The sequence below is a fragment of the Piliocolobus tephrosceles genome, chromosome 8 (genome assembly GCF_002776525.5).
Source record: "Piliocolobus tephrosceles isolate RC106 chromosome 8, ASM277652v3, whole genome shotgun sequence".
Lineage (NCBI taxonomy): Eukaryota > Metazoa > Chordata > Mammalia > Primates > Cercopithecidae > Piliocolobus > Piliocolobus tephrosceles.
This window is the reverse complement of record NC_045441.1, coordinates 68,818,328-68,890,416: the sequence shown is the minus strand read 5'-3', so window position 1 is coordinate 68,890,416 and position 72,089 is coordinate 68,818,328. Positions and strand designations below refer to the sequence as shown.

Genomic DNA, 72,089 nt, shown 5'->3' with positions numbered 1-72,089 from the left:
TTTCATATTGTTATTTAAATAATGTGTTATAAAGATTCACTATAGACAGATTTTCTGATATTCAACCTAACTCTGAATAGTATTATTTTAAAAACTAAAAATTTCTGCTTTTTAAATTTTAAATGTTTTGTATTGCCTTCTCTTATCTGTCTTATCTGTTTTATTATTGGATATGTCACCAAATACCAAATGGTTTTACACACTAATAATTCTAGCACCTTAAAAAAGAGCTAAAGTTATTATCCACAATAAAGTATAAATAAAAAATAATTTGCTGAACCCTAATCTGACCAGATATGAATTAGTATGGACTTCCATTTGTTTGCACCATCACTGAGTCCATCTAGTTAAAAACAGAACATAAGCAAAGAGTAAATCAATAGGTATCTAGTTATTTATTATTTTGTATTAACATAGAACTTAATTACAGTTTGCTCTTATACATTATTTGTTTATATAAAAGGCTACCAATTTTACAGCTTGACTGTTTATAAACAATAAGAAGGCTTTATAGCATCAGCCTATCAAGGTAGGCTACTTGTATAATAACTCGAGAGTACAGAGAATCCACAATTCAGTCATTTGAATGACTAGATATTCATCAAGCTTTAGTGACAAAATAATGAATCACGAAGAAATATGTTTTCTATGTTTTCATGTCAAAATATTGTATCTTGCTTGTAAGAAAAATGTTATTTTACAGTATATAAAGTCTACAACATGATTAACCTCATATAAATTAATTAGGGAATCTTGATGAAGCTAAATATAATGTTTACATTGATGAAGCTAAATCTAAGATTTGTCTGGTAATTCCAATTTATCTTTTTTCCCCAAAAAAGTTGACATATAGAATTATGCATTGGATGTTCAAATTCAAATACTCTAATTATCATAAACATTTATCCATTTTCCACTATAATTTCTTTTATATTAATTTGAGCTAGATGTAAGACATTGCAGAAATTGTAGTTGTATATGGTTCAACCTACTTGTATTATCAAAAACACTAAGGGACATAAATATGAAATAAATAAAAAGAAAGTGTAAAGAAGAATGCTGGCTTTTTTAAAGATAGACAAACCTCTCTAATTGTGTTATAAGCAAATTATTTGAAAAAAATTTAGGAAAATCACAAAAAGTATTAACATCCAAATGACTCTTTCACTTTGAAAAACTTACATAAAGCATTATGAGGTTGAAATAACCAACGTGCAAGTGACATGTAAATTTACACTTTAACTTAGTATTACAATCAGTGAGCTAATGGATGAGCGATTAATAAATTAAGACATTTCACTCTACACTGAATAGTTAAGTATGATTCATGCATAATTCTGGTTATAATTTATAGAGATTAACAATGCATTTGTAAAAGAAGAGATCCTTTATTTTTCTTTGAATTTGACAATGGCAGGACCTTGTTACCATCTCATGACTTAATAACCATATTGTGATACTAATGAATAACTTGTGACAAGTGAACACCTGATACCGCTGGAGCCAAAAACCTAGGGAGCAATCTGGCATACATTTATTAAGAATGTTAATGTCTATAATTAATTCTAATTCTGAACTAACTGTACAATTGATACATTTTGGCGGTCATAAAGGTCAATTATCTATGGTGATTTAGGATATTGATACTGAACTGAGAGGAAAAAATGATGAAAACACCACTAATCTCATATTCAGTTTGTTAACTTATAAAATTTACAAAATGTTTAAACCAAATGAAATGCAATCAGATGATTGAGAAATATTGTCTAGGGAAAGATACTAACAATACAGAACTTTAAATATTCAAAATCTTCAGCTTAAGTTTGCTATAGTTTGGATGTTCCCTCAAACCTCAGGTTGAAATCTGATCCCCAACATTGGAGGTGGGGTCTAATGGGGAAAATCTGGGTCATGAGGTAGATTCCTGCCTCATGAATGGCATGATGCTGTCCTTGTGGTAATGAGTGAGTTCTCACTCTATTAGTTCCTGCAAAAGCTGGTTGTTAAAAGAGCCTAGTCCCTCCTCCTCTGTTTCTTGCTTCCTCTCTTGCCATGTGATCTCCACACATGACAGCTCTACTTTGCCTTCCACCATGAGTAGAAGCAGCCTGAGACCCTCACCAGGAGCAGATGGTGATGCCATGCTTCTTGTCCAGCCTGCAAAATTATCAGCCAAATAAACTCCTTTCTCTTTATAATTTACCCAGTCCTGGATATTCCTTTATAGCAATGCTAAATGAACTAAACCAAAAATCCAAACCTAGGAGTTTGGGGGTTGTCATTATAAAGATATCTGAATATTTTAAAGGAGCTTTGAAACTAGGTGATGGATATAGGTTGGATGAGTTTGGAGAGCTCAGAAGAAGACAGGAAGATGAGGAAAAGTTGGAAGTTCTTGGAGATTGGTTAAATGGTTGTGACCAAAATGCTAATAGAAATATGGACAGTGTAGCCCACGCTGATGAGGCCATAGCAAAGAACTTGGCTGCATTGTTTCCATGCTCTAGGTCTTTTGGGAAGGCCAAACTTAAGAGCAATGACATAGGATGTCTAGCAGAAGAAATCTCTAGGCTTCAAAGCACTCAAGAAGTGGCATGCCTACTTCTAAGAGCTTACAATCAGATATGGAAGCAAACAAATAAAGTTGGAATTTATAACTAAAAGGGAAGCAAAGCATAAAAAGTTGGAAATTTTGCAGCTTGGTCATTTGATGAAGAAGAAAAGAGCGTTCTTAGGACAGGAACCCCAGGTTGTTGAAGAACAACAACTTACTAGAGAAATTAGTACAGATAAAAGGGAACCAAATGTTAATAGAACAATGGGAAAAAGACCCCAAAGGCATTTCAAAATCTTTGAGTCCATCCCTCCCATCACTGACTCAGAGACCTAAAATAACAGAATGGTTTCAGGGGACAGGACTGGGTCTTGGCTACACTGCACCACCTTGGAATGCTGCCTCTTGTTTTGACCACTCCAACTCTAGCCATGGTTCAAAGAGCCCTAGATACTACCTGGGCTGCTGCTCTGGAAGTTGCAAGCCATAAAGCTTGGTGGCATTCATGTGGTGCTAAGTCTGTAGGTACCCAGAATGCAAGTGCCAGGAGGCTTGGCAAATTCCACCTAGATTTCAGAGGATATATTGGAAAGCCTGGGTGCCCGGGCAGACGTCTGTCACGGGGTAGAGCCACTGAGAGAGCCTCTACTTGGGCAGTGCCTAGTATGGCTGTGAAAACAGGGGCACTGCTCTCAGACCACAGAATTATAGAGTCACTGGTGCACCTTGCAAGCCACTATGCCCCTTGTAGTAGTCCATTTTCACACTGCTGATAAAGACACACCAGAGACTGGGTGATGACAAAAGAAAGAGTTTATTTAGTTCCATGTGGCTGGGGAGGCCTCACAATCACGGCAGAAGGTGAAAGGCATGTCTCACATGGCAGCAAACATGCGAATCAAGCTTGTGCAGGGAAACTACCATTTATAAAACCATCAAATCTCATGAGACTTAGTTGCTATCACCAGAATAGCACAGGAAAGAGCTGCCCCTATGATTCAATTACCTCCCACCAGGTCCCTCCCACAACATGTGGAAATTTAACATGAGATTTGGGTGGGCACACAACCAAACCATATCATTCTGCCCCAGCCCCTTCCAAATCTCATGTCCTCACATTTCAAAACCAATCATGCCTTCCCAACAGTCCCCCAAAGTCTTAGCTCATTTCAGTGTTAACTCAAAAGTCCACAGTCCAAAGTCTCATCCAAGACAAGGCAAGTCCCTTCCACCGATGAGCCTGTAAAATCAAAAGCAAGTTAGTTACTTCCTAGATACACTGGGGGTACAGGCATTGGGTAAATACTGCCATTTCAAATGGGAGAAATTGGCCAAAAGAAAGGGGCTTTAGGCCCCATGCAAGTCCAAAATCCAGCAGGGCAGTCAAATTTTAAATCTCCAAAAATGACCTCCTTTGACTCCATGTCTTGCATCCAGGTCATGCTGATGCAAAAAGTGGGCTCCCATGGCCTTGGAGAGCTCTGCCCCTGTGGCTTTGCAGGGTATAGCCACCCCACTTGACTGCTTTCATGAGCTGGCATTGAGTTTCTGGCTCTTCCAGGTGCACAGTGCAAGCTGTTTGTGGATCTACTGTTCTGGGGTCCGGAGGATGGTGGCCCTCTTCTCACAGCTCCACTAGGCAATGCCCCAGTAAGGACTCTGTGGGGGCTCCGATCCCACATTTCTCTTCTGCACTGCCACAGCCGAAGTTCTCCATGGGGGCCCTGCCCCTGCAGCAAACTTCTGCCTGGGCATCCATGTGTATCCATACATCCTCTGAAACCTATGCAAAGGTTCCCAAACCTAAATTCTTGATTTCTGTGCACCCTCATACTCAACACCATGTGAAAGCTGCCAAGGCTTGGGGCTTTCACCCTCTGAAGCAATGACCCAAGCTGTACCTGGACTCCTTTTGGTCATGGCTGGAGTGGCTGGGACACAGTACCAAGCTCCTAGGCTGTACACAGCACAAGGATCCTGGATCTGGTCCACAAAACCATTTTTTTTTCCTCCTAAACCTCTGGGCCTGTGATGAGAGGGACTGCTGCAAAGGTCTCTGACATGCCCTGGAGACATTTTCCCTATTTTCTTGGTGATTAACATTCAGCTCCTTGTTACTTATGCAAATTTCTTCAGCAGGCTTGAAGTTTTCCTTAGAAAATGTGATTTTATTTTCTATCACATTGTCAGGCTGCCAATTTTCCAAACCTTTATGTTCTGTTTCCCTTTTAAAACTGAATGTCTTTAACAGCATCCAAGTCACCTCTTAAATGCTTTGCAGCTTAGAAATTTCTTCTACCAGATACCCTAAATCATCTCTATCAAGTTCAAAGTTCCACAAATCTCTAGGACAAGGGAAAAATGCCACCAGTCTCTTCTCTAAAACATAACAAGAGTCACCTTTGCTCCAGTTCCCAACAAGTTCCTCTTCTCCATCTGAGATTACCTCATCCGGATTTCATTATCCATATCATTATCAGCATTTTTGGTCAAAGCCATTCAACAAGTCTCTAGGGAGTTCCAAACTTTCCCACATTTTCCTGTCTTCTTCTGAGCCCTCCAAACTGTTCCAACCTCTTCCTGCTACCCATTTCCAAAGTCACTTCCACATTTTCAAGTATCTTTTCAGCAGTGCCCACTCTATTGGTACCAATTTACTGTATTAGTCCATTTTCACGCTGCTGATAAAGACATACCCGAGACTGGGCCATTTACAAAAGAAAGAGGTTTAATGGACTTACAGATCCACGTGACTGGGGAGGCCTCATAATCATGGTGGAATTTGAAAGGCATGTCTCACATGGTGGCAGATAAGAGAAGAGAGCTCTTACAGGGAAACTCCCGTTTATAAAACTATCAGATCTTGTGAGACTTATTCACTATCACGAGAACAGTATGGGAAAGACATCTGCCCCCATGATTCAATTGCCTCCCACTGGATCCCTCCCACAACACATGGGAATTCAAGGTGAGGTTTGCCTGGGGACATTGCCAAACCATATCACTCCTTCAGCCTGAAAAAGACATTGATGTTTCCTTCCCACCCATGACAGCAGCCACATGGAGTACACCCAGCAAAGCCACTGGGGCACTGCTCCCTGAGGTCTTGAATCACAGCCCTTGAACTAGTTCACAGAATGCGGGACTTGAAGTTAAGGTTTGTTTTGGAGCTTTAAAATTTAATGTCATCCTTCCTGGGTTTTAGACTTGTGTGAGGCCTGTTACTCTTTTCTTTTGACTGATTTATGCTTTTTGGAATAGGAATCTTTTACCCAATGCCTATATAACCTTGGTATCTTGGAAGTAAATAGCTTCTTTTTGATTTTACAGGAACATAGCTGGAAGAGACTTGTCTCAGATGAAACTTTGGACTTTGCACTTTTGACTTTTGCTAGAACAATTAAGACTTTGGGGAACTGAAAAGGAATTATTATATTTTGCTATGTGAGGAGGACATTAGTTTTAGGGGCCCAAGAACAGAGTGCTATAGTTTAGATGTTTGTTCTCTCAAACCTCATGTTGAAATTTGTTGTCCACTGTTGGAAATGGGGCTCATTGGGAGGCTTTGAAGTCACAGAGGTGGATCCCTCATGAATAGATTAATGCCCTCCCTGAGGCAAGACGCAGGGATGGGAGTGACCTGCAGTGAGAACTGGTTGTTAAAAATAAACTGGCACCTTGCTTCCTTCTCTCTTGCTTTCTCTCTCACCATGTGAAGAGAATTTCTGCACATCTGGTTCCCCGTAGTCTTCTGCCATGAATGGAAGCAGCCTGAAGCTTTCATCAGATGCCCAATCTTTCAGCCAGTGAAATTATAAGCCAAATAAACCTTTTTTTCTTTATAAATTACCCAGCCTCAGGGATTGTTTACATCAACATAAAAAGACTAAGACAAAGGTTAAAGACATTTTTTAAAATTTAAACACCATTGACAACTTTTCAATTTGAAACTAAATTGGAAGTATTTCTCTAAAGGGCAGAATTAGCTGGTAATTATGGTTGAGAGAATGATTCAGTGCCTTCTTGCTTAGTCCAGTACTATCACATTTTAGTTGACACTGTTGACACCTTGAGACAATCAAAAACAGAATGTGGAAAAATACTTTATTAAAACTCCATCTTAAATTTCTTTCTCTGAAGGACATACTGAGGTCATCAATGACTCTTATATTTGAGTATTTCCACCCAGCATCTAGAACATTAAATATACCAGGACTGCCGGGAGCGGTGGCTCAAGCCTGTAATCCCAGCACTTTGGGAGGCCGAGATGGGCAGATCACGAGGTCAGGAGATCAAGACCATCCTGGCTAACACGGTGAAACCCCATCTCTACTAAAAAATACAAAAAAACTAGCTGAGTGAGGTGGCCGGCACCTGTAGTCCCAGCTACTTGGGAGGCTGAGGCAGGAGAATGGTGTAAACCTGGGAGGTGGAGCTTGCTGTAAGCTGAGATCCGGCCACTACACTCCAGCCTGGGGGACAGAGCGAGACTCTGTCTCAAAAAATATATATATATATATACCAGGACTTCTAGCTATCTAAAATAATAATCCTTGTATTTCAGGCAGTATGGCTTAGAAGATAAGGAAGTGCATTCGATTTCAAAGTTCTAATAATGTACAAGATAAATAGGATATTACTAGAGTTATAGCCTACAATGTAATTCATTATTTAGAACCACATAACATTTATTGTGAAATTTCCAAATTCTGTAATCATCAATTTATAAGGTATTGTCAGTATTATTGCATTATAGTAGTTTTAAAGGCTTAACATTTATATTCCTAGCGTGCTCGCAGTGATGAATTCATTATAAAGATAATGTTCCAACTTATACAAAGAAAAAGTAGAGGAGACAAATCAACATACTGCCCTCATATTTTGGAAGATTTTCTTGCAGTCTTAGCCTATTCAATGCATTTGTAGTTCTGTATCCTCTATTTTCTCTTTGCATTATTATTATTTCCCATATTTCTTTAGAGTCCTTTTGGCAACATTTCAATAGTAGATCTATTAATACTAATTTAATTAGCTACTTCCACATTTTTGAATTTAAGTTTTATTTTATTTTGTAACTTTAAAAACAAAGATGAAAAATACTCAGGAATATTTCAAACTGTTGGTTATTACATATTTCTGGTTATAAGACTTTTTTTCATAAAAAAGTTGGAAAGAAGATTACACAAACATGGTAAAAACAAAACAAAACAGAAAAAACTCCTTTACTCACCATTATACAGAGATAAAATTCATAAAATATGTATCTAGATTCTTATTTATCTTTTCAGAAAGAAGCAATCTATAAACTATCCTTTCCTCTAGGAATGCTTTGACATTGATATTCTTTTTTTTTTTTTTTTTTTTTTAATTATACTTTAAGTTCTAGGGTACATGTGCATAACGTGCAGGTTTGTTACATATGTATACATGTGCCATGTTGGTGTGCTGCACCCATCAACTCGTCAGCACCCATCAATTCATCTTTTATATCAGGTATAACTCCCCAATGCAATCCCTCCCCCTCCCCCCTCCCCATGATAGGCCCCAGTGTGTGATGTTCCCCTTCCCGAGTCCAAGTGATCTCATTGTTCAGTTCCCACCTATGAGTGAGAACATGCGGTGTTTGGTTTTCTGTTCTTGTGATAGTTTGCTAAGAATGATGGTTTCCAGCTGCATCCATGTCCCTACAAAGGATGCAAACTCATCCTTTTTTATGGCTGCATAGTATTCCATGGTGTATATGTGCCACATTTTCTTAATCCAGTCTGTCACAGATGGACATTTGGGTTGATTCCAAGTCTTTGCTATTGTGAATAGTGCCGCAATAAACATACGTGTGCATGTGTCTTTGTAGTAGCATAATTTATAATCCTTTGGGTATATACCCAGTAGTGGGATGGCTGGGTCATATGGTACATCTAGTTCTAGATCCTTGAGGAATTGCCATACTGTTTTCCATAATGGTTGAACTAGTTTACAATCCCACCAACAGTGTAAAAGTGTTCCTATTTCTCCACATCCTCTCCAGCACCTGTTGTTTCCTGATTTTTTAATGATTGCCATTCTAACTAGGGTGAGATGGTATCTCATTGTGGTTTTGATTTGCATTTCTCTGATGGCGAGTGATGAAGAGCATTTTTTCATGTGTCTGTTGGCTGTATGAATGTCTTCTTTTGAGAAATGTCTGTTCATATCCTTTGCCCACTTTTTGATGGGGTTGTTTTTTTCTTGTATATTTGTTTGAGTTCTTTGTAGATTCTGGAAATTAGCCCTTTGTCAGATGGGTAGATTGCAAAAATTTTCTCCCATTCTGTAGGTTGCCTGTTCACTCTGATGGTAGTTTCTTTTGCTGTGCTGAAGCTACTTAGTTTAATTAGATCCCATTTGTCAATTTTGGCTTTTGCTGCCATTGCTTTTGGTGTTTTAGACATGAAGTCCTTGCCCATGCCTATGTCCTGAATGGTACTACCTAGATTTTCTTCTAGGGTTTTTATGGTATTAGGTCTAACATTTAAGTCTCTAATCCATCTTGAATTAATCTTCGTATAAAAGGAGTAAGGAAAGGATCCAGTTTCAGCTTTCTACTTATGGCTAGCCAATTTTCCCAGCACCATTTATTAAATAGGGAATCCTTTCCCCATTTCTTGTTTCTCTCAGGTTTGTCAAAGATCAGAAAAAATATGGAACGCTTCACGAATTTGCATATCATCCTTGCGCAGGGGCCATGCTAATCTTCTCTGTATCGTTCCAATTTTAGTATATGTGCTGCCGAAGCGAGCACGACATTGATATTCTTTACCAGATTTCTATGACTCATTGCTTCAGTATACTGATCCAGTTTGTGTGGTCATTAGTAAGTCATACTGAATTGCTATTTATAAGACAAATTTTCATTAGCATGATAAGAATTAAGTCTCAACTGAGAATTAGGAATTAATAAAAGAGAAAAAATAAAGGATTAGATAAAACAAATACTACTTAATTCAACATGAATATTCATATCCAGTAAATTATGCTAAAATATTCATGTTAAATAAAATATGCTAAAATATTTATATTAAAATATGCTAAAATAAGGTCATTTCAAAGATATTAAAACAAACTGGCTTCCTAGAGTCCTTCCAGACTGATGAGGAGAAGCTTATAGATCATTCACCATCCTTTGTTCAATGATATCTTTGATTGATAGTATAAGATATCATCTTTGTATTTTATCTTATTTAAATCTAAAGTCATACATCATAATATATTTCTATGTTAGCCACTTAGTGTAAGTAAAATAGTATATTTATGTTAGAGACTAAAAATGTATCATAACATCCCCCTAATAGGCATGCAATCCTTAAAGTGTGGCATCAACCTTATAAAGGGGAAGGTGGATTACCTGCATACACATACGCATACAAATATTCATACATCCACAAATTTGGATTCAGACCTGTCTGAATTTTCAGCCTTGTGCTTTCCAGTCATACTGTTTCTTCTCTATATGAGAAGGCGTAAGCATAAAAATAACCATTCTTTTTGTGTTTGTTTGTTTTTGTTTGTAAACTCTGCTGCATCTAAGAGGTAAAAATAGATGCTTTTAAAAATTCCCTAATTAATTATAGCAATAACCAAGACATGTAACCATGTGTAAGCAAATTATTGCAAGAAACTTCAGAATATTCTGTACCAATATGTAAACATGTCATTGTAAGGAACTTCAAAATATTCTGAGGTAAACTTACAGTAACAATACTCACAAGCTAATGTGTTCTGTGACAACTTAGAAAGCAATTCTTTTTCTGTGTGACATTTCATAGAAACATAGTAATTTAATCCAAGTTTTATGATGTATTTACCATTGTAATTTATTGATCACTCAACAGATTTTTTTAAATAGACCACTTAACAACCATATTACAATATGAATAATATCTCGAATAAAAAAAAATTCTGACTTTGGAATTGGAGATCGGCCTGGTCAATATGGTGAAACTCCGTCTCTACTAAAAATACAAAAATTAGTTGGGCGTGGTGGTGGGTGCCTCTAGTCCCAGCTACTCGGGAGGCTGAGGTAGGAGAATCTCTTGAACCTGGGAGGTGGAGGCAGCAGTGAGCCGAGATCATGCCACTGCACTCCCGCCTGGGCAACAGAATGAGACTCCATCTCAAAAAAAAAAGAAAAAAATCATTCTGACTTTGAAATTTAATATTTTAGGCCTTTGAATAATGCAGGAAAGTATTTAGAGTATAAATGATGAATTAACTAGTTGATAAGAGCAGCATACTAACAAGATTTTGGTTCCTTTACACTTCATTTAGTTTTGCATATCTTTTGCATATCTCAAATATACCCTTAAATTTTAAGACTGTGTGTCTTGGATTTGTATGTAATGTGCATGTGTATATAGGTGTGTGAGACAGAGGAGTGAGCACACTGAATTAAGGTAAATGATCCTTATGTCAAGAGCTATGGGTACATGTGTTTCTTACACTGGATTGATAGCACTGTTTATTTGAAAACGACATTTAAGCATATTGCTTGTTAATTAAGTTACAACATCCTCTAAATCTAAAGTCTATTATGGTCTCCATTATATCATGTACAGTTCTATAATTGATAAAATAATTTTGGTGGGTCTGTTCAGCATATTTACCAGTGCTAATTCCAGGAATTAAACCTATTTATTCAATTGCTGTCCTGTGGCCTCAAAAAAAAAAAAAAAAAAAAACACAGTCACTAAACTGCAATGCATCTTAGTAACTTGATATAATAAAATCATCATATGTGTATCATAGAGCAGCTATAGTGAAACAAAACACTCTCTTCCCTTTTTGAGACTATTAAGAAACCAAATTTGATAGGTAGAGTGAATCCATGGGGAAAGCTCAGATAAAACAGTAAAACAATATAGATAGTGCTGCTCTGTAGAATTATGATCCTGTTAATAAAAATTTCTCTGCAGAATGTTATATAACTATCGTCAATGACTGCTACACCGTTCACATTACAATAGCTACATTGTGTAGCAAATGGAGAGTAGATCTGTTTCAAGCATGCAATATCATATTAAAAGACTGATGCTTGGCCATTATTCAGGCATCTCATTCCTCTCCTCAAAGTTAAAACATGTATGTCATGATGTTACTATTAACATTTCATGATTATACCACTGCATTTTCCTAAAAAAATTATTTAGCATTGACTATGTCTAATTTTTATTAACTCAAAATTTATTTACACAAAATTTTATATTGATGTTAATGTGATTAATCAAATAGTATTTTGTTATGCCATCATTACCACTGATTATAGCATTTACAAATGTCTAAGGTAAGTCATTACAAGCAGGCCGTTTTCAGGCATTTCTACTGTACCACAATGGTGGTGGGTTTTTGCTAACATAAATTTGTAATTTGTTAATGTAAACTAAAATGTTTTAAGAGAACACTTCAGTTCAATCTATATAAGCATGCTGATTTATAGTCAGTGAGCTATAGCAAAACAAAAAGCTAAGAGGCTTTAAAGAGAAGAGACTGGTGAGGTGGAAGTACATGGATGAGAAAAGCAGTAGAAAACCAAGAAAGTTAAATCACAATCACGTGAATTTTTAATCTTAAAATCAATGTTCTTGAAACAGTAAACTCTAGAAAATGTTCTCTTTTCCATTAGGAAGTGGAGGAAATGGAGGAGGAAAAATGTTTACGAGTTGCTGGGCATTCCAGATGAGGAGAAGAAAACAGTGCTCCTTTTTTCTGCCTCTAGAGTTACCCATCACTATTGTCAAACCCTGTGGTCCATTTTAATGAGTGCTCTCCTGAGTGGCTTTGATTAGCAAGAGATTTTTAAAGTAAGTCTTCCTTCCTTTCTAGAGTATGATTCATGAGCTTTACAGAGAAGTTCAAATGCTTATGAGAATTCCATGCAATAAGTGTATGTGTGTGTGTGTGTGTGTGTGTGGTGTGTGTGTGTATGGAAAGAAACAAAGAATTGATGCTGGTGAGGAAGTAGACAAGTGAGCAAACACAAATAGTGATAATTAGTAATAATGAAAGACGAAAAAATGACTACAGGATGAGTAGAGTTAATTAATTTTCCCTATTTCAGGCTTTAGCACCATTTGGCTGGAGAAAATATACATGGTTCAAATGACAGTAAAATATTTTTAGTCTCTTTAAGATGCATTTATTCAACAATTATTTATTGTTCACCTATGGTATTTCAGGTATTGTGATCTCGGATAAACTTACTTTTCAAACTTTCTGATAAACATGAATTTTAGGACTTTCAAAATTCCTGATAAACATGAATTTTAGCTTTTTTTTGTTTGTTTTTTTGAAACAGGGTCTTATGCTGTTGCCCAGTGAGTGCAGTGGTGTGATCACAGCTTACTGCATCCTGGAACTCCTGGACTCATGCCCTTCTCCCACCAGCCTCCTATGTTCTTTTTACTTAGTATCTTGTGAGTTCAATTTGTGAGAAATGTTTAAAAGGTAGATGAAACACTGCAATAAAAAAACACCCATGTAACTTAAAAATACACGAAGAAACTTTGAATTCGAATGTTTTACTTTGGAAATCAGAGGGACAAGCATTCCTACAGGGCTACGTTTTCTCTTTGAAAGAACACCTGGTCCGCCTACTTGCCACACCTGAGAGATGCCTAGGCTATTTACATATCATGTTAACAATTTCAAAGATCTACAACCACCATAGGGGTCGAAATTCTTTCCTGAGGCACTTTTTCAAGACAAGATTTATATTTACTAATTATTATGTAAAAAATATTCATTGGGGAAGTAGTTGAAAGTATTGTATTTCTCATCTAGTTTCTATGTGAGGTTCCAATATGAAAAATATATCAGTGGAAATTGAAATGATTTGTACCAAGAGGAAAAAAATTGTCTTTACTGTAAAAATAATATATGAAAATAATGATTATAACAATTATTACACAACATTTCATCAGCTGGCACCTAGGCCTTAATGCTTAAGAAGAAACACTTCAGTACTTTTTGGCTGCTTTTTTACAATTTTAAACAACTTGCTTTCAGATACTGTGATTAACAGTGTTTTGGTTCAATAATCTTAATACTATATTCAGAATTATTAGTTTAATATCAGCATAAGTTAGTTTATAATTAATACTCCAGTGGCAATTTTGTGGTGGTGCGCAAAAAGTAAGATGATGAATGTATTTACGCTCTTTTCAACTTGGATTCTTTTTTCCCAGATTAGTAGAACCTGTAGTCTTCTTAGTGCCTTAATTTGAGTAGACCACATGGCAGCTACTCAGAGAATACCAGAAAATCCATAATAGAATAAGAGATAGGTACAATACACTCACCCCCAAAAAATAATAATAATAAGTTGTACCTGGAACTATAAAACTGGCACTAAATATTTTATAAGGAATATAAGAAAGACATCAACCTTTTTAGAAATATATCCAATAAAGACAATGCTTAAAACAAACTTTGAAGAATTACAAAAAACCATGTAGACTAAGAATTATGAAAATTTTTAAAACCAATATAAGACACAAACATTGAGAGACACAACCAAATAGCCAATGCATTTGGAAATCACAAGAAGTAAACTCAGAATTGGTCAAAAAGAAGGCAACATCCCTACATATACCAGAACAAATTGTATTGCAATTTCTTAATAAACAGGGAATCTGGAAACCCACTGTTACACGTAATTATGTTCAGCTGATTGCAAATGAATTTTATAGTTTTCATTCCATAATGACTTCAGTGGTTATAAACATAAACATAATTCTTTATAGATTCCTTATAAAAGAATCGTCCCAGGCATATTTGCAACGATGACCCCTATGTTATTATTCTAGCCAAATTCTGGTGCCAGGAGTAGGAAGACAAACTAAGCAGAAACTTCTCACAGATTATGGTTTTTAACAAGGCTTATTTTTGTTTGGGTGCTCTACTTATTACATATGCATGCCTGATCTATTGTGAAACTAAAGCCTTATAGGAATGTCAAGGTTAGAAGTGAGGCTCTGTAATTTTCCATTAGTCATCAGTTAGTAGATTCAAGCAGCAAAGTGTGTCTTTTGATTGGTTTATCTAGGTGAGGCCAAAGTCTGTTCAAATGTCTCTTAATGTTGCTTACTTTTGTATCTGTGACTCAAAGTACTACTGCCAAGTATTCTATGAGCTTTTCAAAATATTTCAATAAAAATAGGTTTGCAAATGTAATAGGAATGATTATATTAAGAAAAAAGTTCAAATAAATCTATAAACGAGTGGGGAAAAATATACTTCCATATAAATCATTAATTCTTAATAATGAGGATAATAAAAGACACTGATGATATACAATATACTTAACATTAGCTATGGAAAAATGATTAGACAGTAAAAACACACAAAACAGCAATCTGTGTGATGAGCACACTGGAAGCAAAAAGTAGAGCAGGAATGAACCACAATGGCAGGAAGAACAAGCCAGGAAAGTCTGAGGAAGAACAAGGATTGCAGAATCCTGGCAAAGTGCTTACAGTTGGATTATCTTGCAGATGACATCAGTACCCACCTAAATAGCCATCCTGGCAAAACTCTGGCCCATATGCCTAGGGGTCAGACAGTGAAGGGGTAAAACCTGCAACAAATGTGACCAGCTAAACAAAAGGGCACACTTGTGTGGAATTAAACCACCAAGTCTGCAGGACACAATTCTCATTTCTTTTTTCTAGTGTCTAACAGCATTCTCAAATTCCTTCTTCCAAGTACGTCATAACTGCCATTATCATCTGATATCAGCTCTTTAAAGCTACTCAACTTTGTCTCTTGGTTCCTAGGAGTCAGTCTATGTCTACTGTCTGTTTCAAAATTTTGGATGTCGCACATGCCCATTTTCTGTCTTCTGAGTCTCTTTGCCCAATTAGTTCCTTTTTTATTTTATTTTTTTTTAATTATACTTTAAGTTCTAGGGTACATGTGCACAACGTGCAGGTTTGTTACATATGTATACTTGTGCCATGTTGGTGTGCTGTACCCATCAACTTGTCAGCACCCATCAACTTGTCTTTTACATCAGATATAACTCCCAATGCAATCCCTTCCCCCTCCCCCCCTCTCCATAATAGGCCCCGGTGTGTGATGTTCCCCTTCCTGAGTCCAAGTGATCTCATTGTTCAATTCACACCTATGAGTGAGAACATGCAGTGTTTGGTTTTCTGTTCTTGCCATAGTTTGCTGAGAATGATGGTTTCCAGCTGCATCCATGTCCCTAAAAAGGACACAAACTCAACCTTTTTTTATGGCTGCATAGTATTCCATGGTGTATATGTGCCACATTTTCTTAATCCAGTCTGTCACTGATGGACATGTGGGTGGATTTCAAGTCTTTGCTATTGTGAATACTGCTGCAATAAACATATGTGTGCATGTGTCTTTATAGCAGCATGATTTATAATCCTTTGGGTATATACCCAGTAATGGGATGGCTGGGTCATATGGTACTTCTAGTTCTAGATCCTTGAGGAATCACCATACTGTTTTCTACAATGGTTGAACCAGTTTACAATCCCACCAACAGTGTAAAAGTGTTCCTATTTCTCCACATCCTCTCCAGCACCTGTTGTTTCCTGATTTTTTAATGATTGCCATTCTAACTGGTGTGAGATGGTATCTCATTGTGGTTTTGATTTGCATTTCTCTGATGGCCAGTGATGATGAGCATTTTTTTATGTGTCTGTTGGCTGTATGCATGTCTTCTTTTGAGAAATGACTATTCATATCCTTTGCCCACTTTTTGATGGGGTTGTTTGCTTTTTTCTCATAAGTTTGTTTGAGTTCTTTGTAGGTTCTGGATATTAGCCCTTTGTCAGATGGGTAGATTGCAAAAATTTTCTCCCATTCTGTAGGTTGCCTGTTCACTCTGATGGTAGTTTCTTTTGCTGTGCAGAAGCTCTTTAGTTTAATTAGATCCCATTTGTCGATTTTGGCTTTTGTTGCCATTGCTTTTGGTGTTTTAGACATGAAGTCCTTGCCCATGCCTGTGTCCTGAATGGTATTGCCTAGGTTTTCTTCTATGGTTTTTATGGTTTTAGGTGTAACATTTACGTCTCTCATCCATCTTGAATTAATTTTTGTATAAGGAGTAAGGAAAGGATCTAGTTTCAGCTTTCTACTTATGGCTAGCCAATTTTCCCAGCACCATTTATTAAATAGGGAATCCTTTCCCCATTTCTTGTTTTTCTCAGGTTTGTCAAAGATCAGATGGTTGTAGATGTATGGTAATATTTCTGAGGGCTCTGTTCTGTTCCATTGGTCTATGTCTCTGTTTTGGTACCAGTACCATGCTGTTTTGGTTACTGTAGCCTTGTAGTGCAGTTTGAAGTCAGGTAGCATGATGCCTCCAGCTTTGTTCTTTTGACTTAGGATTGTCTTGGCAATGTGGAGTCTTTTTTGGTTCCATATGAACTTTAAAGCAGTTTTTTCCCATTCTGTGAAGAAAGTCATTGGTAGCTTAATGGGGATGGCATTGAATCTATAAATAACCTTGGGCAGTATGGCCATTTTCACGATACTGATTCTTCCTATCCATGAGCATGGTATGCTCTTCCATTTGTTTGTGTCCTCTTTTATTTCACTGAGCAGTGGTTTGTAGTTCTCCTTGAAGAGGTCCTTTACATCCCTTGTAAGTTGGATTCCTAGGTATTTGATTCTCTTTGAAGCAATTGTGAATGGAAGTTCATTCATGATTTGGCTCTCTGTTTGTCTGTTACTCGTGTATACGAATGCTTCTGATTTTTACACATTGATTTTGTATCCTGAGACTTTGCTGAAGTTGCTTATCAGCTTAAGGAAATTTTGGGCTGAGACGATGGGGTTTTCTAAATATACAATCATGTCATCTGCAAACAGGGACAATTTGACTTCTTTTCCTAACTGAATACCCTTGATTTCTTTCTCTTGCCTGTTTGCCCTAGCCAGAACTTCCAACACTATGTTAATAGGAGTGGTGAGAGAGGGCATCCCTATCTTGTGCCAGTTTTCAAAGGGAATGCTTCCAGTTTTTGCCCATTCAATATGATATTGGCTGTGGGTTTGTCTTAATAGCTCTTATTATTTTGAGATACATTCCATCAATACCGAATTTATTGAGAGATTTTAGCATGAAGGGCTGTTGAATTTTGTCAAAGGTCTTTTCTGCATCTATTGAGATAATCATGTGGTTTTTGTCTTTGGTTCTGTTTATATGCTGGATTACAATTAGTTCTTAAAATAAATCAGAAAATGATTAATAGTAAACATGAAAGAGAATTTAAGATGGATAACAACATTTTCATGATATTTGCTACATGCATTATATTTAAAAGTGATACCAAAATTATTTATGATCAGATCGAGCCAGGTATACAGGAGAAAATACAGCTACCCAAATATAGAGTCAAAGAGTCAAGTCCCATTAATTATTCACCCCTTTATTTTATTTTTCATAAAAGTGATTTATTTCAAATTATAGTAATATTAACATGTATTTCAAAGCCAACATATCATTTCTCTAATTTATGAAATGATATTATGAAGATACTGCAATGAATGATAAAGACACAAAGACACAAAAAGGGACCTTAAAATTTACCCAGTTACTCAAGGTCAGTAGAGGCAATAGGCACAAATTCCAGGAAAACAGTTTGGGCAACAGAGATCATAAAAGAAAGCAAAAAACCTAGGCAACATAGGCCAACCAAAGGCAAATCTTGTACGTAATTGAAATTTATAACCCAAGTCTGAATATTAATGGGATTTATAGGATACCAACATCAAATAGGGCCCTGAACTAATGAATTGGATTTGTAACTTTATTGAGGAAAAGAAAGTGAAGACTTTTGAGCCTTATAAATGAAAAGCCAAGACAAATCAGAACCTCCATGCTGAAAGACAATGTAAGATAAAGAGAAAAAAAGAGATTCTAAAAGTTTCTCTAAGAATAAATTTTTAATAGTTTATTGAAGTGTAATTTACATATAATAAAGTAGGTATTTTAAGTGATCAGTTCAAAGAGTTTGAGCAATTGCCCGCAACCCTGTAACTGTCACCCAAAACGAAATGAAGAATACTTATACAATACCAGAAGTTTCCCTTATGTTCATTTTCCTGTCAATTTCTACCTCTACCTGAGGCAACCACTTTCTGCTTTCTATAATCAAATATTTATTTTGCCTTTTCTGGGAATTCGTATAAATAGAATCACATTATATGAATTATTTGGCATCTAGATTTGTTTGCACAACAAAATGTTCTTGAGATTTGTCCATGTTGCTTATACCAGTACCTCCTTTTTATTGATGTTAAGAGCATTCCATTATATAAATTACGAATGTACAAATATATGTCACCTTGCTTATCCCGTTGATGGATATTTGGTGTCTTTTTTTCTCCAAGTTATGACTAAGTATAAGGCTGCCACGAATACTCATGTGCAAATCTTTTTGTGGACATGTTTGCTGTCCTTGTAGATCTCTGGGTCTAGAATGCATGTGTTTTTAAGAAACTGCCAGTTCTCAGTTGGGCACAGTGGCTTATGCCTATAATCCCAGCATTTTGGGAGGCCGAGACAGGTGGATCACCTGAGGTCAGGAGTTCGAGACCAACCTGGCCAACATGGTGAAACCACGTCTCTACTAAAAAATACAAAAAAATTAGCCAGGCGTGGTACTACTTGGGAGCCTGAGGCAGGAGAATCGCTTGAACGTGGGAGGAGGAGGTTGCAGTGAACCAAGATCATGCCACTGCATTCCAGCCTGGGCGATAAGAGCAAAACTCCATCTCAAAAAGAGAAAGAAAAAAGGAAAGGAAGAAACTGCCAGTTCTCTAAAGAATTGATTTTTACATCCTGCTAGTAATACATGAGCATTTTTAATTATTTCACAAGTTTATCAATAAAATGTCCACGTACCCCATGCCCAGTTTCCCTGTAACACCTTACGTTAGTATGGTACATTTGTTACAATTAATGAACCAATACCGATACATTGGTCATACTTTATTCTGATTCCCTTAGTCTGTACTTAATACACTCTTCCTGTTTCAGGATTCCATCCAAGAAGTATTATTACATTTAATTGTCATGTCTCCTTAAGCATGAAACTGTGACAGTTTCTCAGACTTCCACTCTTCCACTCTTTTCGACGACCCTCACAGTTTTGAGGAGTACTGGTTAGGTATTTTGTAAAATGTCCCTCACTTGGGATTTGTCTAATGTTTTCCACATGACTAGATTGGGTGTGATGGCTAATTTTATATGTCTACGTGGGTGAGTCACGGTGCCCAAACATGTAATCAAACATTATTCTGGATGTTTCTGTGTGGTTTTGCTTGGATGAAGCTTATATTTCAATCAGTGGACTTTGAGTAAAGCAGACTGCCGTCCAATAATGTGGGTGGGCTTCATGCAATCAGTAGAAGGCCTGAATAGAATAGAAGTCTGACCACCCCACAGCAAGAGGGAATTCTGCTAACAGATGGCATTTGGACTTCAACTGTAACATTGGCTCTGAGTTTCCATCCTGACTGCCTTTGTACTGGAACTGCTACTCTTTCCTGACTATCCAGCCTACCAGCCTCTCCCTTCAGATTTTGGACTCACCAAGCCTCCATAATCATTTAAGCCAATTTCTTAATATAAACCTCTCTCTCTTTCTCTCATCCACAGACACAGACACACGCACAGACACAGACACACACATTCTACTTGTCTATTTCTCTGGAGAATCCTAACCAATACACTGGGGTTATAGGCTTGGGGAGGAAGACTCAGGAAAAAAAAGTGCCATTCTCATCACACTATATCTAGCGTACATAATATAAACATGACTTATCCGTGTTGTCCACCTTGATTATCTGGCTGAGGTCGTATTGGTCAATTTCTCAACTGTGTTTACTATTTCCCCACTTTCTATACTATGCTCTTTGGAAAGAAATCACCATATGCAGCCCACACTTAGGAAGTAGGGAGTCATATTCTGCCTCCTTGAGGGTGTTATATTTACATAAATTATTTGGGGCCAGGTGCAGTGGCTTCTGCCTGTAATTCCAGCAATTTAAGAGGCTAAGGTGGGAAGATCACTTGAGACCACAAGTTTGAGACTGGCCTGCACAACACAGTGAGACAAAAAATATATATGAATATATATTTTTTTAATTAACCAGGTGTGGTGACACACACCTGTGGTCTTAGCTATTCCAGAGGCTGAGGTGAGAGGATTACATGAGCCCAGGAGGTCAAGGTTGCAGTGAGCCATGATCTTGCCACTGCACTACAGCCTGGGTGACAGAATGAGATCATGTCTCAAATATTTATATATACATATATTTATACATATATATACACACATATATATATACATATATACACACATATATATACATATATACACACACATATATATACATATATACACACATATATGTGTGTGTGTGTGTGTATACACAATATATATTTGGAATTCTTCTACACAGGAGATTTGTCTATTTCCCCCCACTCATTTCCTCAGTCATTTATTCATACTGGTAAGAAGTCATGGATGTATATTTTATAATTTCGGTTATCATCCAATACCACTTTATTTATATTAATATTATTGCTCAAAGTATACCAACTTTGGCCATTGCAAGTTCTTTCCATTGCCTCCTGTGTCCCTTTGACAGGCCCTCATTATTCTCAGTTCCTGTGAGTTGTGTGTATGCACTGAATTTGCTGATATTTTATTAACATATTTGTACCTCTATTTTCTTTTCTGATAATATATTTATCAGGTTATGATTTCAGGGTTATGCTGCTTCATAGAATAAGTTGGGAAATGTTCCCTCCTCTGTTTTTAAAAGCTATTCATTTATTTAAGATTGGTTTTATTATACTTCTTCACTTAATGTTTGATATAATTCACTGGTAAAGCCATCTGAGATTTGAGTTTTCTTTGTGAGAAAGTTACAATCACAAGTTCAATCTCCCTAATAGAAACAGGGTTATGAGATTTTTCTATTCCTTTGCCAATTGGGTAAGCTATATTTTAAAAAATATTTATTCATTTATATCTAAGCTAATGAATTTATTAACACAAAACAGAGCTTCTCCACCTCAACATTATTGGCACTTGGGGCCAGGTAGGTCTTTGTTATGACAGGATAGTGTGTATTACAGGATATTTAGCAGCTTCCTTGGCCTGTGTCCACAAGTTGTGTAGTAACTTCCCTCCCAAGTTGTGACAACCAAACCATTTCCAGATATTGCCAAATTTCCCCACTGGGAAAAATCACCCCCATTTGAGAGCTACTGTCGTAAAGTTATTCATAATATCCCCTTGTTATGTCTTTAATGTTTGTAAGATTTGTAATGATGTCTCCTCTTTTTAAAATGATATTAGTAATTTGTATTTTCTCCATTATTTCTTTGTTAGGGGTTTACTAATCTTTTCAAAGAACTGACTTTTGACTTTATTTCTCTTTTATTTCATTAATTTCTGCTTTTATATTTATTATTTCATTTCTTCAAAGTTGTGTTTTATTTTGTCTTCTCTTTTGTTTGTTAATGTAGACACTTAACTAGTTCACTGTAAGCCTTTATTTTTTATTTTAGGCATTAATGTTATAAATTTCCATTTTACTGGTAATTTGGGTGCATCCAACAAATTTTGATAAATTTTTATCATAGAGTTCAAAATATTTTTCATTTCACTTGTGATTTGTGCGACTCATGAATTACTCAGAAGCAAAATACTTAATGTCTGTATATTTTGGTATTTTTTAGATAATTTTCTGCCACTGATTTTTATTTTAGGTCATGAATCATATACTCTATGGTTCTGGTCTTTTGAAATTTATTGAGACTTCTTTTTTGTATGCTGTCACCTGATTAGTTTATCTTGTTGGGTGTTTGTGCAGTTGAAAAAAATTGTTTTTAGTTGATGGATATCATATTCTATTAACTCAATTATGTCAAGTTAGTAGATAGTGTTAATGAAATCTTCTATATTTCCCTGATTTTTATTATGCTATCAATTACTTATTATATACTTGACTATTTCCCCCATTTAATTCTGTTAAGTATTTCTTTGTGTTTTATAATTGCTATATACTCCTAAATAATGAAGACTTTTATCCTTATGAATGTGCTTCATATCTCTGGTAATACTATGTGAGCTGAGGTCTTACTTTTCTGATATTAATGGTCATATCTTTCCTATGCTTATTGTTTTCATGGTATATTTCCCCCATCCTTTGATTTTATGCATTTTTTTAAAAGTTTGCCTTCAGTCAGCCTGGGCAAAATAAAGAAATCCTGTTTCTACAAAAAGTAAAATAATTAACTTGGCATAGTGACATGTGCCTGTAGTCCCAGGTTCTTGAGAGGCTGAGGTGGGAGGATCACATGAGCCCAGGGAGGTCTAAGGTGCAGTAAGCCATGATTGTGCCACTGTGCTCCAGCCTGGACGACAGAGTAAAATCCCATCTCAAGAAGAAAAAAAAAAAAAAAATTTGCCTTCGGTAACAAATTACTACTTAAAAATGTAAGAACACTGCAACGCTATAATTCTATTTACATTCTCTCCTATACAATATGGCTTCATTGGCATATATTTTAATTCAACATATGTTATAAACCAAAAATATACGGTTATTATATTTACTTTAGTCAATAATTTTTTAAATATATATGTCTCTATAGATAGATAAATATGTAGAGATATGATATATGGGATACACATAAAATGAAGATAATACAAAATATTTCTATATGTTTATTTATACATCAGGACTTCCATCTGGTGTCATTTCACATTAGCATAAAGAGTTTCTAGACATTCTGCTGGAGGTGTTCTGGAATAAATTTGCTCAGCTTATGTCTGTGTGAAAATAGTTTTCTTTTGCTTTCAATTTTTTTTGCTAGATATTGAATTTAAATTGATATATTTTATGTTCTTAGACATTTCAAATATGCTATTCCATTTTCTATGGCCTCCATCACTTTTGATATAGAAATTAGTACTGATATTATTATTGTTCCCCAGTATGTAATGTGTATCTTTCTTATGACTAATTTTAGGATTTTTTCTATTTGCTGTTTCCCTAGGTTTAGTGTTCTTTAAATTTGTTTTTTGTTTGTTTTGTTTTTAGGATTCACTGAGTTTCTTGAAGATATGGATTTACATATTCAGTCAGCTTTGGAGATTTCTAAGTTTTTATCTTTCCAATATTTCTTCTATCCCCTTTCTGCTCCTTGGATTCCAGGTACATATATGCTAAATGATTTGATATTATCCTAAAGATATCAGATGCTGCCTTCCATTTGTCCTTGCTTTTGCTCTTTATATTCAGTTTTTATAATTTCTACTGACTTGTCTCAAGTTTACGGGTTTTTTTTTCCCCTCTGTTATGTCTAATTTGGTGACAATCCTAAAAAGTGAACTTTTTACTTCTAATATTTATTTCTAATATTTCAACTTGCTTTTTATAAATAGTTCCCATCTTTTTGCTAAAATTCCCTGTCTGTTCATGCAAGTTTTCCACTTTTTACATAGATGCTGTAACATATTTATCAAAGTGATTTTAAAGTCTCTGCCAGATATACCAAATCTGGGCTATTTCTATATTTTCCCCTGTTAACCATTTTCTCTGTTGACCATGGCTCACATTTTCATGCTCCTTCATGTAGGCTGGATATTGTATAAAAGAAAACAGAAAATAATATGTACCTCAAAAAACATCTTGCCATTTTTTCTATCAGGATTATTGTTTGGAAGGCTGAATCAAATATTTTGACAGTGAGTCAAAAACCCACATTCTGGGTTTTGTAAAAGTTTCGATTCAGTTTACTATTGCTTTCAAATGTGTTGAGTTCTTGGCACTGGCAAAACTCTCAAGATTAATGTGCACCTACTAGCTCATACCACCACAGTATTCAATACTTTCTTAGCTCAAACACCTAGCTTCCAATATCTCAACAGGTTGTTCTATTTACTCTCCAGTCTTGCCTGTCTTTCCTGTGCCTCAGGAGAGTTCTGGGCAGCCTGCCACCCTCCCTCCAGCCTTCACAGAGCTGCTGCAGTACAATGGTTAAAGGCCTAGAATCTGCAAAGAAATTTATCTCAGCAATCATGCCCTACCCCATGCCTTTGATATAGGACATTTGAGCACTTAGTGAAGACCTTTGGGAGAGAATTGGAGAGTGAGTGCACACTCATTCTCTCACTGGAATGGCATGAGATTGTAATCTATCATCCTGGTCCACACACAGGAGTGTCATTTGGCAGGTCTCCCTTTGGCCCTGTTTATGGTGCATTCCTCCTGCCACTGTTTTGTAGGTGGTTAAAGCAACTATAATTCTATTCTCTCTTAGGAAGCTCTCCTTATCTTTTGGATTTAAATTTATTTAAATTTGTGTCCTCATTTTTTTGATAAGTTTTTTCAAACTGTTTTTTAAAAAAACCTTCTCTACCTTGTGTTTGTTGTGAAGAAACAGTCTTTTATAACTTATAAATCCTGATTGGACTCTGTGTTTTTCTTATTTTATATTTGGAACACCTCCTTAAGGATTTCTGGACCCAATTCTCCTCTTTTCAGCAGCAGTGATGATCACTTAGAAAAAGAGTGAAAATATCCTCTTTTTATCCCCCTAACCAGTTAACTTTACTCACTGTCATCACTTATCTTTGTGGAGTAAAAGTTGCAGACAGAATTCACTCTTCCAAATTTAATACAGATATTCATGCCACAGTGGTTAATAGCTGTGGCTTTGCAGTCAAAATATCCAAGTTCTAGTTGCTAGCTGGGTGGCCGTGTGCAAATCATAATACCTTGGATCCTCTATTTCCATTGTTTGAAATAAGATACGGGATAATAACAGAACCTAATCCATAGCATTTCTATAAAAATTAGATGATATAAACCACACAATGCCTAGCACAATAAATTCATTCATTCCCCAAGTGTCATCAAACTCCTAAAATCATTCTCACCAGAAAGTATGATTATGACAAAAACCCTATAAAAGATGATTTGAATATTTGGGAAAGAAAGTTTTAACACATGGGGAGAGATTAGCTCCATGCAGGTGTGAAGCAAGATGAATGAGACTGAGGAAATATAGAAGATCCTGCCTAAAAAGGAGTACAGAGACATAAGTAAGAGTTTCAGATAGGTAAGTTATCTGCAGAATTTAATACAGACCTCTGCTTTTAAAATAAAGGGAATGACAAAGTTGTGTCAATAGAGTCAGGAGTTTACTGCCTGTGAATTAAGTCAGGTGGCACAGGGGGAAATGGTAGTTTTGCTTATGGTAGCTGTGCTATGTATCTGAGGCACTATCTCTGAAAATCAGTCAGAAAAACTTCAATCTTTTCAACCCCAGGTTTCCAATGTAACCTAATCAGGTTTCTAACATAATCTGACCAGCATAACAGTGGAAGAGGGTGAGTTGAGAGAGACTTATATATTAACATTTGACAAATTATATGCTTCAAAATAATTATGTTCCTTATCTGATCATAATTTTTAACAGCTAATTTCTAGAAAAGTGACTTTGCAAAATTTTTAGTTATGGCTGACTGCTATTAGGATTTGGGGGATTTGGGTGATTTACCATTAAAGGAGATAAAAGAGAATCGAAATGAGAGATAAGGCTGTTTTCAAGATCTAGTACAACCTAGAGAAATCCCTTAGCTTCAGCACCATACTAAATATAACCAGAAATCATTAAGAAAGAATGTTCTTCTATTTAAATTTATCCCAGACTGTTAAAATCATTGGCCTTTACATCTGATAGCACCTAGACCAGTACTGAACTCAGAACTCAGGAAATCATTGTCAATCAAATAATTGAAAGCTTTTCAGAAAATTTTCCTTTCAAAATGTGCTTTGATGAAAAATAAGGGCATAGGATCAAATGTACCAAACATTCAATATCTGTCGTTAAAGTACCTCCTTGTTACATGGATGATAAATTTGTCCTAATAATATCTAATATTTACTGATTGCCCTGCAGGTATCAGCTCCCATCTATAACCCTTTGAGATAGACATTATTACTATCTTCATTTTGCAGATAATACAAATTAGGTATAAAGAAGGCTAAGTATTTTGCCCACTCTTACAGAGATTTTGTATATCTCTGTCAGGCTGGGCTCATTTTCAGGCCATATGGCTCCTAAGGCTGTGCTCCCAACCCTGCCACTAAACTACTTCTTACAGAGACATTCTCCTAGGAAGACTTATTCCTATGTGAATTTCAGGAATTTGGATAAGGAACTGTGCTATATGGCTAGCATGTTTTAAGTTAAATGATAAGGTTAATTGAGAAAATACTAAGTACTCCCTTAAGAATGAAAGAAAAAAAGTATTTTTTTCACTTAAGAATAATACGTTACATTATAGAACCATTTGCCAATTTAACACTAATAAAGAAAAAACACACATACTCTCAAACTACAGGCAACTGTTTATATTTTGTATATTTCTTTCTATTTCAAGGCAGATATGTAATATACATTTATATCTATGTGTTATCTATATGTGAATATTCTTTACATCTTATTATAATACCTCATATCCTATACTTTGCACCCTGATTTTAATTTTATATCACTCCATGTATAACATCCTTATAACATGATTTTTACTGGCTTTGTAAATACTCAACAGATGGCTATTCCATAATTTTAAAAACTTAGTAATTCTAAAGGGAACATCGTATCTCCACAGGTGGACTGTAAATAATTTTGAGAAAAAATCTCCCCCATGATTCTGATTTGTTTTAACCAACCTATTAATTTTGAAATTTCAAACAATGTTAATGGAAGACACCCTGACCCTCCCCTTTGGAAAATATGGGCTAAATAAAAGGGATTGAAAAATAATGATTTTATCAATGTCCCTTGTTGGACATTGAGTTGTAAATGGACACACCTCATACCCAAATCTTTTTAGCTTTCTCATTTGGTTTAGGATACTTCCGAAAGAGCGAAATTGCTGGGCCAAACGATGTGAATATTTTAATAGTCTTGATACATATGGACTGTCTGCCAGAAAACTTAGGAATTTTAAATCTCCGACAACATTGTATGAGAAAACTCACTGTCTCACGTATGGATCTACAGTAATCCTTTTAAACATTACATTGGATATTGTTCTGACTTGTATTTTCTACTTTTACATAGCTTCATTTCCCAATTGCCGGAACACACTGATCCTGTTAGAAGAGAGAAATATATGACTCTCACTTCCTTGCTCCTGTGACTGCAACAATGCCTACCATTCATTAAACGTTCAACTCTCCCCAGGCAATGAGACTAGAGTGCCCTTAATATCATTACCTGCATCTCACTGATCCCTCAAACCGACTCTTTGTCGTTGTTCTTATCTTCTCAGTGAAATGACCTAGACGTTGGGGGAGGGCAGCCCCCACCCACAGCGAAGAGCTGAAGTACTGGGATCCGAAGCAGGATTTCACACACCTGTAACTAGCACCAGAGTTAAGGGGTGGGGTGGGGAGGGGCAGCGTGGGCAAAGCAAAACGAAACCGAACAAAAACAAAAAATACGGCCTTGCCGCTTGGTGTTTCCTTCTAGTTGACAAGTTTCTAAATTAAAATAGAAGTAGCTTTGCTTCTGTCAGCGGCGTGTGTACGGACCAGTTTATCCCATTCCTAGAGACCAGAGTGTCAGCGACAACTCGCATTGCGTGAGCAAAGAGGCTGCTCAGCTGAAAGCTGAGGCAGATGGTGTGCGTTTCCCCTTTGCAAAAGAAAATGGTCTGACATGGGAAAAAGGAAGAGTGACTATTCCTAGGTAATTCGTGGCTACAGTGGACACACTTTAGTTTGAAGTCTGGGGCACACCAAGGTAATGAAACCCGGAGAGCGCACAATCTCACACGATCTGTGCCTAAGGGCTCAAGCAGGAGGAAGAAGGGCGCATGCGTCAGGCGCACGCCAGGGGCTCCCCCGCCCCTCCGGGAGCGCTCTGCGCAGGCGCGGGCGCAGGTTACAGCAGCGCTTGGCCTCTGCTGATGCCGTCGTTTTCCTACCCCTCCCCCGTTCCAGCTCTGCGGCGGCCGCGCGCTCCGGTCGCTCCACCTCCCGGCTCCCGGGACTGTGGACTCCGTGACCCTGTCCTCGGCCCTGTCCGCGCCGAAGCAGCCCGGGACTGCGCAGCGCCCCGCGTGCCGGTGAGCGACCCCGGACGTGCAGTCCCCAGGTCCCCTTCCGGAGCGGGGCTGAGCGGCTGCGCCGCGGCTTAAGCCGGGCCTGACAAGGAGGGGAGGCCGCCTGGGTGCTGGGCCCGCCGCAGGTACGGCGGCGCTCCGGGCTCGAGATCGAGGTGCTGTTTCGCCTCTTATGAGACCCAGCCAGGGAACACCGGGCTTCGGCCCAAGCCCGGCCTCTGGGTTGCCTCTAGGCCCTCACCCCTTGAGCGCCAGGTGGCCCTCTTGCTTTTGCTGTTGATGAATTTTCTTGCCATGGTGCCGGGATATTTTTCAGCTTTACAGAGTAGACTTTGTGCTAGGTGTTGTTCATGGAGCTTTTTAAAGGCGCTGGTTTCCTTCGTTCTCAAGCCCTTTTAGAACTAAAACCAGTGTTTGCACAGACGATCAGGAGTCATTTAAATTGGAGTGCTGTGATATATTTTTTCTCTCCAAATTGAGTCTGATACCCATGTTGGCTTTTAGTAAAGGAAGGAACTGCTATAATAACATTGAGCACCAAGAGGGTGGAGAAAAGGGTCTAGCACCCCTTTTTTAAACCATTGAGTCTCCAAGAATAAAAGCGGTTAAACTTGTCAGTTCTCTAAGGAAAATCTAGTAGAGAAGGCAAGGGATTCCCAGTTTTTGACAAAGTCTGGCACTTGTCCAAACACCTGCCTAAAACAATCGATCACGGCAGCTGTTAGATTAGGACAGAAAACAGGCCCAAACGGAGAGCCACTTGAGTTTTCCTTTCTGTGTCTTTTCTCTCAATGCCCTCCAGTAAGATGCAGCTTACACCCTGGCTGTGTTGACTGAGATCCCAGAAAGGGTGCCTTTAAGGCTGAAAGGGTGCCCTTAAGACCTTGCTGGTAAGGCCCAATGATCCCAGTTCAGCTGGTGTTCCGCATAGACCGCAAGGTCACTGTGTGGGGACAGTGATGTTAAGTCTTCCCTAACCTACCTATGGCTGGCAGGTATTGATTTGACCGGGGTATTGTGTCCTTGAGCCAAATTAAGACAGTGATTTTTTAGAAGTCATAAATCATTTGTCTTTTTGATGTGGGCAATTACTTTTATAAATACATAAGTTTTTTTTGAAAGAGTGAAAATCTCATTTTACAGTTTCGTTTGTACACCGTTTGTATATATTTTTTATTCTGTTTGAGTGACAGCAACAAGTGGATGGCATGGGAGTTTTATTTTTTTATCTTTGTATTTATTTTGTATATATTCATGGGCAATTTACTACAAGTGCAATTTGCTACATTGATACATGACATCCTAGTAAAGTCAAGGCCCTCAGTGCATCCAACACTGGAGCAATACACATTGTACGCACCAAGCAACCTCCCATCAGGCATGCCAATTCTAGAAAGTAAAAGTTTCTTCATACTCTAGGATGAATTGACTTATTTGGAGTATCTGTTTTTGTTTAATCAAATAATTGAGAATTTTTGAAAGAAATACTATCTGTCTTAATGTCTGTAATCTATTTTTAGGAACCGCTAAAAGACATATCAAATTTAGAAGGAGTAGAATTATGTTACTTTTAAGTTTTACTTTTTCACTTTATTTTTTCTCAGGATATAAGCAGTAAAATGCCAGCAGGGTGTATTGTGTGACTATTAAGTTCTTTTGAGCTTTAAAAGGGTATGACCTTAAGTATAAAGTTACTTCATTATCTACCTGCAGAAATTATTTTTGTGTAGGCACTAGTACTAATTATTTCTACTTAGATTTTTACATGTGTATTTAATTTTCCCATGTTATTTTGATACTCTTATCGTAAAAGTTTGTAGTATTCTAAATTTTGCTGGTTTGTAAATTATATTTAATATTTTGGAACATTGGCTTCATAATTTTAACTCTGTCAACTGCTTAATGAAAAAAACTTGCATGATTTTGGAATTTTGGGACTTTTTATTGTTGTTGCAAGTGTTTAAATGTTTAAAGTAAGAAATTTAAGGATGGAAGAGTGGTGATTGTATTTATCACAAAGGTGCACGAATTTTCAGAGGCTGAAACGTATTATTTTGAAGTTACTTGGAGATATACATCAAATACCTAGCTATCATCTGCCCAAAGCAATTTTTGCCTTTAGTGTCAACTGGTTAAAAGGTAGAATGTATTTTTATTTTATTCTAAGGAAAATGAAACCTGCATGTTTCTTTTCAGAGAACCTGCAGATGTAGACTTTTGTCAGATGTTAATGTTTGAAGGCACATTCTCATCATAAGCATGATAGGATATCATTTCACATTATTTTCTTTAAAAAACACTTCTGGACTCTAGTAAATGGCTCCTTTGTTTCAGACATTATTTTGATTGGATATTATCCTAATCCAAAAGGTAGTTTGAACATTCTCTTAAAATTTGTTCTGTAAACCAAAAATAAAATTCTGAGCCCCCCAACTGACTAAGTGGACCCTGCTTCTCTGTCAAGGGCATTGCAAAGTAAACCTAAAAATGTGATTCTGGCCATGATGAAAAGGTGGGCAGAGGGGATTGAACATACCTTGTTATACCTTCCTCCCTTTGGAATTCAGGCACAACTGACCAGCATTAATGAAAATAGAGATGTTTAAAACTAACAAAAGAGTCTCTTTGTAGCAGTAAGATATCAAATCCCAACCTGATTCTAATATAGAATCACTTGACAGATAGCAGGCCCTGAAAGAAATCAAAATATCTTACCCCAAAATATATTTCTTTGAAATGGCCTTGCAAAGCTGTCTCTTGTGGGGAAGATCCACATTCTGTACAGAATTCCCTTTCCTTTCCAGATCTTTTCCTTAATCCAGCAGAGATTTAACCAAGAGCCTGGAATATTTTAAGGTGTAATAAGAGACATTTACAAACTATTCTCTCTCAAGCCTGCTACCTGGAGGCATCATCTACATAGTAAGAACCTTGGCTTCCACAACCTCCTCCCTTGTCTAAACTACAAGCATTTCTTTCTGCTGACTTCAACTCCTCAGGTAGAGTTTAACCCGTTTCAAGCAATTGCCATTAGGAAATTTTTAAATCCACCTTTGCACCTATGACCTGGACACCCCTCAACCTTCCACCCCTGCTTCAAAATGTCCTGCTTTTCTGGGCTGAATTAATGTATACCTTACATGTATTGATTTATGCCTCTGCCTATAATTTCTGTCTCCAAAATGTATAAATCAAGCTGCAACCCAACTACCTTGAGGACATTTTCTCAGGACCTATTGAGACTGTGCCTCAGGCCTTGGTCACTTATATTTGGCTCAGAATAAGTCCCTTCAAATATTTTACAGAGTTTGACTCTTCCTTTACTGTTCTAAATTAATTAGTGTAAATATCTCATAGAGTTCTTGAATGTACTTTTTTCCCTGAAGTTTACTGTAAGATTTTTATTTTTCTTTAGACATGGGAAAGTCTCTTTCTCATTTGCCTTTGCATTCAAGCAAAGAAGATGCTTATGATGGAGTCACATCTGAAAATATGAGGAATGGATTGGTTAATAGTGAAGTCCATAATGAAGATGGAAGAAATGGAGATGTCTCTCAGTTTCCATATGTGGAATTTACAGGAAGAGATAGTGTCACCTGCCCTACTTGTCAGGGAACAGGAAGAATTCCTAGGGGTATGTGTTATTGCATTGCTTTCCCTTTAAATAATGATTTCAGGTATTTGCTCAAATACTATAAAAACTATGGGTCTCAGGAACCACCTGTTTTAGAAGACTGTTAGAATTAAAGTTGAAACATCATATCAGTTATCTTCAGGCAAAAAGATGCAAAAGAAACAAATAAAAAAAATATTAATTAAGGTTCCTAAAGCAGTAAAGAAAACCACCTCACTACCTCCAGTATTTTTTCATTCCCTCCTACTATTGTAACAGATATTCACTGTCTTGTGAACAAAAACTTATAGTCCTATTTGGCATCTATAGAGATGACATCGTAGTTATTTGCTACTTTGCTATATCAGATGTTAGAAGTGATTTAAGTAATTTGTTGACCTAATTTTTTTTTTTTTTTAAGAGATGAGATCTCGCAATTGTTGGCCAGGCTGGTCTTGAACTCCTGTCCTCAAGCAATCCTCCCATCTCGGCCTCCCAGAGTGCTAGGATTATAGCAGTGAGCCACCATGCCCAGCCAGAATTAATGTGTAAGGAAGCTTATTCTTTCACATTATTTTTAAAATTTTATTATTTTTAATAATAAGGATAGAATTTCCCCATGTTTCCCAGGATGATGTTGAATTCTTGGGCTCAAGCCATCATCCAGCCTTGGCCTCCCAAAGTGTTAGAATTACAGCTGTGAGCCACCACGCCTGGCTAACCTAATATTTTTAAGTCATTGTCTAAAGAAGAAGAATAAGCTGGCTGTGCCATAATCAGTTATTTCTAAAAGAAACTCTATGAAGAGGGATGGTATGTGAAAATGAGCCAAATTGAAAAAAAAAAAAAATTGTGATACATCACAGGGGACCTCAGAAGGAAATAATCCTCTATGTGCTGCTTATAAGTTACTTTAGGAACAGTGGCAGTAAGTAGAAATAATAAAGATACTTTGTGCTGTTCTCATTATATTCTTGGTGAAAGTTGATACGTGACCCTGGAGACACCCAGAGGGAAAAAGGACAAAGTGAAAGTGTAACGTATACCAGAGTCTTAAAAATGCTGTGGGTTGGAATTGAAGTTTACATTTGCATTGGCCTTTGAGTATGACAGTTTTTTCTTCACAGGGATAGTAGCTGTTTAAGAATAAAATAATTATTGTAGTTGAAGGGATTAATGCACCAGGCTCAGGGAGTAGGGGAGTACTGTTTTACCAGTCTGGTTACATTTTTGAGGTGTGACCAGTAAACTTTTTTGGCCATCTGGATACAGATTATGGAAAGTAGGAAATCAAGGATGACTGCAGACTTTTTTGTTTTTTTAGGTTCGTTTGTTTGAGCAACTGAAAGAAGGTAGTAACAATTTATTAAAACTGAAAAAAAGATTGTTTGAGTGTATATGTCACAGGAGAGTTCAGGAGCTCAAGTTTACACATGTATATTTGGAGATACCTATTTGACATGAAAATGGATATGTTCATTAGGCAGTTAGTTATCATAAGGGTCAGAAATTCAATTGCAGGGCCCAGCCTCAAGTTATCAATGTATAGATGACACTTAAAGCTTAGCTGGATGACAGCACCAAGCTAGTCAGTGCAGATAGCAAAATGAGACCCTAGCACTGAATGCTGAGACACTATGGCATATCAAGGTCAGTGAAAGAATTAACAAAGGACCCTGAGAAAGAACAGCGAGAGAGGAGGAATCACTGTGTCTGGTATCATGGAAGATAAGTGAAGAAAGTGTACCAAGGAGAAAAGAGTTACCAAATGTTGGATGCTACTGATAGATTAGGTAGTGTGAAGACTGAGAACTGACTATTGGATTTGGTGATATGGAGGCCACAGGAGAGTTTAAAAGAGCAGTTTTGGTAAAGGCATGTGTAGCATGTATAGAGTGGGCTCAAGAGTGCACAGGAGATGTTACATAGAGAGAAAATAGATTTTCTGAGGAGTTTGGCTCCATAGCAGAGAGAAGAGAGGTGGTCCTTAGAAGGGGCTGTGAGGTCAGGAGAGGGATTTTTTTTTATATATGTGTATATATAAGATGGAGTGAATAATAGACCCTTGTATGCTGATGAGAATTATCTGTAGAGTAAACATTGGTAATTCAGGAGATAAGAGGAATTATTGGAGTAATGTTCTTGAACAGACGAAAGGGCAGATCTGCACAGGAGCAAAGAGCTGCTCTTTTATCTATAAAAGGTAAGTTATAAACACGGGTAGTTTATTCTTGGTAATAAAAGAGAAGGTAAAGTATGGACACAGAAGCAGGTAGGTGGATAGATCTGATATTAGAAGCTTGTAGAAATTATCTTCTGTTTATCACATAATGAACTAAGAATGAGGATAGCGAAGAAGATATTAAAGATTTGAAGAGAATTGAAGTTATAAAAGTGTGGTCTTGGAGAATCAGCTTGAGAGTATGAACTTGGGAAATGTAGTATGATTGTTGACTTCATTGAGTGCTACTTGACATGAGTGATCAAAAATGAAACCAGTTGTGTATTTTTCTGTGTCCATGTTTAGCTGTGTTGATATACACATAGGAGCCAGAGGGTAGGTTTTAACCAGGGTTGTAGTTTTAGCCAAATGAATACCACTAAACAAGGTGAGATATGTAAACACACAAAAACACAGATATCCATATTGTATGTATTTGTATAATTTTGTTTAATTATATATGGGTGTGATGGGGGAACACAGATGAGAGGAAGAGTATAGAAGTGTTGGAGGGAATAACAGAAGCATTTTAGAAAGCTTTTAAAAAGAACTTGACTATCTGGTACCTTAATAGTTAATATGATAAGCCAACTTCTAATAAGCTTATAAAATTGGCATTTAAAGGTCCATTTATCCTTTAAACTTACAGATTTAGCTCAATCCAAGAAAGAAATAAAGGATACTGAAGTGACTTTAATGTGAATTGGGGTGAAACCTGAAAGGGCCCTGGAAGACTCATTATGTAGGGGGCTCTTAAAGCTTGAGATTTCTACTTCAAAAGCCAGTTTTGGTTTTCGAAGGGGACAATGTCAGAAGCTCTGCAGTGATAGAGGTTTCAGGAAAGGGAGATAGCAATATGTTTCTTCTTTTATCATCCAGACAACCAAATCAGAGTCTTAATGGACAACAGTGAAGCAGAAGGAAGGCCTGGTAAATTTAGCTCTTCGGAAAGCTGGGACTTTTTAAATTTTTTTTCAGTGGAAGAAAAAGTAATGGAGCCCTCATTTGTTACACTTTTTTTTTTTTTTTTAAGCTCGACATCTAGGTGTGAAAAAACACACTGTCTTCTCTAGAACTTCTGCTGGGTACTTTCTGAAGACTTAGCAATTTACTAAAGGAAAGAGATGAGTGCCAGATGATATTCTGGTCTTTCCAAACCAGATTGTGATGGGGAGCCATTGTATTTTTAACTAATCATAGTAATTTCTAAACCTACTTCTTTCACATTTAGGGCAAGAAAACCAACTGGTGGCATTGATTCCATATAGTGATCAGAGATTAAGGCCAAGAAGAACGTAAGTGATTCTAAGAATATGGCAGTGTTTTATGTTTTATTTTTGTTTTTTGTATTTTTTCGAATTATGTATAAACAACTCTAGTTAAAACTATTAAAAGGAAAAATGCTGTCACGTTGTTAAATTATGGCATCATATGCTTTGTATCCTTAAACAGACAAACAAGAAATTTCTGTTTGGGGTAAGGTCTTGAAAGCAGTATGGTATCTTTATCTTCTCAAATCTATGGAAATAGATCTAGAATAGCAGTAGGAAACACATATACTCACATAAAATTTTCATTAAAAATTGGATAAGGTATGCTCCACAACCCCAGAATAAAAATTGGTATTTAAACATGATGACATAAAATTTTCATTAAAAATTGGATAAGGTATGCTCCACAACCCCAGAATAAAAATTGGTATTTAAACTGGCTTAGCAGCTGTGTGGAGGTTGTGAAGGAAAGCAAAAAGAGAGTTACTAAGGATCCTATGAGCCCTGATACACAAAGCAAATACTTTGTCCCAAAAGAAGAGGACACCTAGCAAATATTTCCAAGAATAATCTGCAAAAATGACAAGATTTGCATGCTGTAGCTTGGAGAAAGTACAAAAAGACCACAGAGATGTACTAAGCATCTTCGAGAAGATGAGAAGGAACTGGACCATCCTAAATCCTCAGCGACCTTAGGAAATGTCAAAACAAAAATTCTTGCAAAAGCGTACAGATACATATCCTCAAGAAAAAAGTTGTTGAGTAGAAAACAATGTCTACAGGACAGGAGTTAGGAATGAAGGAGAGAACAGATTCAGATATTAGGGAGATCATCTCAAAACTGTGAAGATAAATACACATGGAGGCCATGTTTTCAAATACTTTGTATATCAACAGAGGATGGATCCCTTGAACAGTGAAGCTAGCAAAGTGACACTGGCATATTCCATCACCAAAAATGGAACCTTTTCTTAAAAGTACAAAAGCTCTTTTCATTTAAACATGAGCAACTGGAAAGGATCACAAAAAAGCATTATACAAATATACTTTTTAAGAAATTGAAGAAAGTAAGCTGAGCAAAATAGTGACACTTTAATAAAGGCATATGAGAAGAGCAGATGAACACTTTAATACTATATATAGAAGCTACAACTGGACAGCATAAGGCAGAAATTGAGAAGCTCAGAAATGAGATAACTAAACAATCAGAGTATGTGAAAAGAGAATTTACAGACCTCTGGAAAGAATTAGAAGAAAAACATCCACAAAACTGGAAGAACACAAGTACAAATACATTGGAAGTACAGTCAGGGAAATAGAACATAAACAGGAGGAATGAAGACATACACAACAAATTAATGTAAACGATTTGAGAGAAGTCTGAAAGTCAGATAAACTGAACATGTATGTAATTGGAGCATCTGAAGAAAACCAAAGGAATAGAACTGAACAAATGCAAAACATTAAATCAAGAACACAGAGACCTACATATTGAAAAGACATCACAATCCTGAAAAAAATGAACCCATGTTAGTGAAATTCTTGAACTTTAAAGTTAAGAAAACAATAGCAAAACTCCTAAATACCCAGGCAAAAGGATCAGTTAATTTATAAAGGTTAGAAAATCAGATTGACATGCTGCTGCTTGACTACAGTGCCTCAAACAGATAAGCAGTGGAGTGACGTATTTAGTCATCAGGAAAATAAAACGAACCAAGGATTTTAGAAATAGTCTGACCTTTTATTACAAAATGTATAAACAGATATGAATATGAAGGAAATTAGGATGAATCCCTTTATAACCTAAAAGTGGGAGAACTTTTTAAACTATTATTTTGAATGCAGAAAAGGTAAATTTGATAGGATAAACTTTTACAGAATGAAGACAAAACCTTAACTGAAGTCAAAATACAAATAGCAAACTGAGTAGTAATGTTTACAAATCATATCACAGACAGAGGGCCAATATCCTTACTCTAAAAAGAGCTTCAGAATTTGAGAAGAAAAAGGCCAACCTCCAAAGCAAAGTAGAAGCTATGAACAGCTAGTTCACAAAAAAGAAATGCAAATGACCTTTAAACATTTGAAAAGATGTCCAATCTTGCTCATAATAGAAATGCAAATTAAAACTACACTTAGATGCCATTTCTGTCACATTGGCAAAAATCCAAAATGTTGACAACATACTTTGTTGGCAGTAGTGTCTGAAAACAAGTATATTCATTCCTTGCTAGTGAATGAAAATGTGACATTATTTGCCAAATTACATCTGCATTTACTTTTTGGCTCAGGAATCCTACTTTGACAAATTTATTCTAAGGATAGTTGTCAAATATAGTAAATTGTATTTGCACAAATTATTCATTGTGCCAATGTTTGCAGAAGCAAACAACTGGAAACAATGTAAATACCCATAATAGAGGACTGATGGAATGAGATATTACCTGTACACAATGATAAAATGGAAGAACTATTTTACTACAGTGTGATATTGAGAATGTTTTTCTTTGAAAACACCACACACTCACACCCACACACATATACACACAAACAGACTGACTTATAAGCCCTAAGGACTAAATAGATTATGATGGATTCACCCACCCGTAAGAAATTAAAAATAAAACGCTAAAGTGTAGAAAATCGGATAAAACCAAATCAAATAAAACAATGGGATGATAAACCAAATCTAATAGAATTGGTTCCCCTCAGAGTTTGGGAAGGAATTTGGAAGAGGGAGTGGATAAGCAAGTAGAGTGTGCGTGTGTGTGCACGTGTGTCTATGTGTACATATTTTTTACATAAAAGATGAAATCAAAAGTAAAAGTAACTGCCAAAAATTGAGATAAAAGGAAACATTATTCTAACTGTATATGAAGTTGGTGACACTAACAAAACTGAAAGATTTTAAGTGACTTGAAAACATTGTGCTATGATTGTAGATGTCTAGTAAGTTGTGTTCCAAAGGCAAAGAGAATCAGAACAAATTTTAAACTGTACTTAATAGTTGCATTGTTAGGAGCACCTTTGATGTAGTTTGGAAATTTTATATGTAAATAAGTAATTATGTAAATCCCTTAGGAAGCAAGATTTTTAGCATTAAGAACAAAGAGATACAAAATCAAAGAAATTGAATTTTCCACTTTTGACCCAAATAGAATAATGCCTGAAATACTTCCACCTGAAATCACTAAAAAAATGGACAAATATAGTAAACAGTATTTTCCAACGTTGGACGTCAGCCAGCACAGGGCAGTGATTCCTGAGAAAGCAAAAACAAAGGAGATACACCCTATAATTGCACCAGCAAGCCCTGTGATTGTACCAGCTTACTGTCTGAGGAAGGTTCCAAGCTGCAGCACAAGGAAGGAACTAACCCAGGCACAGCTCAGTGGTCTTCCTCAATTGAGGAGATGGAACTGGATGTCCAGAAAACCAAGATGACTAGAGTTAGCAGGGCCGAGTACCAGACGGTAGAGAGCTGCAGAGGGTGCTCTTAAGACTGCAGCTGCGTCCTGGTCAACATATACGTGTGGGGAACATACCTAAGGCTGAGGAAAGAACACCCAATAGGAGCAGAGGGAATAGTCTTCAGAGCTCACACAAGGCCAAGAACAGTTGTTTCTCAATTTGTAATAAAATTATAATATTTTGGGAACAACTCTGGGTCTTTATTCCTTTACAAATTAAGTGAGTTGTGGTGAGATTAGAAAATTGTTAGTTGCTTTTGTCTGTATACTTTAGCTATGTCATTTAATCCTCAAACATGGATTTTAAAGTGGAAGAGAAGTAAACTGCGTTAAATACTGTGGGTAGGAAATGGCAAAAATGGAATTCTAACTTGACTGCAGATACACCGCACAACTTTCATAACTTCATCAGCACCTTTATAACTCCCAGGATTTGGTTGCTATCACTAGAGCCATAAGAAAAATCATTGCTAATTAATTTTGTCATGGAGACATATATTTTGTCAGTAAACTAGCCAATTTTTCAATTTGGAATGAAATACTACATGGAATGTTGTTTTATTGTCCTACCAGGTTCAATAATGTTTGTTATGGCTACAAACTTGTTATACAGAGTAATTTAGAACATGATTCATTTATTCGCAACTAGGACTGACTCATAAGCCCTAAGGACTAAATAGATGATGATGGATTCACCCACCTATAAGTAATTAAAAATAAAACCCTAATGTGTAGAAAATCCAACAAAGTTCAGATTTTATTATGATGTTAAATTCTTCTTATGCTTTTTTATGTATTTTGGTGTATTGTAGATACTATAAACGTGTTTAAATTTCCTATTAGGTAATTCAGTGGGGATCACTACCCTACTCAGGTTGAGAATCCAGAATGAGTAAGTGGGAACTACTTTGTTTGCTCAAGACAACAGTATGGACTTACTAGCAGTGATTTAGCAAATTTGTGTTTGCTTATATTATTTTGTTTTTTAATAAACCAGTTTGCTCTGTTCTTAACTTGGGCAACTTAAAACACTAAGAAATATTTTAAAAATATCTGCAGGAGGCACTTTAATAGTTGTTGTAATACATACAAAGATTAAATCCATCAGAGCATTTAGAAAGGAATTGGTGGTGAAGAGAGAGTGGGAAGAAACAATAAAATGGAAAATTTTTGCATAAGTAGAATGTAAGGAAAATAAGAAATAATTGTCATGCAAGACTCAAATAAAAAAGGATGTTGTGGGCATCCAGTAGAGGGCTTGTATATTAGAGAGAACAGGAAATAGTCCTTTGAAACTCTGGGTTTGAGGTTAACCTTGAAAAGAGGAAATTTTTGCCTACAAATATTGGAAAGAGCAAGAAAAGGAAGAAATACATTTCAGGAGAGTTAGAAGAATGTCAAAGACATGTAAGGCTTAGTTTCTTCCTTGTCTTATACCTGTGTAATATATCTTGATTAAAAAAAGAAATGTAACAACACCTTCAAAGCAGAGTTGATCAATGTAAAAAATATTTTAAAAACTGAGTACATAAGTACTTTGAGATGAGAATACTCAAAGGAGACTATAGTAAGAATCGTTTATGAGGCATGTGGTCATTTTTTTTTTTTTTTATTTTAAAAGTATGGAGGATGTGCAGGTTTGTTAGATAGGTAAATGTGTGCCATGGTGGTTTGTTGTACCTGTCAACCCATCCCCTAGGTTTTTAAGCCCAGCATGATTAGCTATTTGTCCTCATGCTCTCCCTTCCCCATCATTATTTTTAAGATGGTTCTGATGAGCAGTCACTTTAGGGGATCATGCAATGGCAAAACTCATGTGAAAATTCTGCTTCATGAATTCAGAGGGAGTTTTGAAATGTGTATTTGTATGAAGCTCCTCAACTTGATTCTAATGTGAAAACTGCTCTGGCAGTCACTAAAGTAAATGTTCTATTGTTTTTAAGCCCAAAATTTCAGTGTCCAAAAATGTGATTCCATTTGTTTTTTTTTTTTTTTTTTTTTTGACATGGAGTCTCGCTCTCTCGTCCAGGCAGGAGTGCCGTGGCGTGATCTCGGCTCACTCCAACCTCTGGCTCCCGGGTTCAAGCTATTCTCCCGCCTCAGCCTCCTGAGTACCTGGGATATCAGGCATGCATCACCATGCCTGGCTAATTTTTGTGTTTTTAGTAGAGATGAGGCTTCACCATGTTGGTCAGACTGGTCTCGAACTCCTGACCTCGTGATCCACCCACCTCAGCCTCTCAAAGTGCTGGGATTACAGGCATGAGCCACTGCGTGCCGCCGATTTCATCTTTTGAAGGGAACATCTTAACACTTAGTAGACTCAGACTCAACAATACCCAGTACTTTCAGATGTGAAAATTTGGTAACATTTAATATATGTTGCTGCTAATATACAGGGGAAATTGAACATATCTTCTCTAATGTTACATTATATAATTCTTGATGCACATGTACTTAAATATCCTCTTTTCCTTTTCAGAAAGCTGTATGTGATGGCTTCTGTGTTTGTCTGTCTGCTCCTTTCCGGATTGGCTGTGTTTTTCCTTTTCCCTCGCTCTATCGACGTGAAATACATTGGTGTAAAATCAGCATATGTCAGTTATGATGTTCAGAAGCGTACAATTTATTTAAATATCACAGTGAGTATAACTTTATATGAAAAATGTTTAACTTCATTCTTTTATCCTATTAAGCAGCACCTTTGTCTCCATTGAGAAGAGATGTTTGTTAAATGTGACACTGGTCAGTGTGCTTTCTGTATGCCTTTGCTGTATTGACCTTCAGTACCATTTCTGGTTCTGCTAAAAATAGCAATAATAAATACTGGCAATTCTGTATATGCAGAATCATTTAGCGTTTGAAAATGTCTTTAGGAGGGTAAAATAAACTAAAAAAAGAAAAAAGGTATTACAATTTACTTTTCAACATTTGACTCTGAATAACTTCTAGCCAAGTGTTGACATAGTTGATTTGATAGATTTTATAAATGTAACATTTTCATTTCATTGTATTTGGGAAATGCAGTTTTTGCCACCTTTAACAGACCATTCCTTTATCAGCTTTAAAGATGACATACAAGTGACTGGTTTCTCTTTTGTAAATTAGCATATGTAAAAATGCCTGTGGTTTTTTTTAATTATACTTTTTAAGTTCTAGGGTACATGTGCACAACGTGCAGGTTTGTTATATATGTATACAGGTGCCATGATGGTGTTCTGCACCCATTAACTTGTCATTTACATTAGATATTTCTCTTAATGCTATCCCCCTACCCCACCACAGACCCTGGTGTGTGATGTTCCCCACTCTGTGTCCAGATGTTCTCACTGTTCAATTCCCACCTATGAGTGAGAACACACTGTGTTTGGTTTTCTGTCCTTGCAATAGTTTGTTCAGAATGATGGTTTCCAGCTTCATCCATGTCCCTGCAAAGGACATGAACTCATCCTTTTTTATGGCTGCATGGTATTCCGTAGTATATGTGTGCCACATTTTCTTAATCCAGTCTATCATTCATGGACATTTCAGTTGGTTCCAAGTCTTTGCTATTGTGAATAGTGCCGCAACAAACGTACATGTTCATGTGTCTTTATAGCAGCATGATTTATAATCCTTTGGTATATACCCAGTAATGAGATGGCTGGATCAAATGACATTTCTAGTTCTAGATCCTTGAGGAATCGCCACACTGTCTTCCATAGTGGTTGAACTAGTTTACAGTCCCACCAACAGTGTAGAAGTGTTCCTGTTTCTCCACATCCTCTCCAGCATTTGTTGTTTTCCGAACTTTTTAATGACTGCCATTCTAACTGTTGTGAGATGGTATCTGATTGTGGTTTTGATTTGAATTTCTCTGATGGCCAGTGATGATGAGCATTTTTTCATGTGTCTGTTGGCTGCATAAATGTCTTCTTTTGAGAAGTGTCTGTTCATATCCTTCGCCCACTTTTTGATGGGGTTTTTTGATTTTTTTCTTGTAGATTTATTTAAGTTCTTTGTAGATTCTGGATATTAGTCCTTTGTCAGATATGTAGATTACAAACATTTTCTCCCATCTGTAGGTTGCCTGTTCACTCTGATGGTAGTTTATTTTGCTCTTTAATTAGATCCCATTTTTCAATTTTGGCTTTTGTTGCCATTGCTTTTGGTGTTTTAGTCATGAAGTCCTTGCCCATGCCTATGTCCTGAATGGTACTGTCTCGGTTTTCTTCTAGGATATTTATGGTTTTAGGTCTAACAGTTAAGTCTCTAATCCATCTTGAATTAATTTTTGTATAAGGTATAAGGAAGGGATCCAGTTTCAGCTTTCTACATATGGCTAGCCAGTTTTCCCAGCACCATTTATTAAATAGGGAATCCTTTCCCCATTTATTGTTTTTGTCAGGTTTGTCAAAGATCAGATGATTGTAGATGTGTGGTATTATTTCTGAGGGCTCTGTTCTGTTCCATTGGTGTATATCTCTGTTTTGATACCAGTACCATGCTCTTTTGGTTACTGTAGCCTTATAGTATAGTTTGAAGTGATGCCTCCAGCTTTGTTCTTTTTGCAAACAATGTGTGTTTCTTCGAACATTGTTTTTGGAAGGACTGTGTAGCCTTGCCACTCATGAAAACAAAACAAAGAAAAAGCTCAGAGAGGTTTTCTACCTGTTTTACATGTTAACATTTGTTTGAAAAGAGCATGGTTTACTAACTGTTGAATTAGGAAAAGGGACGATGTATATTGGCCAACCATGAAATATATCTGAGTGACAGTGATCTGCCAGGAAGAGTGATAGTTGTTTTTTCTTGCAGAGGTGAGTGGTATGGTTAAGGTTGAGGTAGAGATGTCTGTAGTGGTGATTGGAAAGAGGGAAGTTTGTCGGGACAGTGAGTGAAACAGAATGTTATGTTAAAGTGGAATCACTACTTAATTGCAGACAAAAAGTAACTCCCATGGATCCGTTTATCCTTATTGCTTTCTGTCAAAAGTTGCCGGTTTAAGGACTTTTTCTTTAAAAACAACAATATAGGAAAAAAAAAAAAATATATATATATATATATATATATTATATATATATATGAATAAAACATTTATAACACAATGCTAATTGTAAATTGTTTTACACAACTGGGGAATTGTTGGGTATTTTCTCAGCCCTTTGGAACAAGGAACACATTTTCTTTTTTGTACACTGTTTAAAACATTGACCAGATTTTTTTTGGCCTACCTCCAAAGCCTTTTTTAGTGTCAAAGAACATAAATATGTACTACTAATAAAAAGCCATGTGATGTTTTCTTTTAAGTACCAGAAAGTATATTTAAATGTGAATATCATACTCTATTTTAAATAATTATGCAGAAATTCTCACATTTTGGAATACTGCCACTTAAACTGAGACAGACTGAACATTAAATGAAAAATAAGATTATTATTTGGATGAACATTAAGTTTAACTAGATGACAATAAGAGGCTGAATTTTCTGTACATTATCAGTATTTTGAAAACGGAACTGCTTTGCTTTCTTAAAATTAGTACATAGTAGTAGTACTACTTTTTAGTAACATTTGTCTTTCTGCTTACAAAAATATTTGTCATTATAAGACATTTGAAAACTATAATGTATGAAGATTTTTACTTCTACTACCTAGGTCGAACTATTACTACATACATATATTTACGAGCAATGCATATACATTTACAAATGTAATCATTCTCACGTGTAAAGGATACACACACACTCATTCACATATATACAAATGCACATTTCAACTAGGTCACAGTAAATTTTCCCATGTCAAATGGTCTTGTGTAGTCTTTTCCGTGATCATGTTATAATTAATTCAACCATTTTTTTTAATGGATGTTTAATTTTGCTATTACAAATATTCAGAAAACATCTATGTGCTTAAACTTTGTTTCCATTTCAGGTTATTTCTTTAGGATAAATTCCTGAAAGTATATTTGCCAATTAAAGATGATAGGTAGTTTAGGGTCTTTGTGAATAATTACAATGATCTCTTTTCATCTTTCAAGTTAAATGAATTCTCACTACTCTGAGCAACAAATGTCTGACCTTTATTACTAAATTTTTATTTATTGTGTCTTATTTTTTATTTGTCTTAATTCTCATAAGCATTTGTATTCTCAACCTGTTTTGTGTCATTGATCCTTTAAATATTCTAATGAAACTTATGTACAGTACAGAAAAAGACAGGTACCAGCATAATTTTGCATATACAAAGACTTCCAAGATTCTTCTAAATTTCAATCCTTGGTCTTATCAGAAGATCCATTGACCTCATATTAACTGTATCTTTCCTATCATGTCTGGAAATGAAATTGACATGAACATTAAGAACCAGATAAAACGTTTATATATTTAGATAAATGTTATTTTTACTACGTTTGAGAACTTTTTTGAAATTTCTTTACATTTGTGACTATACCAATGTAAATGACTCCATAAATGTAATCATATAATTGCTGACTCTAGCATATTCTTTCATCCTTTTTTACTAAAACTATTTTCTCTCCTTCAGCTCGTCCCATATTGTATCTTTTCATATCTTTCTCCATATTCCTGTTAACATGTATATATACACTCACATATTCAGCTTTATAAAAATCAGTATTTTTAAAAAATATTATTAAGTACTTACTTATGTACATCTTGGTTTTCACATTTGTTAATACCTTGTAAAAATCTTTCCTGATTATCTGGCTTGGTTCTTTTTGATGGCTTCGTAATTTTCCATATAAGGACTTAATATAATGTATTCATTGTTTTATGAATAGAATTCGTTTTATTTTGAGGATTTTTTTTCCCATTTCAAATAACACTGTCATTAGCATCCTAATGTTTTTATTTCTGTGAAATAGGTGCTCAGAAGTAGGATTGCTAGATCAAAGTCTGTACACAGTTCTAATTTTAATGTATATGACTGAATTACTGATGAAATGGCCTTAATACTTCACATATTTGCTAGCAGTATAAAAATATACTCTTTTCCCATATCTGTGCCAGGAATAGAATTTGTTGCTTTCTATAAATTATACTAGTTCAAGGAATTTAAAGCAATATTCCATTTTTACTTAAATTAACTTTTTCCTAACTGTAAATGAAGTTGAGCATTGTAAAATATTTTTGGCCATTTAGCTTTGTACCTTTTTGATTTGTTTATGTATATTCTTTGTTCTTTTTTCATTTCCTGTTAGAGTTTTGTCTTTTCAATTTGTAAGGGCTCTTTGCATATTCTAGATTATAACTGATGCTTACAAATATTTCTTCTATTTATCATTTAGTGTCTACTGATTTTGTTTATGATACCTTTTGGTATGACTGTTTTAGATCTTTTATATATCTGTTATTTTTTATTTAACATTTTTAAATTTTTTAATGACTGTTTTCTACAGTAATTTAAGACAATTGTAAATTAGAAATGTATAAGGTGATCCCAGCTATTAGTTGTTACTTAAGCATGTGAATGATGTAACCAGGTTTCTCCCCAACCAACCAGACTTGAATCTAGCCCATTTCTTCTTCATAGTGAGCTGGTGTAAATCTCTACTAGTGTATAAGCTGAAATAGCAGTTTCTTTTAAACAAAAAAGATGATTTTAGGTACTATTGAACATTTTAAATGATCATCTTTGTATTTAATAGAATAGCAAACAGCTCACTAATAAAGTTTGTAGAGACGTGTATATATTGAGTTAGTAAAAATGTAGATTAAATCTTAAAATTGTTTTTATTAAACATTTGCTAAGGCCACAATTAAATTTTCTGACATTAATTTGTCCATATTCTGAAACTATACATTTTCTGTTTTTTTAAATGTTGAATCATGTGTTTATTCTTGGCATGTTACCTACATAGTACTCATGCATAAAACCAAATATAATTGGTTTGATTTTCTTTGACATTTTGGTATTACTTTCTTTTTCTTAATAAATGAAGCATAGCCACAGCTGAAGTTACTTTCTTTAATTTTAAATACATATTTGTATGTTTATTTTTAGCTAACTTGTACATTTTGTCTCCTTTTTTGTAGAACACACTAAATATAACGAACAATAACTATTATTCTGTCGAAGTTGAAAACATCACTGCCCAAGTTCAATTTGCAAAAACAGTTATTGGAAAGGCACGCTTAAACAACATAACCAATATTGGTCCACTTGATATGAAACAAGTAAGACTCAATCATGAAATACTTTGTAAGAGTGAAATGAATATCAACTTTGTATATCATATAACTTGAAGGAGGTGGGGGATTTCCTCAAAAACTTGATTTAGAAATGTGTCTCCGCTGGGTACAATGGCTCATGCCTGTGATACCAGCACCCTTGGGAAGCTGAGCTTGGTGGACTGCTTGAGCCCAGGAATTCAAGACCAGCCTGGGCAACATGGTGAAACCTCATCTCTACAAAAAAAATACAGAAATGTGCTGAGTGTGGTGGTGTGCACCTCTCGTCCCACCTACTGGGGAGGCTGATGTGGGAGGATCACTTGAACCCAGTAGGTCGAGGCTTGCAAGCCGTGATCACACCGCTGTACTCCAAACTGGGTGACACAGTGAGATCGTGTCTCAAAGAAAAAAAAAAAGAAAAAGAAATGTGTCTTGTAGACTTACAAGATGAAATATTTGAGAATCAAGCTTGTAAAGGGAGAAAATTTTCTAATTCTTTGAAGTTATGAAGTATATCAGAAATATTTGATGTTTTGATCCTATTCTCTATTGATTTTTTCCCTTTTGCCTTTCAGATTGATTACACAGTACCTACCATTATAGCAGAGGAAATGAGTTATATGTAGTAAGTTCTGATTTATAACTTTTTATTATCAAGTAATGAAATGTATAAAATAAAGTATTAAGAATATACATGTTTTTTAATTTCCATAGTCAGTCAAAAACAGTACATTATGCATTATTCTGGTTTCTGATCCTCTCTGTTCTTCTTTTTCAACATATATAATATTCATGTGTATATATGTACATAAAATTTGTTTTGTTTTTTTTTTCAGAATTAGGGTCATATATACCATGTCACTTTATTTTTAGTTACTATGTTAACTATGTTACTATGTTAAACTTAGTTACTATATTAAAATAATTATAAATTTTCATCATCTTTTGAAAGCTTAGATATAGAATTTTAGGGTAAATAACAACCTAGTTATCAAAATTTCAGAAGATGAGCAAAATATGTAAGTAATTTATAGCCTGCATTTAAACAACCCTGCAACTGCAGTGGTGTGAATACATACATGTTTTTCTAGTAAGAAGGCATGAATATATCAGTCATTGTTTGAAGTATAGAAAATGCTCAACCAATAAATGCTTATTATATATTCTTAGGTAGCATGTTAGCTTTACTATAGGAAGGAGAATTTATATTTATAAGTTATAATGTAATAACTTGTATTTGTTCACGTTTTAATTTCTTTTAACAGTGATTTCTGTACTCTGATATCCATCAAAGTGCATAACATAGTACTCATGATGCAGTAAGTATGAATCTTTTTTGAAAGAGATATTGCTTGTCAAAATTCTAGATTTATAACATTGGCTTATAATATACACAACATCTTTATAAATGCCACCTCAGTTGGGTTTTAAGCCTTACAAGAGTGCTGTGAGGTTGAGTAAGTATCACCCACTTTAAAAATCAGGAAATGGTCAGAGAAGTAGTGAAAGACTACATGACTGCTAAATAGTGAATCTGGATGTCACAAGAGTTCAGGAAAATGGAAAGGATATGGTGAACTGAGCCCCACATCCAGTTCCTTACTCCCTTGATAAGTAGTTATTAACAGTAATAAGAAGTAGTAATATTATTGGTTTGTAAATTGGGTGTTATCTAAGCCAATAAAACATTGTTGGTTACAGGTTTGGTGTTTTGACCATTAGCTGACATTTGATTAACCTTTTTTTCTATAAGAGAACCATGGTCACTTTTAAGCATATAATGAACTTTTACATTTTCAACAGAAGATAATTGTCTTAAAATATTACATTTATTATGTGTAATTATATTGACAGGGCTCACTCAGCTATCCGTTTTTGTTGTCTCTTGGGGAAATGTTCCTTAAGAGGACTATGTGCACAATATTAAGTTATCATTAATCAAATATTCTCTTCTAGGAGATAATTTTTATGTGTAAAAGTAGTCTCATTATGGAAAAACTTCTAATATAACTATTAAATGTCTCTCCCCACTTACATTATTTTTAGAGTTACTGTGACAACAACATACTTTGGCCACTCTGAACAGATATCCCAGGAGAGGTATCAGTATGTCGACTGTGGAAGAAACACAACTTATCAGTTGGGGCAGTCTGAATATTTAAATGTACTTCAGCCACAACAGTAAAAACTGGAAGAGATGGATTTAAAGAAGAAATATCTATTGATGTTTCCTACACTCTCAGTGAAGAGGTATATCCTAATAGGAGATCTTAAATTGAACAAACCTAAAGTTTACACTTCTATTTTAAGAATACAGTTAAAAGTATGTGGACCTGCCGTTCTTGTAACTCTCCACTCTGTGTTAATGATGTATTTGTACTAGGATCTTTTACTTGAATCTAAATTTACTGTTTGACTTCCTTCTCCAGCCTATCCCCTACAGGGAAAAGCTGATACTTCCCCTATAGTACAATAAATAATTATTTAAAAGTCATCGCTCCAGTCACTACTGAAACCATAATTTTGGTGATAAACATAATTTGAGAAACTTAATTTCTGAATGTTTTTATAGAAAATTACTGAAAGTCTATTATTCATGGAAGACTTTTAAATAACCTTTTTTCCTGTTTTATAAATTCCCATTCTTATAAGTAGTATTTCAGCTACACGATATTTTAGCTTTCAGCTAAACATTTATAGCTTTTCATTTGTTGACACTGTAATCATCTGCATGTTTTTGTTACTTACTTCAAGTTAGTGATTGCCTAACACTTGTAAGCCAAAATAATCTTTGCAAAATTTCATACCTAAAATTTTGAAAGCCCCTAATCTTTTCACACGTCTTTCTGTATTATAGTTTTGTGAAATCTTTGTGTGATCTTCAAACATTATCATTTAATGTACAATACTGTAAATAAACTGTGCATGGCTTTTGTACAGCTTTAGTAAATGTCAAGTAAAGTGGTACAGATTCATTACAACAAGTTTCTCGTAAAAATACAATAAATAGGAAAATGAAATTCAGAAACCCATAGATTGGGAATAGGTTCCAATTACGTGTTGGATCTGGCATAAAATAAATTTGAAATATTTTGATGCTCCATTTTTTTTTATGTTGCTTTTCATGCTAGAGAATGGTGTAGACATATTTTGCAACTGTTAGGTACCCAGTTATCAATTTTATCAATATTTTACAGAAGGAAACTTTTTTTTGATAGAAATTGTTCAAGAAATCCTGTCATTAAATGATGGTGGCTATATCAAAACAAAACCTATTTAGAAATTTAATCACTTTGCACATCACTTGGAATATGATGCCTCTAGTAGTTACTTTTTTATAGTTTTCTACTTTTAGTTTTAATTTTATTTAAAATTGTTTTCAAATATAGATTATTGACTTACTCACTTTGCTGTTTTATATTTTCAATATCATTTTTCTTTTTGTTTTTTCACTTACCAAGTTCTAGGGACATTTAAAATAGTATCACTAAGTGTAGGAGTGATGATACCAAAAAATGTAGGTGGGTTGAGATTAATTTCATTCTGTTTTCTCGTGACAGAAATCAGGTTTCCCGTTCCCCATCCCCTAAGTGCCTAACTTAGGTCTAAAACAGCCTGTTTATTAGTCTGACTCTCTCAAGCATAAAACGTAAGCTTTATTTGTTTAATTCTGCCTTTAAACACACTCAGGTTTCCCCTTAATTTTCATATTATTTTCTCCAGGTTTTCCTGAGTGAATATCTTAAATTCGTTGAATGTGCTTTTTCTTTTTTTTTTTTTTTTTTTACACTAGTCTTCCCTTAATTCATTGCTAACTCAAGCCATCCTTACTATTAAACCCAATATCAGTCCTTTAAGTTCATTATGGCCTTTCTAGTAAAAAAAAAAAAAAAAAAATACAACTTCATTTTCATTTTTCTTCTGCTATATTTTCTGACTACTACTGCATACTTCTTTGATACATTGATTCTGTTTGTATTTTTTATATCATTCTCATTTTCTCATTTGACATGATCTATGTCTATATATGATAGAGATCCCCTTTTGTCTCAACATTTTTAATTATGTGACTTCAAAAATCACCTGTATCTCTAGTAGGGCTTCCAAATCTGCTTCTCCATATGTGACCAGTCACCTGTCTGCTTTCACATTTAGCTAGTGAGCTACACATTTACTAAAATGTGTAAATTTTACACATTTAGTGACTGTGTAAAATCAAAAAAATGTTAAAGACATTTTATCATATCCTTTCTATTATGTTCCCACCCTGTCCTCATGTCCCATTTACTTCATTATCACCATTCATTTAAAATTATCTTTTAGATATGCTCATACAAAAATCAATCCTTGTTTTCTTGCTTGTGTTTTTTAACCTTAGAAAATTTCTTGCTTATGTCTTTTAACCTTGGAAAATTACATTGTGTCAATTAAATAGATTTTTCTGATGATCTGTGCTTCTTATATCCTATTAGAGTACATACGTAGTATCTCCTGAAAAGGATGGAAAGTAGAAGAAACATTTGCTTTTAAGTCACTTAATTTTGAATCTTTTTTCATTTTTTGAATTAATTTTTTTTTTTTTTTTACTATATCTAGTTTCATTGGAGTTTGAGTCAGAAAAAAAACAAGAATTTGCAACACGTAAAAAAGATAGAAGAGAAATTAAGATGGCATGTGACTACTTTCAGAGAGAGTTAAGTAACTGTCAGAATCAGCCTGGAACAAAACAGGCTGTAAGTTAATAAAACTACAAACACACATTCAGGTGAAGCAGAAGTATAGCCATAAAACATCTAGAAAGAGTGAATGAGGCTTTTAGCTTTTCTTAGGTCAGTGTCCAATGTGCTTTTTCCCATGGGAATAGGATAGGTATTAATACACTTTTCTAAACTGCTCTCAGACCTTATCCAGAGGACATGGTAAAGATATGTTACAGAAATTTTTCTGATACTTCTTGGTATAACTTTCTTTTAAGTTACACCCTAGTAGACTGGTCATTCTAATAAAATACAGTACTATAACAAACATCTGTGTGTTGATAGCACATTGGCCCTTTTTAGAGTTCTTTCCTATGTTTTTCTTACATGATTTCCCACAGTTCCATGAGTCCAACAAAGGAGAGTGTTAGGCTCCTTATCTTTTAGAAGGGGAAGGAAAGGCATGGAGAAGTTGAGGGACTGGCTGAAGATCACATACATAACTAAGTAGTATAATTGGAGCCAGACCAAGTGTCTGTCTCCCATATCTGTGTTCTGTCGTTTAAAATATATATTGGAAATCCCTGCTGACTCAGATTGGTATGATTAAAAATGAGAGGAAAGTTCAAATAGTAGTGACAATCAAACTAATACTGCTGGGCTAAGATTTTGGTAGCATCTAAAATGTTTTCAGTGGAGAATGAACACTTATAAAATGCTTTGGAACATAATCTTTAGCTTAATTTTCTGTTAAAATTTAGTACCCCTTCATCATTCCAATAAAGATTGATCCATTGTCTAAGGAAATTATTTATAAATAAGAGATTAATGTATTTGAGATTTGAAATAAGAATAGTATGAAAATATTAGATACTACATAAATTGTTTGAAATTACTAAATAACCATCTTAAGTATGGAACATTTAAATGGCTATATTTTGTGTACAGTTTTCCTGTGCGTTTTTTGTTAGGCCAATGAAGCAATTATTTTCTCTAAGAAAATGACAATAAAATATAGCACATTTCAGATTGTCTGATTTACAGTTTGGAAAGGACACTGCAATGTTCAAATAGGTAGGAGACCATCAAAAACACAATTAAAATAACGTGTTAGGAGACTTGAAACTTTAGTCCAATAAATCCTTCATGGTTCTTAGCCTTATTATTGTGATATAATTCTAGATATTTTCTTGGCGGGCATGTGCCCAACTCTTCCCCCACCCCATTTTGTTTGTCTTTTAAAGTTCTTAGAATAAACAGTTATTTATATAATAATTATATTTTATTTAAGAAAATAGTTTGTTACTTTTTAAAAGATGTAAATTTTTAAATTTACAAATACATATGGGTCTTTGATAAGCAATATGAATTGAATTTCAGGTTACTAGGGTTATAAGCAAAAGGTTGCTTACCATAATGTCATTAGGTCATGATTTGTAGCTCACATCTGGAAGCAGCAGCTACTTGGCTCAAGTACATATAAAAGTAATTAGTTTTATTCTCTCTTTTTTATAAAATTGGGTTTCAGATGTTTATCTTACACTATTTTCTTTTAGGGAAAAATTTTACATGTTTGAGATGGTGGAGTAAAAAGACTGTTAAACATTTCTTTTAAAAAATTATTTTTACATTATAACAATATATTTATGATGTGTTTAGATGAAAAATTTAACTTCTGTGTCCCAGATCTACTTTCAAAGTGAAATTTTCATTTGTCAGCTGAAATTTCTGACTAGAACTAACATTTGTGTATTTTTGTGTTTAGTCAGAATACAGATTTCACAGTGAATTTTTGAAGTTTGTCCTTAAATTGGATAAAGTCAAGTGATTAAAGTTACTAAAGAGATAAAAATGGTAATTTCCATTTTTAAAACTAATTTGGTTGTGTTTATAGTTATTCGCACAAGTATTTATCACAGACTCTAAATTGAAAAAGAGTATGATCTATATTTGACCCTAAAATTGTTCCATAAATTAACAAAGATATGGCAAATTTTTCATAACTAAATCTAAGTCTTCTAAAAGGAAGCTGTTACCCTTCTGTTTTTAATTATGTTAATTGAAATGTGTTTAAGAGATGATTTCAGCATATTTTGAATATTAAAAAAACAAAAAAGGATTAGTATTGGGCCAATGGCCAAAAGGTAATATTACTACCATGTAGATTGTTATAGTTCAAATTGTCCCACTTCCCCCAGAATTTTAGAAACTAGAAGTCTGGGAGATGCTGTATCAGCTGTAGTTGGATAATTCCAAGTGCTGATTGTACTATTCATCTTTTTTATTACTGTGTCAGATGAAACAAATGCCAAGTTGCAAAAGATGCAGATTTTTATTATATAATGGTTTTATGCATAAATTATTAACAAGCCATGCCTTGTATGTTTCATCTTATATTTTTCTTTAGAACTAAACTAGAACAGATTTTGGAAAATGATTTGATGTGCTTGCTCACTTGATTCACTTGGTCAGATATTTGAATGATGGTATTACCTAGATTCTAGTCCTTGATTCTAGTTATATAATAAATAATAATATAGAATGTGAAAATATGTTTTGGCACTTACTGTTTATATTATGTAGTAGCCTCCATCATGACACACTACATTTATGAATTGAGCAGTTCTGTAATTGTAATTATTATTGCTGTTCATGTAACAAAACATGCTTATGATAGTAGCAAACAAATAGAAATGCCCCCAAAATGCTATTTTTTTAATTCAGTTGTAACTATTACTCTTGTAGTTGTGTATGACACAATAAAATTTGTAAAAAAATTTTAGCATGAAAAATAAAATTTGTATCACTCATGTATTTTGGCTATGCTTTTGAAATTTCCTTGACATAAACAAATCAGTGTAGATATTGAAAATCATTTACCTTTAATCTTTTTCATCCTTATGGTCCTTACCTGAACTCCACTTTAGCATTCTCTTTGATTTCTTTCTTTCATTCATTTAACTTGCAATCAGTGCTCAAGCTTTATCCATTCTACCTCTGTAATGTCTCTGGAATTTATCTCATACATGAAATTTCCCTTGATATTATGGACGTACTTTGGAGATACTGCAAGTTTGGTTCCACCCCATATCGATAAAGTGATATAATAAAGCAAGTTACACACCTATTTTTGGTTTTCCAGTGCATATGAAAGTTACGTTTACATCATACTATAGTCTATTAAGTTTGCAATAGCATTATGTCAAAAAACACAATATACATGCCTTAATAAAAAAATAGGCTCTGTGCAGTGGCTCCCACCTGTAATCCCAGCACTTTCAGAGGCCAAGGTGGGAGGAACTTCTGAGCCCAGAAGTTCAAGACCAAACTGGTCAACATGGCGAGACCCTATATAAAATACACACACACACACACATTATTGCTAAAAAATGTTAACAATCATCTGAACGTACAGAAGTTTGTACTCCTTTTGCTGGCAGAGGATCTTGTCTGGATGTCGTTTGCTGACATCCATGTAGTGGTTACTAAAGTTGGAGTCGCTATGGCAATTTCTTAAGACAACAATGAAGTTTATCACATCTATTGCCTTGTCCTTTCATGAAAGATTTCTCTAGCATGTGATGCTGTTTTGATAGCATTTTACCAATGATAGGTATTTTTTCAAAATTGGAGCCAGTCCTCTCAAACCCTGCCTCTGCTTTATCAACCATGTCAACCATGTTTAAATAATTTTCTAAGTTCTTTATTGTCATTTCAGCAATGGTCTCAGCATCTTCACCAGGAGTAGATTCCAACTCAGGAAACCACTTTCTTTGCTCATAAGAAAATTCCTCATCTGTTCAAGTTTTGTCATCAAGTTGTAGCAATTCAGTCACATCTACAGACTCCATTGCTAAATTTTAGTTCCCTTGCTATTTCCACATCTGCTGTGACTTCCTTCACTGAAGTCATGAATTTTGAGGGCAAAATTATCCGTGGGAGTTGAAGTCAACTTCTTTCAAACTCCTGTTAATGTTCATATTTAGACCTCCTCCCCTGAATCACAAATGTTCTTAATGGCATCTAGAATGGCAAATCTTTTCTGGAAGGTTTCAATTTACTTTGTCCAGATCCATCAGAGGAATCACTACCTATGAAGCTATGGTCTTAACAAAATGTATTTCTTATATAGTAAGATTCAAAAGTCAAATTTACTCCCTGATCCATGGCTGCAGAATGCATGTTGTGTTAAGAAGCATGAAAACAACATTTATCTACTTGTACATCATCAGAGCTGTTGGGTGACCAAGTTCATTGTCAATGAGTAGTAATATTTTGAAAGGAATTCTTTTTTCCAAGCAGTAGGTCTCAACAATGGGCTTAAAATGTTCAGCGAACCGTGTTGTAAACAGATGTGCTATTATCCAGACTGTTCCATGTATTGAACACAGGCAGAGTAGGTAAAAGTTTTAAGGGTCCTAGGATTTTCAGGATGGCAAATGAGCATTGGCTTCAACTTAAAGTCACCAGCTACATTCACCACTAAAGAGACTCAGTCTGTCCTTTAAAGCTTTAAAGGCAAGCACTAACTTTTCTTTAGCTATGAAAGTTTTAGATGGCACCTTTTTGTAAAAGAAGGTTGTTTTATCTACATTGAAAATATGTTGTTTAGTGTAACCACTGTCATCAGTGATCTTGGCTAGATATTCTGAATAACTTACTGCAGGTTCTCCATCAGCACCTACTGCTTCACCTTGCACTTTTATATTATGGAAACAACTTATTTCCTTAAACATCATTAACCAACCTCCTGGTAGCTTCCAACTTTTCTTCAATAGCTTCCTCGTCTCTCTCAGCCTTCATAGAATTGAAGCGTGTAAGGGCTTTGGTCAGGATAAGGCTTTCACTTAAGGCAATGTTGTGGCTGGTATGATCTATCCAGATCACTAAAACATTCCCATATCAGCAATAAGGCCGTTTCATTTTCTTACCATTCATGTTTTCTGGAACACTTTTCAATTACTTCTAGTAAGGAAATAGCACTTTTAATTTTATTCAAGAACTTTTCCTTTGCATTCACAACTTGTGCAAGAGACCTAGCTTTCAGCCTGTCATGGCTTTCCAAGATAGTCCTTGGTGAGAAATGCTTGATCACTAGGTATAATTATTTCTAACTTTTAATCGAAGTGAGAGATATGTGACTCTTCCTTTTACCTGAACATTTAGAGGCCATTGTAGGATTATTAATTGGGCTAATTTCAATGTTATTTTGTCTCAAGGAGAGAGGGATGTGGAAACAGCTGGTTAATAGAGCAGTCCGGACACATACTTTTTTTTTATTACGTTCACTGCCTTACATGGGTATGGTTCATGCTGCCTCCAAATACTTAAAAAACATCACAGATCACGGATTACAGATCATTAAAATAGGTTTAATAATAATGGAACTTTTGAAATATTGCAAAAATGACCAAAATGCAGAGACATGAAGTGAGAACATGGTGTTGAAAAAATGGCACTCATAGACCTGCTGGACACAGGATTGAAAGAAACCAATTTATCAAAACCACAATATCTGCAAGGCACAATAAGGTGATGCACAATAAAAAAAGGTATGTCTGCACTTCCTTCTTTTTTACTGAAAAAAGCCAAAGTTCTTACTCTGGTGTTAACCTTTCATTAGCTGGCTACAATCTGAGTTCACAGTCATTTCTTATTGTCCTTCAACTATGTCCTAACCAAATAGAGTTCTTTCTCATTGGGAACAGTTCATTCCTTTATCCCTTTGCTCATTCCATTCCTTTTTTCTTAGAAAATTATTTGCCCATGCTTTTTATCCCCCAATTCACATGTCCAACCCCTCTCTACTTGTCTCCCTCCAAACTTACTCAAACACTTAGTGAATTTTTTCTGAATGTTTTTTCTGAACATTTACTTTTAAAGGAGTTGCCCAGTCACAAAGTTTGAACTCAAGTTTTTTTGTTTTGAACTCAAAACTTGTTTTAAACTTTTGTTTTCATCAACTTCTTTATTTAAACAATTTTTATCAGCCTAGAGTTTGTGTTTTAATTACTATTTTTAAAATAGTAATTATCAGGTAGTATGATTTGAAATTATATGGAATGTGCCCAAAATTATCTCTGAAGAATAATATGGAAAAATGAAAATGAAAAGATGTATTACCTGAATGTGCTCCTCCTAGCCAGTTTCTCAAGGGAGAAGAATCATTAACAAGTTTGTGAGGCTTTTTTTTCTGGTAGATTTCTGTTTCCTTGATCAATGGTTTTTTCAGAATTTTTTTAAGGTTGTGAAATACATATTTGTAAATAACATCTTGTGTAGAATCTTGATATATGACAAAACAGCTCCTTTGATTTGAGAGCAGAAGACCTGCAGACCCAGACTGCTTATCTTTCCAGGGACCCCTGAATCATTGGCCTAGAGGATAGTGTACAGTCACTTCTTCAATGATAACTTACTGAATGTGATTCAACAAAACTGCTTTTGTGTATGGGTAAAACAATTTATAACTAGGCAAACGTAGGCTTAAATTTATATTTTATAAATAGCACTGAAAATGATAACAGACAAATGTAATTTCTGATTTTTAAGAAATGATTTTTCATTTTAACATATATTTTAAATGTTTTGTCTTCAAAGGGAATCCTTAAAACATAAATTGGAAACCATTGATTTCTTATTTTCATTTCATGAATTTCAGATTCATGAATGGAATATATTAATAGCATTTTTAAGTTACCCCAAAAAGATGAAATACAAATAATTTTAATCCCAAATCTATTTCAGATACTTAACTCTTATTTTTTATACTTTAAGTTCTGGGATACATGTGCAGAACATGGTTTGTTACATAGGTATACACGTGCCATGTTGGTTTACTGCACCCATCAACCCGTCATCTACATTAGGTTTTATCCTAATGCTATCCCTCCCCTAGGATCCCACCCCACAACAGGCCCCAGTGTGTGATGTTCCCCTCCCTGTGTCCATGTGTTCTCATTGTTCAACTCCCACTTATGAGTGAAAACATGTGATGTTTGGTTTTCCGTTCCTGTGTTAGTTTGCTGAGAATAATGGTTTCCAGCTTCATCAATGTCCCTGCAAAGGACATGAATTCCTCGTTTTTTATGGCTGCATAGTATTTCATGGTGTATATGTGCTACATTTTCTTTATCCAGTCTATCATTGATGGGCATTTGGGTTGGTTCTGAGTCTTTACTATTGTGAACAGTGCTGCAATAAACATACGTGTGCATGTTATAGAAGAATGATTTATGATCTTTTGGGCATATACCCTGTAATGGGATTGTTGGGTCAGATGGTATTTCTGGTTCTAGATCTTTGAGGAATCACCACACTGTCTTCCACAATGGTTGAACTAATTTACACTCCCACCAACAGTGTGTAATTTCTCTACATTCTCTCCAGCATCTGTTGTTTCCTGAGTTAATGATTGCCATTTTAACCGGTGTGAGATGGTATATCATTGTGGTTTTGATTTGCATTTCTCTAATGACCAGTGATGATGAGCTTTTTTTCATGTTTGTTGGCCGCATAAATGTCTTCTTTTGAGAAGTGTAAGGTACTTAATTCTTTAATTTAAAAAAATGCCCTCCCCAAACTAACAAAATCAAGTTTTCTGCCTTGTTAATAACTTGTTAACATTTTTTTATTTTAGAATAAATCTAAACAGAGACCCCATTCATATCCATAACAACCTATGTAAAGTTAAGATTAAGGTTAAATCACATTTTTCACAGAGAGTGTTTTACTGACATGTAAACTTTTATGATCTGATATTATCTAATTGTGTCCTTACTGGATAACTTGTGTATTTTTCAAGTTAAAGGATTTCCTAAAAATGCACTACTTGAATGTTTATGTCATTTATCACACATACTTTCAAAACATAACCTTCTTCAACCAGTATCTTCCTTCCTAAAATACTGTTAGTAGCTGGCTATTTTGTAAGCCTGTGTCTGGTTTAAAAAAAGAAATGAATATTTTCAATACTTATGAACCATAGAATTCTGTATTCTTTTCATAACTTTTACCTTTTCCATAGGACCTATCACCATGTAAAATATTATACATATTTATACTGACTTACTTGTTTATTGTCTGCATACCTATACTAGAACATAGTAAACATGAGAACAGGGAATCTTGGTTATTAATTCCTGCAGCACTCAGCTACTTATCACTCAAACATTTGTTCTTGAAAAGAACTTCAAATAACATCATTAGATTTTTACAGAATCTTTAAAAAAGCTTTAGTATTTTCAAGGTTTTTTTTATTTATATAAACATTGTTACTTCACTACTAGTGATTTTAATAGTGGCATTGTCACATGATTCAAAAAGAGGAGGCCAGTATATTACTGTTGTATTAAGAAGTCAGTTCAGGCTTAATATATATGACTACTGTAGGTCAACTTCACATTTTAATGTATGAAGAAGATTGTATGAACGATCACATCAATTCATTTAAATAGTATGTATTTTGATACTAATTAAGTTTTAAGAAGAAATGTATCATTCTCTTGGAAATAAAAGATAATTTGAAAAGCATGTCATGCTATTTATATCAGGGAAAATTTGTTCAGCTCACACAAAGCCCTACATTGACATTTTTTTAAAAACTTTGTGGCACTCTATAGTCTTTGAACTTATTTAATACCTGTTAAGAAATATAACAAACTGAAAAGTTATTTCAGGAGTGTTTAATGTGTTTAATGGAATGATGTCGATGTACTAAGTAATAGATAAAATGTTAAGAGCTTTCTCGGTGTCAGGCACTATAACAAGCATTCTTTAGGCATTATTTTGTATAATATGTACAGCCTTATGAGGTATCTACTATTATTGCTGTTTTCCTTTTTACAGTTTAAAAACTGAGGCGTTTTTAACTTGGGGTTTTAACTCTTTCAACCTAAATGCTAACTCATTAACAATGTTGTTAAAATGGTACATTGTTTTATTTTTGCTCTACACTACTTAGGTTTTAACTTAGGCTGGCTTTTATCATCATAAGACTTATTAAAGTCAAAAGTATTATGTAAATAGTACCACAATATTCCCTTTATGAAATTATATTTTTCCAAGTATGTTTAAAGATCTAATTATGACACTTAGAATTGCAAGAACTCAAAATGACGTGGTGATGGATATCCAAAGTTTCAATCCAGTCAACTATAAGCAACAACTGTACACACAGCATTGTTTGGTTGTAGGGGATACAATGATGAAAGTATACAGCCTCAAACTCAAAATAAGACAGTTTAGTGGCCAAAAATACACTGTTTCATCACCTTTATCTCCTCTGCACATTACCCTCTTCTATTCTTCATTATCTATTTCAGTACTACAATGGAGAACAGAGCTGCAGTACAACTGAGGGGCTGGGAGAGTGGAATAAAGGGTAAGGAAGATCATGAGGAGTCTAAACAGAGCTTTCCAGTCATTGTACTACAATAGGTTGCAGATGTGCCAGCCCTCTGGTGGCCACATGAGTCCTGGGGTGGCTGGTCATCTCAGACTGGGAGCTTCCTCGTTGGTTTGCTCTAATGGACTGAGGAAATGTTTTCTGTGAATGCCATGAGGACAAATGTTGGGAAGCCCTGTACTCTAAGGAGGTAATAAAATAATTTCTCTTTGTTAATCCTATTAACTCTGACAGAAAGTACTCTGTGACATATTTCCTAAGCTTTGATTTGAATATGCTTTTACCTAATTTTTCAAGTCAAATCCGGGTTTTAACTTAGATCTGCTTTTATCCTTTTATGACTTATTGAAGGTATATAATTTTTAAAACATAAATATTTATCTTAATTCAAACAATAGTAAGATAAAACTAACTTGCCTGAATGGCCATCTTATATACCGGTTCTTGAGTATACAGGCATGCTGATTCACAAGAAAGCCAAAATGACTTTAGATAGAGTGCATTTTTAAAGCAACATGATTTTAGGTGCTTGAAGCATTGTTCAAATCCTCTTTTCACTTATCAGTTGTGGCAGTACAGTATTCAAGGACACTTGCTCTCAGTGGTAAGCATTTTTAGTTACTTTATCTAGAGCTGTAGATAAAATACTGGCAGCAAACTGCCACTTTAAATTTTTTTACAAACTACCTATTTAAATTTTTAGACAGTTCATTCTAAGAGTATTCCAGTTGAGTTGAAGAGACATTTACCCAGTCCAGTTGGCTGTATCCAGAATTAACTGGGACTCAGACTAGTGTAAATATAATAGATATATCTTTATTTTGAAAGTCTAAGTTATTTTGTGGCTGAGAATTTGTAACATTAAGGCAGCTCAGTAAACATTTCTGTTTATTCTTTTTATGAGCAGTATTTTCTATTTCATGCCATAGGTAATATAATCATCTGATTATTTGGCCCACTTGATTTTTAGCCTGCTCACAATTTTATGATCTTATGATTTAATTTTTTAAAAGAAAAGACTAACACAAACTCACCCTCTGTAATTCAATCCATTTATTTTAGAGATCAATTTTTAAACTTATTTTTGAGACAGGGTCTTGCTCTGTCACCTAGGCTGGAATACAGTGACACGATCACAGCTTACTGCAGCCTCAAACTCCCAGACTCGAGCAGTCCTCCCACGTCAGTTTCCCAAGTAGCTGGGACTACAGGTACATGCCATCATTCCTAGCTAATTTTATTTTATTTTATTGTTTTACTTTTTGTAGAGATGGGGTTTCACTATGTTGCCGAAGCTGGTCTCAAGCTCCAGGGCTCCAGTAATCCTCCTGCCTCAGCCTCCTAAAGTGCTTGGATTATAGGCATTAACCTCTGTGCCCAACCAGATACCACTTTTAATCAAAGTGTCCAAGTAGGAATTTACACTTGAACTCAAAATTAATGCAAATAAAATGTGATTTTTTTAGATTAGAAAATATGTAAAAGATTTATATCAATCACTAATGGCAAATGTGTGGAAATGGTCTCAATTGTGTACTCTTTTGGTAGAAGGCTGACTATACCCTCACTGGAGAACAATTTTTCATTATCTCTCCATTTCAAATATACGTGTCTCGACCAAACAACTCTGTTTGTTGGGAATTTTTTATCTGAAATATTTGCATGAATAAATAAGTAGGCATTTCAAATTTTAACATTAGATTCAACATATACTACAGTATATATTTTTCTTAACTCCAATTATTTATTTATTTTTTTAAAAAAAGGAATACCTCTACCCTAAAACAAGAAGGGGAATTTCCAATTGATTAGCAACTGAAAAAAGAAAAAGACAGGATTATATTAAAGGGAGAAGGTAATACATCGGACAACAGTATTCTAAAAGATGGAAACAAGAGGCTACATGCCTGTAAGGGTGGGGCTGGGAGGAGGAGAAGAGAGTCCGTAGGAAATGTCACAGTGGGATCATCTCTGGGCAAAACAATAGAAGCTGTACCAAACAAAATAACTCCAAAATATAGAAAGCAAAAGGCGGTATTACAAACAGAAAATGATAAGTAAACCATGTTAATAGGAGATCTACTTCTTCCTCTGAAACAAAAAGGTCACAATATTGAAGATTTAGGTAAAAAATTTAATGATCTTTGATCCATTAGTTATGTCTGGAGATGTTTAACCCAAACCAGAGAGTGCACATTCTTTTCAAATACACATACAATTTTGTCAGACCATTGCTGTATACAGTTATATTACTCTATCTTGCTAACATATGTTAATATAAATATATATACTAATATAAACTATATTACCATACACTATTACATAAGTCACTTCCACTCACTTGAATGCAATCCAACTAGGTATAATAACATTTTATAAAGCTAGAAATTTAAAAGGTTTGTAACTCAAGACAAAGAGGACATTAAAATGGATCATTTACAACTAATTCAGATCATTACATTTCACAAACTTCAGATATAGCCAAGTGACAGACAGGAAAAATTATAGCCTAAAATGCATTAGTTAGAAAATGAGAGAGAATGAAAATATTTAATCTATATTTTCAACTCACAAAACTAGAAAATTTTTTTAAAAGCAACAAAATTGTCCCACAAAAAAGAAAATTGTCCCACAGCAAAACCTGACAATAGATAAAAGCCTATGATAATAAAACAAATATTTCTAAAACTCGATTCTAGAAATCAGGCCTTCCTTTTCTAGCATTGTGGTGGCACAGATGTCTAGAAAGACCTTCTCAGCATAGAAACCCTAAAAAGACTAGAAAAATAATTCAAAATAAGTACACAACTAGGCTGGCGAGAGAGAGAAACCTCTGAAGACCGTAAATCACTTAGATTCGAATGACCAAGACGGTTACATATCAAAGAAAGTATGTCGTGTATCACAGCCAAAAGACCACAAACACAAAAATATAAATTATTCATACTTTCGCAAAAATGGTGAAGGTGGGAGAATGAATAGGCAAGAATAAAATTAAATAAACCCCAGACAGTTCCAAAGCCTCATTCAATTTCAGCATAGAGTTTAAAGCCTAGGCTCTTCAGGGGATAGAGAGTCCTTTCCATGAGGTCCAGAATTAGCTTCTCATTTTCTGGTGACCTATGTGCTAATGAACAACTGTTTTCTCTCAGCATAAGCAAATAAATATGGCTGCAATAATGCTGCCATGTAACAGGGGAGAGATGGGAATTACACAAAATTACTACTGCATGGCACATATCAAGTATTACTGGGCCAGAACTGCATGGAATCTTTACCCTAGAAGTGAATTGTGTTCTTTGTTTAGTCAAGTTGACAGTTCTAGTTCTACTCTCTGGGAAAGTCTCACTTTATTGTTCTCCACAGTTCCATCTGAGAGGATTGGGTAGGGAATGGGTGGCCACAGATACGGATTATAAGGATAAAGAATGGGAAGGAAGAAAGGGTGCCTCCTTTGTTTACACATATGGCATTTCAAGAGAAACAACTGAAAAACTATTCAAACTGTTTATAAAGTATCTCAATTAAATATTAGCACACAAAAGTAACTTTCTGATATTACATTAGTAACCAATAATAAAATACCAAAAAGTTCACTATAGTAGCAGTGGTAAAGTATTTCAAAATAAAACAGATAAGAAATGCATATAAATGTATATAACTTATAGAGAAATAAGTAAGAGTCAACTGTGAAATATAAAAGATGTGAATAAATAGAGAAATAGACTGGTATAGACTGAATATATCCCTCCAAAATTCCTATATTGAAACCCTAACCCTAATGTGATACATTAGGTAGTGGGGCCCTTGGCGGGTGATTAGATCATAAGGTCAGAGCTCTCTGAAATGGGATTTGTGCCCTCATAAAAGAGACTGCAGAGAGCTCCCTCATCCCTTCTGACGTGTGAGGACTCAACAAGAAGATGGCAAACTATGAACCAGGAAGCATGTCCTCAGTAGACACCAGATCTCCCAGTTCTTTGATATGGAACTTCTCAGCCTCCAGAATTGTGAGAAATAAATGTTTGTTGTGTTATAAACCATTCAGTTTGTGGTACTTTATTATCACAGCCCAAGCTAAGACATATACCTTGATTATGAATGAGAACATTCAATACAGTAAAGTCTCTTCCCAAAACAGACTTATACATTCAGTGGTATCCGAATAAAAATTCTAACAAAAAAATTTTATGGAAATTTTATGACAAGCTGATTCTAAAACTTTGAGGAATAAGGTGCAAGACTAGCTAGAAATTTTTGAAAAATAAGCCAAAATTATAGTTTTGCAATACAAGGTACTAGATCATATTTTAAAGCTATAGAAATCAAAACAGCCCATTATTGACCAAGAGATAGAAAAATAGGTTTTAGGGACTGAGTACAGATTTATAAACCATCTCATTACTTTAAAACTGGCCTTTAAAACTGGCTTAAATCCCTTCATAAAAATTTTGGAGGGATATATTCAGTCTATACCTTTAAAAATACATACTATTTAATAAATAGTATCAGAATTCACTATTCATTTGGCAGAAAAAGTTAAATTTATGCCTCACATTTTTAATAAAATCAAATCTCAAGAGATTTATTTTCTAAATTAGGGGGCAGACACTTCGACTCATGGGCTGGTTGCCCATTTTTATAAATAAAGTTTTATTAAAACACAATCACACCCATTTGTTTATGTATTGTATATTGCACCTTTCATGCAACAGCAGCAGAGCTGAATTGTAACACAATGAAGACCATATGTATTCCTAAAGTATTTACTCCTAAAGTATTTACTCTTTGGCCCTTTAAGAAAAAACTTGTCCAACACTTGATGTACGCATTAAAGAATTACCGTACAGCATTTTTAAAGGGGTAGAGAAAATAACAAGGAATTTTTTTATGACTTTTGAATATACTAGTTGTTATTAGTTACGGTAGGCTAACTACTATATCAAATAATCCTGGCATCAGTGGTTTAACACAGTAAAAGTTTACTTCTCACTTGTGTCCTGGTCCTAAGCTGATTGTTCTGTTGCATCGTAGTCTCTTAGGGGTGCAAGATTTTACCATTTCTTAAGACCATGAAGTCCTGGCCTACCTCCTCTGCTTGTTTTTAACTAAAAGGAGAGGAAAAGAGAGAGTGAAGGATCTTGTGCGAGGATTTTTAGGTTCCATTTCCAGACTAGCACACACCATTTCTGCCCACATTCCACTGGAAAAAGCTCAAACATCTCCAGCAAACTACCTAAAAAGCTAGGAAGATAATCACATAATGGACCCAAGAACTTTGCTCCATATACAGCCAATCTTAGGACCAACTGCTAGAATTGTATTGGCTAGCCACTGACAAGCTCAACAATATGTACAGCTGAAGAAATAACAAGACCACAGGTCCATGCCAGAATGAAGAGTCAGATGGGCACAATATGATCCAAGTACTAGTTAGGACATGAAGAAAGATTAGGAGTAAATCTGTGGCAGAGAGAAGAAATAGATAAAATATCTGAAATAATAATAGCCTGAATTTTTCCTAAGCAGGAGAAAGTTCTCAAATTGAAAGGACCCAGAGTATCTGAAAATATTAAAAACAAACAACAAAAACCACTTCTTCCAAGTCTTTACTAGGAGGAGGTTTATAAGGGAAGATTATGGGGAATAGATGTCCATTAGTGTGGATAAAGCCTCAATCACATTTCTATCCAGTTTTTCTATTCTTCTTTTTCCAGTTTTCCTTCCTACCACCTAACATAAACAGAAGTTCTTGTTTGAAACCCAGGAAGGAGGAATGAGACCAAGAGAAGTTAATTATAGAACCAGTAAGATTGATTGTCTATGTGTATATGTATGTATGTATTTCAAGGACTTGGCTTACATGATTGTATAAGCAGGTTCATAAGAGAGACAATCAGGAAAGGACAACCATGGATGACTTAAACTCAACAGGCACAGATTGAACTGCTGTTTATAGCTGGAGTTTCTGCTCCTGAGAAAATCTTGGCCCAGCTTTTAAGACCTTTTAACAGATTCCGTCAGGCCCGCCGAGATTATCCAGTATTATGTTTCTTCCTTAAAATCAACTGATTTGGGGCTTTGGTTACATTTTTCATATACCTTCATGTAATATCTAAATTAGTGTTCAATTAAATAACTGGGGACTGTAGCCTAGTCAAGTTGATCCAGCAATGAAGCCATCACAAACTATAAATCGTCAGTTTGGTACCCATTTATACTTCCTTAAGCCATATTTGATATCTAAATATATATCATATTAAAATTAAATTTCCATATAACATGATAGACAACTTCTCCTATTCTATAACTTAATTACTGAGATATAAATTTAATTATTAACACATCTTCTGTTAGATAAGAAGACAACATAGGAAAGAAAAAAATATGTGATACACACATCCACATGAAGTCTATCCTCATTATTTGTGGAGGACAAATTTGCTAATTAGCCTTTTTGCTAATATTTGTTTGCTGCCCTCAAATCAAGACTTCCATTGCTTCTTGAGTCATTTTGAATATAAGCAGAGTGAAACACAATTTGCACCCAAACTGGCTGGCAAAGATGCACCCAATAGATGTGCAGGTTTCCAACTAAAGTGGCAAAAGGCAATGCTCTACCTTCTCATTGCAGCCTTCACCAATAAGCGAGTGTCGTTTTATCACAGTCTATTTGGTACCACATGTTTGTTATTTTTGGGGGGGTGATTTTGCCGTTTAAAATGACCCCTAAGTGGGCCAATATTTAACATTCTTAAAGAAAAGAATTTTCAACCCAGAATTTCATATCTAGCCAAATTAAGCTTCATAAGCAAAGAAGAAATAAAATCCTTCACAGACAAGCAAATGCTGAGAGATTTTGTTACCACCAGGCCTGCTCTACAAGGGTTCCTGAAGGAAGAACTAAATATGGAAAGGAAAAACCAGTACCAACCACTGCAAAAACAAACCAAATAATAGAGACTATCGACATTATGAAGAAACCACATCAACTAATGGGCAAAATAACCAGCTAGCATCATAATGACAGGATCAAAATCATACATAACAATATTAACCTTAAATGTAAATGGACTAAAATGCCCCAATAAAAAGGTACAGACCAGCAAATAGGATAAAGAGTCAAGACTCATTGGTGTGCTGTATTCAGGAGACACATCTCACGTGCAAAGACACACATAGGTTCAAAATAAAGGGATGGAGGAATATTTACCAAACAAATGGAAAGCAAAAATCAAAAACAAAAACCAAAACAAAACAACAACAACAAAAAAAACAGGGCTTGTAATCCTAGTCTCTGATAAAACAGACTTTAAACCAACAAAGATCTAAAATTACAAAGAAGGGCATTACATAATGATAAAGGTATTAATGCAACAAGAACTAAGTGTCCTGTATATATATGCACCCAATACAGGAGAACTCAGATTCATACAGCAAGTTATTAGAGACCTACAAAGAGATTTAGACTCCCACACAATAATAGTGGGGGACTTTAACACCCCACTGTCAATATCAGACAGATCAACAAGACAGAAAATTAACAAGGATATTCAAGGCTTGAACTCAGCTCTGGACCAGGCAGACCTAACAGACATCTACAGAATTCTCCACCCCAAATCAATAGAATATACATTCTTCTCAGCACCACACTGCACTTATTCTAAAATTGACCACATAATTGGAAGCAAAACACTCCTCAGCAAATGCAAAGAACAGAAATCATAACAGTCTCTCAGACCACAGTGCAATAAAATTAGAACTCAGGATTAAGAAACTCACTCAAAACCATACAACTACATGGAAACTTAACAGCCTGCTCCTGAATGACTCCTGGGTAAATAAGAAAATTAAGGCAGAAATAAGAAAGTTCTTTGAAACCAATGAGAACAAAGACACAACATGCCAGAATATCTGGGACACAGCTAACGCAGTGTTTAGAGGGAAATTTATAGCACTAAATGCCCACAGGAGAAAGCAGGAAAGATCTAAAATTGACACCCTAACATCACAATTAAAGGAACTAGAGAAGCAAGAGCAAACAAATTCAAAAACTGGCAGAAGACAGAAATAACTAAGATCAGAGTAGAACTGAAGGAGATAGAGACATGAAAAACCCTTCAAAAAATCAATGAATCCAGGAGCTGGTTTTTTGAAACGATTAACAAAATAGACCACTAGCCAGAGTAATAAAGAAGAAAATAGAGAAGAATAAAATACACACAATAAAAAATGATAAAGGGGATATCACCACTGATTCCATGGAAATACAAACTACCATCAGAGAATACTATAAACACCTCTACTCAAATAAACTAGAAAATCTATAAGAAATGGATAAATTCCTGGACACATACACCCTCCCAAGACTAAACCAGGAAGAAGTTGAATTCCTGAAGAGACCAATAAAAAGTTCTGACCTTGAGGGAGTAATTAATAGCCTACCAACCAAAAAAAGCCCAGGACCAGACAAATTCACAGCCGAATTCTACTAGAGGTTCAAAGAGGAGTTGATACCATTCCTTCTGAAACTATTCCAAATAGAAAAAGAGGGACTCCTCCCCTAACTCGTTTTATGAGGTCAGCATCATCCTGATACCAAAACCTGGCAGAGACATAACAAAAAAAGAAAATTTCAGGCCAATATCCCTGATGAACATCAATGCAAAAATCCTCAGTAAAATTCTGGCAAACTGAATCCAGCAGCACATCAAAAAGCCTATCCACCATGATCAAGTTGGCCTCGTCCCTGGGATGCGAGGCTGGTTCAACATACACAAATCAATAAATGTAATCCATCACATAAACAGAACCAATGACAAAAACCACATGATTATCTCAATAGATACAGAAAAGGCCTCTGATAAAATAAATACCCCTTTATGCTAAAAATTCTCAATAAACTAGGTATTGATGGAATGTATCTCAAAATAATAGGAGCTATTCATGACAAACCCACAGCCAATATTATACTGAGTGGGCAAAGGCTGGAAGCATTCCCTTTGAAAACTGGCACAAGACAAGGATGCCCTCTCACACCATTCCTATTCAAAATAGTGTTGGAAGTTCTGGCTAGGGCCATCAGGCAAGAGAAAGAAATCAAGGGTATTCAGTTAGGAAAAGAAGAGGTCAAATTGTCCCTGTTTGCAGATGACATGATTGTATATTTAGAAAACCCCATCATCTCAGCCCAAAATCTCCTTAAGCTGATAAGCAACTTCAGCAAAGTCTCAGGATACAAAATCAATGTGCAAAAATCACAAGCATTCCTCTACACCAATAATAGACAAAAAGGAGCCAAATCATGAGTGAACTCCCATTCACAATTGCTACAAAAGAATAAAATACCTAGGAATCCAACTTACAAGGGATGTAAAGGACCCCTTCAAGGAGAACTACAAACCACTGCTCAAGGAAATAAGAGAGGACACAAACAAATGAAAAAACATTGCATGCTCATGTATAGGAAGAATCAATGTCATGAAAGTGGCTATACTGCCCAAAGTAAATTTATAGATTCAATGCTATTCCCATTAAGCTACCATTCACTTTCTTCACAGAATTGGAAAAAAAAACTAATTTAAATTCCATATAGAACCAAAAAAGAGCCCGTATAGCCAAGACAATGCTAAGGAAAAAGAAAAAAGCTAGAGGCATCATGCTCCCTGACTTCAAACTATACTACAAAGCTACAGTAACCAAAACAGCATAGTACTAGTACCTAAACAGATATATACACCAATGGAACAGAACAGGGGCCTCAGAAATAGCACCACACATCTAAAACCATCTGATCTTTGACAAACCTGACAAAAACAAGCAGTGGGGAAAGGATTCCCTATTTAATATATAGTGTTGGGAAAACTGGCTAGCCATAAGCATAAAACTGAAACTGGATCCCTTCCTTACACCTTATACAAAAATTAACTCAAGATGGATTAAAGACTTAAACATAAGACCTAAAAATCATAAAAATCCTAGAAGAAAATCTAAGCAATACCATTCGGGACATAGGCACTGGCAAAGACTTCATGACTAAAACACCCAAAGCAATGGCAATGAAAGCTAAAATTGACAATGGGATCTAATTAAACTAAAGAGCTTCTGCACAGCAAAAGAAACTATCATCAGACTGAAGAGGCAACCTGCAGAACAGGAGAAAATTTTTGCAATCTACCCGTCTGACAAATGGCTAATATCCAGAATCTACAACGAACTTAAACAAATTTACAAGAAAAAAAAAAAAATCAAAAAGTGGGCAAAGGACATGAACAGATACTTCTCAAAAGAAGACATTTATGCAGCCAACAAACACATGAAAAAACTCCCATCATCACTGGTCATTAGAGAAATGCAAGCAAAAACCACAATGAGATACCATCTCACACCAGTTAGAACGGCAATCATCAAAAAGTCAGGAAACAAGAGATGCTGAAGAGGATGTGGAGAAATAGAAAAGCTTTTACATCGTTGGTTGGAGTGTAAATTAGTTCAACCATTGTGG

General features: G+C 35.2%; 1 protein-coding gene and 1 non-coding gene across 4 annotated transcripts; one reads left to right on the top strand and one right to left on the bottom strand.

Annotated features, from left to right (window-relative positions):
* Positions 1-9,228: 9,228 nt before the first annotated feature.
* Positions 9,229-9,335, bottom strand: LOC113220504. The gene has a single exon (XR_003307376.1). It is a non-coding gene; the product is annotated as a U6 spliceosomal RNA (small nuclear RNA).
* Positions 9,336-28,516: 19,181 nt separating this feature from the next.
* Positions 28,517-54,993, top strand: TMEM106B (transmembrane protein 106B). 3 transcript variants are annotated; one of them, XM_023224859.2, is made up of 8 exons: positions 28,517-28,734; positions 32,147-32,365; positions 35,797-35,860; positions 41,789-41,948; positions 47,345-47,485; positions 48,058-48,107; positions 48,748-48,801; positions 49,529-54,993. In XM_023224859.2, the coding sequence occupies exons 2-8, from the start codon at positions 32,149-32,151 to the stop codon at positions 49,665-49,667; spliced, it is 825 nt and encodes a 274-aa protein (XP_023080627.1). In that variant the 5' UTR covers positions 28,517-28,734; positions 32,147-32,148; the 3' UTR covers positions 49,668-54,993. The 3 variants fall into 3 exon arrangements, with proteins under 3 accessions (XP_023080627.1, XP_023080628.1, XP_023080629.1); XM_023224860.2 differs by having other exon boundaries at positions 28,545-28,856; XM_023224861.2 differs by lacking the exon at positions 28,517-28,734 and adding an exon at positions 31,536-31,730.
* Positions 54,994-72,089: the final 17,096 nt, after the last annotated feature.

Excerpts from the sequence above, each read along its gene's own strand:
- TMEM106B (XM_023224859.2), top strand. The coding sequence starts at position 32,149 with ATGGGAAAGTCTCTTTCTCATTTGCCTTTGCATTCAAGCAAAGAAGAT. Across the intron at positions 32,366-35,796 it reads AACAGGAAGAATTCCTAGGG|GGCAAGAAAACCAACTGGTG; the intron begins GTATGTGTTATT and ends TTTCACATTTAG. Across the intron at positions 48,108-48,747 it reads GAGGAAATGAGTTATATGTA|TGATTTCTGTACTCTGATAT; the intron begins GTAAGTTCTGAT and ends TTCTTTTAACAG.